This window comes from Gastrolobium bilobum, unplaced genomic scaffold (genome assembly GCF_033153095.1).
Source record: "Gastrolobium bilobum isolate Gb01-03AN ecotype WA unplaced genomic scaffold, APGP_CSIRO_Gbil_v1 utg691, whole genome shotgun sequence".
In the NCBI taxonomy this organism is placed as follows: Eukaryota; Viridiplantae; Streptophyta; class Magnoliopsida; order Fabales; family Fabaceae; genus Gastrolobium; species Gastrolobium bilobum.
In genome coordinates, this window is record NW_026900043.1 from 24,535 (window position 1) to 96,623 (window position 72,089).

General features: G+C 32.8%; 4 protein-coding genes across 4 annotated transcripts in view; 2 read left to right on the forward strand and 2 right to left on the reverse strand.

The window, feature by feature from the left end:
- Positions 1–3,591, reverse strand: part of LOC133294986 (autophagy-related protein 11-like) — a 7,571-nt gene extending 3,980 nt beyond the window's left edge. Inside the window, exons 1-2 of the mRNA XM_061493763.1 lie at positions 1,795–3,591; positions 1–632 (exon numbers count right to left, since the gene is read on the reverse strand). The exon at positions 1–632 is cut by the window's left edge and continues 1,043 nt beyond it. Coding sequence (XP_061349747.1) covers positions 1–632; positions 1,795–2,738 — 1,576 coding nt within the window. The 5' untranslated portion in view covers positions 2,739–3,591. The remainder of the gene's footprint in view (positions 633–1,794) is intronic.
- Positions 3,592–4,438: 847 nt separating this feature from the next.
- On the reverse strand, positions 4,439–7,046 carry LOC133294987 (uncharacterized). The gene is made up of 6 exons (XM_061493764.1): positions 6,948–7,046; positions 6,681–6,838; positions 6,472–6,595; positions 6,162–6,344; positions 5,987–6,080; positions 4,439–5,631 (listed from the first exon to the last, which is right to left on the reverse strand). Exons 1-6 carry the CDS (start codon positions 7,044–7,046, stop codon positions 4,439–4,441), a joined length of 1,851 nt encoding a protein of 616 aa, XP_061349748.1.
- An 18,639-nt stretch (positions 7,047–25,685) lies between these two features.
- Positions 25,686–33,561, forward strand: LOC133294988 (ABC transporter G family member 1-like). The gene is made up of 9 exons (XM_061493765.1): positions 25,686–25,932; positions 26,394–26,473; positions 30,759–31,229; positions 31,313–31,399; positions 31,517–31,642; positions 31,744–31,938; positions 32,016–32,105; positions 32,582–33,259; positions 33,508–33,561. Exons 1-9 carry the CDS (start codon positions 25,884–25,886, stop codon positions 33,559–33,561), a joined length of 1,830 nt encoding a protein of 609 aa, XP_061349749.1. The 5' UTR covers positions 25,686–25,883.
- Positions 33,562–44,068: 10,507 nt separating this feature from the next.
- LOC133294989 (ABC transporter G family member 1-like) lies at positions 44,069–53,487 on the forward strand. Its single transcript, XM_061493766.1, has 8 exons — positions 44,069–44,384; positions 45,444–45,523; positions 45,688–46,158; positions 46,254–46,340; positions 46,524–46,649; positions 52,249–52,440; positions 52,534–52,620; positions 52,813–53,487. The coding sequence occupies exons 1-8, from the start codon at positions 44,069–44,071 to the stop codon at positions 53,485–53,487; spliced, it is 2,034 nt and encodes a 677-aa protein (XP_061349750.1).
- Positions 53,488–72,089: the final 18,602 nt, after the last annotated feature.

Below are 72,089 nucleotides of genomic sequence, written 5' to 3' on the forward strand. Positions count from 1 at the left end.
CAGGAGCATAACGGTCCACGTCTGATATGTCAATATTAAGCAAATTAACATCAAATGAAGCTATATTGACATCACATTGGTTAGGAGTGTCAAACAATCCCATAGAAGCCAATACATCTCTAGGTATGCAAGAACTATGTGCTCTCAGAAACTCCTCCCGTCTCCTGACCTCAAACTCCCGCTTTGTAGCAAGTCTTTCAGCCAGTTGCCCAGCCATGCCCATGTACAACTTCATATAAGCCTTCCGTCTCACTATTTCAGCAAGGCAAGCTCTGTATGCAGGGCCAATACCATGGAACAACTTTAAATCCACAAATAAGTCATCCTGTCGAGTCATTGCCTCTTTAAAGACGGGAAACTGTAGCTTCTGATCTTTGATAAGATAAGTAACATAAGTTATGTTTTGCATGTAATTGTGGATATATAAGTTCATTTCATTCTTCTTGTCCTTGCAAAAGTCAAGTAGCTTAGAAATAGCACGGTCACAGGCCTGCATCTTAGGCAAATGATTTTTGTCATGCACATCATACATAGGACCCAAGGCTGAAACTGCATCATGAGGACGAAGTGAGGAGGACAATTGACAGGACAGACAATCATCCACCAGTTTCTTCACAGTGTGAACATCTTTGCTGCAGAAAAAGCCATAAAAGTGTAATTTATAAGCTCTGTTGATATAGTGATAAGTATCTCGGAAGTTGAAAGGAAAGCATGGAATGATAAATATAAATTGCATCGCAGCAAATAATATGAGTAAATCAAGGGGTATCTGGAACCAAGCACTATTCCATATTCCCTCACATCTAGTAAACTATCAAATTCAAAACACGATGCCACTGTAAAGACAGGATAACACACCATAGACGCTTCCTCTGAAACACATTACAACCTTTGAACTTTTTCAGTACGGCACCACAAATTACGGAATAGATCCCAGAGATTTCACATGACAGAAATAATTTCAAAGATGAAAGTAACTATCATGTAATGGTGTTTGACATATGTGGAACAAATTATTAGCTGGTCTAGAAGGTCTCACAACTGAACAGCATCCTCCCACCAGCAATCAGAGATTATCCACAAATTCATGATTCAGTACTCAAGTAGGTCTGATCTTTTCTATTAATGTTTTTCTCATTGTTAGATATAAAAAACATTCATGAGCCTTCACCTAAAAGCTTGAGCTTTTCGCATAGTTGATTCATAAGATGATATCAAAGTATTTATAACCAAGTGGTCAGAAGTTTGATCCTTGTTATCCCTATTCTTCAACACAAAAGTTGAATTTTAGCATAAGGTATGGACATGTGCATTATATATGCTTCAAGCCCAAAGGGTTCTTTCATGAGGGGGCGTGTTAGATATCAAATTATTCATGAACTTTCATCTAATAGCTAAACCTTTTGGGAGAATTGGTCCTTGTTAAAAATGTTAATATCAAAACATTCATGTGTCTTCACCCATCTTCATGATATGGTATCAAGGCCCTTAAGACCAAGTGGTATAGAGTATAATCCTTACTGCCCCTATTCTAATAAACACTTGAATTTCAACATAGGGTAGGTAGGCTCGTGCATAGTCTATGCTTCAAGCCCAAAAGGCTCTTGCATGATAGGGTGTGTTAGTGATGCTAATATAAAACTATTCATGTGTCTTCACCTCACAATTTAAGCTTTTGGGCTAGTTGGTTCATGATAGTTCTTGAAATTCATTATTAAAGATTCAAAGCAGTTTCATGCTTTCATTATGGATATTAGGAAGCTATTTGCACACGGAAAATATACCAACACTAACCTCAAAGACTGCAAGATACTCTTTTGTTCAGTTACATATCTCTGATGATCTTTAATTGTCTGTTCTAAATTCTTGATGGGAAAGAAAGCCCTGCTGGACAACAAGTCCTCGACCCTATGCTTCACTTCACCAAAAGCCTGCTTAAACTGTGAAACTTTATTCTCAAACTGCTTGTGGGAGCTGGTGCAACTCTCCACTGACTTCTGCAAGTTTTCTTCCTTCAGAAGATCCAGTAAGCATTTGCGTTTAGCAGTTTGTAAAGCAGGGTGAATTTTGATGGATCTTAACCTCTCAACATCCCTCCCAAAATTCATCAAAAGATCAGAATGCATCCAGTGTTGTTGCATATAGCGTTTCATGAAGTCCCCATAGTTTTGGTTAATTATTCTATAGTAATGATCCAAATTACCCCTTGCAACCTCCACTGCTCTCTCTTGAACCATCTGCTCCCTCAAAAGCCTCTCACAATGCTCATACTTTGCTACGGTACGACAACAAATTGTATTTCCTTGATGGTAATGGTGCCTGAATTGCCGCTCATAAGAAGGCAAAGCCTTCAAAGCAGGGTCCAAAGCATCATCAAGAGGGTGGGGATCATGGGAGGAAGACTGTGAAAGAGGCTCCAAACCATCAGGAACATCACATTGCTCGGGTTTAGGAGGTGGTGAGTTGGTTTGCAGCCGCGCTTTATTGAACACAAACACTTCCCGGTCATCGGAAGGAAGCATGTAAGCAGAAAGCTGCCGCTGCGGCTCAAGCTTCATATCCAAACAAAGAACAAGTTGATCACCAAAGCTAATCCCAGTTTTCGATTCAATAGACCTCATAACTGCCTCAACAAGTGCACTCTCATCATAATCCAACTCAAATGAGTGTCCATTCTCAGCAATACGAACCAAAAGCTTGCCCTTATGAACCAAGCTTCCACTAACATTGGAACTCATCTTATCCCCTTAACAGGAGGACTTCTCAACCACTAAAGTCCCAATCAACACGACAACAAGGTCACAAACACAAGTCACAACAAAATCCCAAACCAAAATTCAAGACCAAATAAAAGTTCTCAGCTATGCAATTCAGTTTAATCTTAGTGTAAACAAGTGGAACAATCACCAGGAAAAAAAAAGCACTAGTCATGAACCAAGTGGAACAACAGTTCAACTTTCCACATACCCAGCATAGATTTTCGAAGGAAAAAACCAACTTTTAACCTTGGATCCTCCCAAAACCCTAAGAAAAATTTTTTAACCCAGCTTGGGAAGGAAAAGAAACAGAACCACCAACAATGACAGAGATGGTGAAACGCCAAGCGACAATCAAAATACCCGAATGGGACCAAACACAACAAAGCAACCGAAACCCGTTTCGTCACAATCCGACAAGAGACAGCGCCGCCGCGAAGCACGACAACATTCGACAAATCAAAAGCACAGAATGATGAAAGAGGACAAGTAAAGCCCAAGGTTTCGATGCAGGAAGATAAATTAGAGTTGGTTATGTGAAGAAATTGTTTTTTTTTTTTTTCAGAATCTGGGTTTCATCATCACAAGGTTTGTGACGAAACCCTTTTGATGACGATATCGGATAATCACTACGATGAATATCTATCCTAATATTCTCTCTCTCTCTCTCTCTCTCTCTCTCTCTCTCTCTCTCTCTCTCTCTTATTTTCACAGTGTTTTCTTCTCTTCTCCACCCAAAAATTGATTTTGTCTTGTTTGCTGGAAAATCCACAGAGAACCTTCTGCGGAGGTTATTACCCACTGACAGCAGAAGAGTCCTCCCACTCCCTAGAATTAGAAGGTTGGAGCTGAATCAACGAATTGAAAAAATGGGAAGCAGTGTATCTATTCCATTACTCTTATCTATTCATACTAGATGACGGTTTTGTAAATTTAACCAGTGAATTACCGTGCCGATGCACTTTGAAAAAAAATTGGTTTGTTTGGTACGGTGGGTCGCCCTCCGGGCCAAACTCATTTTGTCGGTATTTCTAAGGTCTCAAACAGTCATTTTTTAAATAACAAAACAGTCATTCATTATTACATTAAAAATATGAAAGAAAATAGGATAATAAAGGTCATATCTTTTAAGATAGATAAGGAAAAGAGACGCGAATAAACAGTCATTTTTTTGTCTTTACCTGTACCATACAACGAAGTTATATCATATACTATAGCAGTCTTTAAAATACTTCCTTGTAAACTATATTAAGGGTACTATTCGTAACGCAGTCATTTTCATCAAGTATCAATATCTTCAATCCATGCTTACTCTTTACTCTAGACAGTGCCACATATAATTGCCCATGAGTGAAGACAGGCTTAGAGAGATAAATTGCAACATGTGAAAGTGATTGTCCTTGACTCTTGTTGATAGTCATGGCAAACGATACAATCAGGGGGAATTGTCTTCTTTGGAAATTTACAGGAAATGTATGACTTGATGGGCTCATAGTCATTCTAGGGATTAACACAGTTTCCCCTATATTGCTTCCTGTAAGTACAATTGCCTCAACAACATGATTCCCTAATTTTGTAATAAGCAATCTCGTGCCATTGCATAAACCTCTCGACTGATCAATATTTCTTAATAGCATTACTGGAACTTTAACTTTCAAGATTAATTTATTATCAGGAATCCCTCAGCATGATAATGTATTTAAGATCTCAGGGGTGATTTCATCATCCTCAACAGAGGAAGTCCCACCTTGCTTAAGAATTTTATCCGAACTCAAAAAAGTCCTTTCTTCACCAGGAATCATAGACATTAGGTGCTCGTTTAGCATAGCAACATCGGACAATTTAGGAGTTAGAATAGCACGTTCTTTAAAGAAGGTCTGATCCAAAATATTATCCAAGAGATTCGGATAAACAAAATTAACCATATCCGACAGCGGATCTTCCGATTCTCTAATCAACAATTCATCTGGAATTGTTATAATAGATTCTCCATCAACATCATCTCCAAGATTACCATCCCCAACTTTAAGTAGCCACTCAGAAAATTCTTTTATTTCCTCTAAATTGTGAGCGCTACTTCCAGAATTAAGACGCATGTTCTTGGTCAAAGTTAATAAATGACAATGGGACCATAGATGAGAAGAATTGATGGTTGCATGAACTATATCTTGTCTGCTGCCATGAGGAATGACAGGTAATATTTGCCGAAAGTCACCTCCTAGAACAACAACTTTTCCACCAAATGGCATATCAACACAGCTTGTATCAGAAATTCTAAGAACATCTCTCAATGTCCTATCCAGAGCCTCAAAGCAAAATCTATGTACCATTGGAGCTTCATCCCAAATGATTAACTTTGTTTTTGACAGCAACTCAGCTATAGTAGATTTCGGCCTTATATTACACATTGAATCTTCATTGATTTGAATAGGAATACGAAATCTAGAATGCGCTGTTCGTCCTCCAGGAAGCAGAAGGGAAGCAATTCCGCTAGAAGCAACATTAAGTACGATTCCAGCTTTTGATCTAATAGATGCTGAAAGAGTATTCCAAATAAATGTTTTTCCTGTACCACCGAACCCGTATAGGAAAAATAACCCTCCATTGCCTGCCGTAACTGCTGAAACAATTTTATCATAAACAGCTTTCTGCTCATCAGTGAGGGAATTAATTAGTCTTTTATGCTCCTCTTCCAAAGCAAATCTGTCATACATTAATTCATCCAACACTAATCGATTTTGCATATCAAGCAAAGTTTCACTATTGATGCGTGGCATTGACGGATAATCAGAGAGGCATTTCCCATTGCTCTGCAGTACCTTATCAATTTCTTTAAGAGTTATGCTTTTTATAGACTCTTCTGTAAGAATTGCATCTGACAAAGCATAAAATTCAAAGGAAAAAAAATTAGAAAATTAACAAAGATAAAGTAATCAAAGAAAGAAAAGAGAGCGAAATAAGTACTAAAGCATCATTTGCTGAATGCGGGAAAAAAAAAACAAAATAAGCACTAAAGCAACATTTGCTGAATACGGGCAAAAAAAGCTAATAAGTACTAAGGCAGCAATGCTTAATGAACGTGAGAAGTGAGCACAGGTGTCAACATCGTCAGAGAGACATCACTAACGTCAGCATTGTCAGGTCTGACTTTCAACATCCTGTGTTTTTTTTTGTTTTTTTTTTCATATAAAAAAGGTATGTCAAATATGTATTTATATATTTTTAATAACATGAATCTAAATCGAATTCATAGCTCACCGCAGCCTTTTCCAGTTCCGACGAAACAACTTCATTTTCGCGTGCATTATCGAAATTTGCTTCATCCTGTGATAGACAACAACCAACAACAGTAAATATAATGTATAAGAAAAATAGTTATCTAAAAGAAATATATAAGCAGCATACATTTGGATCTATAAGAGACTTAATGAACGCTGAGATTATGTCTTCGCTGATACAAATTTTGGAAACTTGATATTTGGGCTCACTATTTGTGTTCAAATCCTTTTGCTTAACATTTATCTTGAACAACATTGACTTTTCATTCAGAACATTTAACTCATTTGGAAATTGATCCAAATCGGCACCCTAAAAAAAATGAAAAGGGAAAAAAAATTATTCTAAAAAAAAAGAACAGAACATAGACAGCGCAAACAGAGAGCACAAAACGACAAAAAATACATTTTAACCATAACACAGCAATTAAAAAACAAACCCTCTTGAAATGCAGCTCGCGCAATTCAGCAGCACTCATTCCCAACAAAGACACACAGTCGCGATCAAACAGAATAAAGGATGCGGAATCTGTGTTATCCACAACTCTGACCTGAACACTAAATCTGGAGTTTTGCGAAATTGTATATCAGCAACGTACATGAATGATACGGATTAAAGACAGATTATAAACTAAGAAGAATATTTTACCTCGGATAATAATTTTCCCAATGTTTTTGGCAGTTCTTACAATACCACTTCTCAAAATCCTCATAAACGGAAAATGGACACTTTTTGCATGACTTGTACCACCAGTTGTATTTGCTCTCAATTGCCTTTATAGTCCCGTATGTGATGCAGGTAGTTACCTTAATTAAAGCAATCACAGTTTAACATAAAATATCATCAATACAAAATTGACAGAATTAAAGGAAAGTAAAAATTAAAGAAAAGTAAAAATAAAATTTGAACATTTACCTCAACACAAAGTTTCACATCACTGATAGACTTTTTTTCAGTCTCCTTAAGAAAATCATTTTCGAAAGAATAGGATGACTGAGTAGACAATTGAGTCATCCTTGTACTACTTTCCACACCATCAATCGAGAGACCATAACGCAAAAATTAATAATTAAAAAATCAAAAAAATATGAAAATCCATTAATCAATAACCGAATAAATGAGCTGAAGAAAGAAGGTACACACCGTTTTTTGAACTCAACAATCTCATTCAGTTTTGAATCCATTACAATCCTTGTTGTATATTTTGTATTTGTTATCCCGACCTTACCTATTGAGTTAAAAGGTTCAGATAAACATTGAATACAGAAGTAAAATTAATTAAAATAACGTGCATAAAAACTGATTATAAAAGCAAAAATTAAAACAACGTTGTTTGGAAAAAACATACCTCTAAAACACTTAATCCTTCCCAGTTGGACTATCAAGACGTTATGAGGATCGTCGTTGTCTGCCAAAAAAGATTGGACCTCATCCACATAATGCTCCCACAAAGTGCACTCCAACTTATGACCCCTACACGTGAGTTGCAGCAAGCACAACGTTAATACGCGTAAAATATAAGCTAACAGAGCTGGACAAAAATAATTCATTTAACTAAACATTTGTAAGTACCTCAGGTCGCAAGCTCCAACACCACCATTTTTGTCTTCCTACCAGAAACCGCATGATCACAAACTTTCCCAATTCCTGAGATTAAACCAATGACGTCTACAAAAAAAAACGCAGCAAAGAGTTTGTGAAAAAAATTATGCAATAATAAAAAACGAATACAGAAACATAAAAAACACAGTTAATGAAAAAAATAATGATACAGAATAAGATTACTCGTGACAAAACATTAAAAACACAAAACTATAACCGCAAAGAGTTTAAAAATAAGGAAATAGTCATGATACAGAATAAACCAATGACGTTTAAGAATTAAAAAAAGGCAGCAAAGAGTATGGGAAAAAAATAAAACCCGCAATAATTAAAAAAAGGATAACAGTGAGGAAGAATCTATTACCGACTAAATAAGGGAAGTCAGACGTTTCTTTCTCAATGATGTTATAATCAACAAAATCAAAATCACTCGCACAAATATCAGAAACAACAATCGATTTAACATCAGTCCTCAAGTTGAAAGACAAATGATACTGATGCTTGGTTGGCCTAAACACATCACTATTGAATCCAACTCCAAATTTTTTTATAAAATAGCACTCTCCTTCGTTGATTTTATTCCGCACCTGTAAGGTACCTTTGACAGTGGCGTGGATCCTACCACCCTACAAAAGAATGGAGCCAACTTATGTCAACAACGTTAACTAAAATGATCAAAACAAAGATGGAAGATTTTAAAACACAGAACACAACTTGTTCATCCAATAAAACCATTTCAAGATTGTCCTCCAAATTTTTACGCTGAAAGTTAGGAACTTTCCAAGTCCGAACCACCTTCACCTTAATCCTCCAGTCCTCCTTGGCAGGATTAACATCCTTCAGAAAATCATATTTTGAACTCATATTTTGTTTAAGAAGAAAAAACAGAGAAGCAATCACCGACGTTGAAGAATAATGCGTATCAGGAATTGTATAAATGAGAGTGATTTATAGTTTTTGAATTGTCTTCTTTAAAAAATGTGAATAAATCAATGAATATGACTTAACATCAATTATTTAAAAAACAAAGATGACGACAAAGAGTGATTTAGTAGTTATAAATCAATGAATAAGCAATCTTGACCATTGATTTAAAGTAACAAATTCTGTCAATTGAAAATATAATTCTTTTTTGTATTTATTATATTCACCGATTTACCATTAAAGGAAACTTTTTAAATGTTGTAGTGTGAACACAATGGTGAAATTGAACCACAGTGCGACACGTCAGCAAGGTTTCCACATAATGGAATTCCTTTATAATATAAGATGGAATTCCTTTATAATATAAGATTTGTTAAGTGTGAAATATAGTTTTTTTTTTTTTACCCTTTTACCTTTTATTAATTAATTAATAACTATTTTACTCTTTATCCGAAGCTGTTTGCCTCTCTTTAATCGATTAAACGGTCGAAACTGACAAAAATGGTTGACTTGAAAATTTAATCGATTAAATCTCCCTCTTAATTGATTTAATCGATTAAAACTTATATTGAATCGATTAAATATACCAAATGAGCATGAAAGCATTGATTGATTGCGTTTTGTATTTAATAGGAGCTTATTGCGTTTTGTATTTAATAGGAGTTGAATGTGTTTTGTATTTAATAGGAGCTGATTGCGTGTTATTAGGAGTTGTCATTTTACGAGTTGGTTATAGATTGTCACCAATTCAAATTTATTTGTAATCTGTAATTCTGAGCTTATTTATAGGCAACATTTCAATGAAATGAGTAAATATACCAAATGAGCGTAAAAGCATTGATTGATTGCGTTTTGTATTTAATAGGAGCTGATTGCGTTTTGAATTGGTGACAATATGTAACCAACTCATAAAATGGCAACTCCTAAAAAAACGCAATCAGCTCCTATTAAATATAAAACACAATCAACTCCTATTAAATACAAAATGCAATCAGCTCCTATTAAATACAAATAGCAATCAGCTCCTATTTAATACCAGTCACAATCAACTCTTATTAATTTGCTGATTTGCTTCATATGCATGGAATCTTGTTTATGGAGGAGATTTGACATTTATTGCATGTTGGGAGATTTAATCGATTAACTTAAAGATTTAATCGATTAAATCTTCAAGTCAACCATTTTTGACAGTTTTGATCATTTAATCGATTAAATCTTCAAGTTAATCGATTAAAGAGGGGCAGATTGGTAGATAGTTTCGAATAAGGGGCAAAATGGTTATTAATTAATTAATGAAGGGTAAATAGGTCAAAAAGCCTATACTTACAACTTATTTTTGTTTACAACTTCTTACAATCATATCTTAACCGTTGATTTCCGTCAATCAACGGTTAAGATATTCGAAAATCAAATTTATTAATTAATTATTAATTCACAATAAATGACAACCGTTGATTGGTGAAAATCAACGGTTAAGATATGGTTGTAAGAGTTTGTAAATTATTTGGGTTATAAATATAACCCCTCCCTGAAATATATCAATTTCTTTTTTAGGCAGGATATATTTATCGAGGCAGGTTACGTTTATAACTTTTTTTGTTTACAACTCTTACAACCTCAACTATATTCTCCTGGGAACACACTCTCCAGCAATGTACTCCCGAGAAAACATAGTTGAGGTTGTAAGAGTTGTAAACAAAAAAAAGTTGTAAATGTAACCCTCCACATACTTATCACCAAAAATATTTATCACCTTTACAATTAATCTAATTACCGTTGATTTCCGTCAATCTAACGGTTATAATTTATTGGAAATTACTAATTAATTAATAAATGCGACCCAATAATTTCCAATATATTATAACCGTTAGATTGACGGAAATCAATGGTGATTAGGTTGGTTGTAAAGATAATAAACTTTTTTGGTGATAAATATATCTTTTCCTTTAACTATAAGAGAAGTGTCTCTGTTATAATAGGAGATAAAATTATTTTTTATGATTTTAAAATAATATTATTTAAGATTATAAAAAATAATTTTATTTTTTATTACATAAGAGACGTTAATGCTTTTAAAATTAGGGATCTATTTATGTCAAGTTGTATGAGATAATTATCTCATGTAAAATGTAACAGAGACTGGGAGTGTTCGTGGGATAGATTGGATCGGTTTTGTAAGCAAATATCATCTGATCCAATCCCTTTGGTTTGATCATGTAATCATCCATTCGGTTTGGATTTTTTTTCAAATCCGATCCGATCCAATCCAATTTTTCTCGATTTGGATTGAATCGATTTTCGGTTTTTTGAAAATACTAAAATCTATTTCATGATTATTATGCAACTAACATCTTTTGTATATATTGGCTTTGTAATTTTATTTATTTTTTTGAAATACAAAAGCATCAGTAAACGATAATATAATTTTTTTTTGGGCAATGAGATATGAAGCTCTACAGAGATGTAATTGTATTGATGAGATGTGATTAGGTTTTTTATTGGGTTTAATTGATGGGTTAATAGATCTTGGGTTTAGAAATTTTTGGGCTATGATTGGGAAATACCCAAGTAGGTAGATGGGAATTAATATATTAGATTGGTTTGGATTGGATCGATTTTCATCAACTAATCCGAAAATCGATCCAATCCACTTAAAATTTGCAGTTTTTTTCCGGTTTTTCGATTTTCAGTTTATTCGGTTATTGATTTTTCGATTCGGTTACCGCGGTTTGAATCGGTTTGGATTGGTTGATGAACACTCCCAATAGAGACAATATAGTGGGGTCTATCATTTTTAAAATAAAACAACAACAAAAAATAATGTGGAACTCACTACTATATCTCTATTGCATAAGAAAATTATCTCATGTAACATGAGATAATTGTTTTCTTTTAAAACTAGTAAATTACCTGTGCGATGCCCGGAGAAAAAAGAACAAAATCGTTGCCGCCGTCATTGGTTAATCATCGCACCGGTAAATCTAACACTTTCATCTTGCTATCATGCTCTGAACGGTAGTATGGTAGAGGTATAAACATGAAGGAACAAAAAATAAAAAAGCAAACTTATTATTTGAAAATTATCTGTAGTAAAAAAGAATTGTCTTACTATTTTTGAACTTTAAAAGGCTACAACATTCACACAGAACTTTGTAAATATCAACCACAAACAAAAATTTGCAATTAAGAGGCATTGATTATTATGCAAATCAAATATGGTTATTTACTCAATAATTCAGTCTTCATATATAACTACCAATGAACCTTCTGCTTTGCATTATTATTCAATATGATCCCGTCTTATTAATTCAACCGTACACAAAATTTGCTACAAAATAAAATCAATTAATATACATGAAGAAAAAAAGTAAATGTTGTGCTCATTGTTCATTTTGTTTAGATGAACTTTTATTTATCACAATATGATTGTTCATTTTATTTAAATGTTTGTTTCCGAAATATTTACTGCAGTAAATCTAATTATCTTAACCATACAAAGACAGGTTTGTTAGATAGTAGATATAAGGGGGGATGTGTTCGCGGGCGGGGTAGGCCAGCCATCCGGGCCGAGCTCATTTTGTCACCTCTAGTTATCAACGTTTTATATCATCATATAAAAGAAGAAGGATGAAATTTTAATTTAATTATAAAAATGTGTTGGTGGGCCGGCCCTCGGAGCCGAGCTTAGTTTGCAACCTCTAACTATTAACATTTAATAGGTTTTGATATTTATCCACACAAAAAGGCTCTTATAGTTGCGTCTATGTTTTTATATTTTATCTCAGAGATGAACTTTCATTTATTACAATTAGATTTATAAAACAATAATAAATAATTATTTTTTGCAATGATTTGTGTCGTTAGTATTTGAAATTTTATAAATTTGTATTTACAAAAATTGAAATCTGAATTAGGAATTTAATTATAAAAGAAGAATAGTGGAATTTTAAATTAATTATAAAATCATGTTGGCGGACGGGACGGGAAGGCCCTCTGGGCCAAGCCCAGTTTGCAACCTTTAACTATCAGCATTTTATGTAAATAATTATTTTTTGCAAGGATTTGTGTCATTAGTATTTTGAATTTTACAAATTTGTATTTACAAAAAATAAAATCAGATTTAAGAATTTTATTATAAAAGAAGAAGGGTGAAATTTTAATTTAATTATAAAAAGGTGTTGGTGGCCCGACCCGGACTATCAGCATGCAATATATTTTTATATTTATCCACAAAAAAAGGTTCTTATAGTCACATTTGGGTTTTTATATTTATCTCAGATATGGGCTTTCATTTGTTACAATCAGATTTAAAAAATAATAATAAATAATTTTTTTATTTGCAAGGATTTGTGTCGTTTGTATTTGAAATCTTACAAATTTGTATTTACAAAAATCAAAATCAGATTTAGGAATTTAATTATAAAAGAGGAAGGATGAAATTTTAATTTAATTATAAAAATGTGTTGGTGGGCCGTCCCTCCGGTCCGAGTCTAGTTTGTCACCTCTAACTATTAGCATGTAATAGATTTTTATATTTATCCTCAAAAAAGGCTGTTATAGTTGCATCTAGATTTTTATATTTTATATCAGAGATGAACTTTCATTTATTACAATTAGATTTACAAAATAATAATAAATAATTATTTTTTTGCACCGATTTGTGTCATTAGTATTTTGTATTTTACAAAAATTGAAATTAGATTTAGGAATTTTTTTATAAAAGAAGAAAGATGAAATTTTTATTTAATTATAAAAATTAGTTGTGGGCTCGCCCTCCGAGCCAAGCTTAGTTGGTTACCTTTAACTGTCAGCATTTTATATCAGGATGTAATATGTTTTTATATTTACCCACACAAAATTGTTTTTATACTTACATCTAGATTACTATATATCTATATGTTTTACAGTTGTCTTTCAATCGACTCTTTGTGGTCTGTGTATTAGTGACATATATAAGAGATAAAGAGTTGGGAAATATTTGAGTTCGTACGTTTAATATTCTATCAAACACTTTATAGTTGAAGTTGAATAGGGTAATATCAAAAGATCATTCATTAGTTTAATTATATAATAATATATATTATTAATAGGCTTAAAAAAATATTATTAACAGGCTTAACAATTTTCGATGCAGAAAGTTATGGTATTATTAATAGGCTTAACAATTGCCTATGCAAAAAGTAGTGAGATATTAATATAGTTGTTTAACATCCAATTTTAATCTTTTTATTTAAATTTAAATTTTAAATTATTTTTTATCTACTATACATATATTTTATAATTTTAAATAAATTTTTTGTTTAATCTATAATTTTATATTAAAATTAAAATTTCTATATATATATATATATATATATATATATATATATATATATATATATCTTTTTCCCATTATATAAACATTAAATGCTGAATTCTTTTTTCACTTATCAAGTTCAAAATTCAAAATTAAAAACTATGAATTTTAAATATTAAATAATTTTCCACCCAATAGACATAATAATTAATAATATTAATAGGTTTAATAATTTTCCATACACAAAGTAGTGGAAAACATGCATAGAAGGATGTGCACATTCTCCAATTAATAATTTCTAGTTTTTATTGACGACATATGAAATTGTATTTTTTTTTACTCTTACATCAAAAGAATGAAAGTTTAATTTCTTTCTTATATATTAAATTAAAACTCGTATTTTTATAGTGATTAAATTTTATTATCATTTTTTATAGAATGATAAATGTCATTTTTTTATTTTTTATTAAATTCTTTTATTTTCATTGTGCATATTTTTTTTATATTTGTAACACATTTATAACGAACAAATATGAGTTGATATAAAAAGTATTCAACTAAATCAAATGTTTGGTGAATTGCATTTAGTATAATAGAATATTTTTGTATTAATTAGACATATTTTTGAAAATTTTAATTTTTTTCTCTTTTAATTTATAATTTTTATATTTTTTAAGGGAAAGGTTATACTTACAACCTATTTTCTCTTACAACCTCTTACAACCAATATCTTAACCGTATATTTCCGTCACTCAACGGTTAAGTTTTATTGTGAATTAATAATTATTTAATAAATTTTATTTGCATAAATCTTAACCGTTGATTGATGGAAATCAACGGTTAAGATATTGGTTGTAAGAGGTTGTAAAGAAAAATAGGTTGTAAGTATAACCTTCCCCATTTTTTAATATTGGTTATACATATATGTTTAAAATGTTTATGTTAAAAAAGTACTTGTGTGAAAATATTTTTCTCTTTTTGTATTACTTTTTAAAGTTAAAATTTTAATTTATTTAAGGTATAAATATGTCATTTCTAATTTTTTTCATTTAAATTTCAAATTTAAATTATTTTTTATGAACTATACATATTTTTTATAAATTTTAAATAATTTTTTGTTTAATCTATAATTTATGGGTTCATTTTTTCTGCAGTTATTGCAAATAAGTTATCTGCAGCAAGTCCAATACGACGTCATTTTGGGACGGAAATCGTGATATTTTTGTAATTTTAATTTATTTCAAGGTAATAATAGTCTTTATATTTATAAGTTTTTAAGATTTCAATACCAAAACGATGTGGTTTTGGGAATAAACGCAGATAACTTATGTGCAGGAACTGCAGAAATATTTTTTCCATAATTTATTTTATTAAATTTAATTTAATTTTATATATATTTTTTCACTACAGAAACATTAATACGGAATTCTTTTCCCACCTATCAAGTTAAAAATTCAAATTTAAAAAGTTTGAATTTTGAAATATTAAACATATTCCCGCCCAATAGACATAATATCAAATATTATTAATAGATTTAACAATTTCCCATACTAAAAGTAGTGGGAAACATGCATAGAAGGTTGTGTATATTCTCCATGAAATGATGGGCTTTCCATTTTCAAGTAACATTGGTAATGCACCTTCCAACTTCCAATAGAATAATTAAAAACCTTACAATTCCAATATAGAAATCATAGTGGGACATTAATTTGATGTCTGCCACTAACACTTTAATTTTGAAATTTAATTTACTTAAAACTTAATTTTTAGTTATTTACTTATTTTCAAAATTGGCAAGCAAGTGAGAACACACAGGAGGTAGAAGATTAAGCGTATGAATGATTTGAAGGTCATAAGAAAATATCAAATGATGAGTTTTCCATTTTCAAGTAACATTAGTAAAGAACCTTCAATCTTCCAATGCAAGAATTAAAAACCTTACAGGTTCCAATGTAAAAATGATAGTGGATCATTAATTAGATGTCTCCCACTAATTTCTTAATTTTGATTTTTGATTTAATTAAAAATTTATTATGTAATTTTTTTAAATTGACATTCAAGTGTGAACACAAAGCTGAAAATGCATGAGAGCTTGACACATCAGTCTTTTTGGTTCTCCTTTTAAGTGTATATAATAGATAATAGATGGATTTTTTTTTTTATGAAGATAATAGATGGAAGCTTAATACAGCTGTCTCCTACTAAAAGATGTTAAACCCTTTTTCTCACATATATCAACTTCAAATTTTAAAAAAGAAGTAGGATATTAATACACTTGTTTGCCACTAATTAATGCTAAAATCTTTTCACACTAACTATTTAGTTTAAATATTTTAAATTTGAAATTAAAATAAAATGTTTTTCATTCATCTGTGATTTTAAATTCTATATCTCGTATAATTATTTTTTGTTTTTCATCTTATCATTATGAACATTGGCAACTCCCATCTTTATGAGGATTTCATTCACATCTCATTCATATTAGTATTAACGATTTCTCATTTTTATTCATCGAATTGGCAACTCATTATTAGCATCAGCAATTACAACAATTACACAGTAAATGACTTATTCCTAATAGGTATATTAATTACTATTATTTTCGTTAACTGTTAAAAGACTCCTCATAATATAATTACTTTGTGTTCTGAAAATGTCTACGGTGACCTTCGAAATTTTCCTCGCAATCAGAATTATAATAGGATTTCCTTGAAATTTTCAAGACATTCAGGTTCGCACAATTTCAAAAGTTATTTTCTTTTATTATGAGATTTTTTTTGAATTTTAATATTTTATTTACATTAAAGCATATTAATTTTTGCAAAATTTTACCGAAATAAGTTTTGAATATGATTTAATTTTGCTTGAGAAAAAAAATAAAAAAGATAAACAAAGGATACATCATAAAAGTCATACAAAAATAAAGAAAATTCATTATTTTTTTGTATATACAAAAGATATTAGTAATGATGTTCGGTGAAGAGAAAAAAAAAATGAAAGGATATATAATAATATATCCTTTTGGTTATTATAAAGTCACAATTGCATGGTGCACATACAAATAAAAAAAATGGGAAGCTGCAAAATCGAAAAACCAAAAGAGGGTAACCCATATCTTCATCCTCCACCTAATATACGCACAAATCGTTCTTCTTCTTCTTAACCCTAATTTCATTGATGATATTGGTTTCATGGTAGATTGCTTGCTTTCACCATTATAAAGCCTTTATCTTTTTCTTTTCCACCATTATGCATTTTTTTGCATTTTCGTCACTGATACCCCTGAAACATAAGCATTAATAGAGAAAGAACTATAAAAAAAAAATCCTTGAAATCATTTTTCCATATTTTGAGGAGACTGATTATATGCTAAGAAAGTTTGTACTTGATCTGCACATAGCTCCCACAAAGCTCACTCAGGCTTGTGACCCATAGATTCTAAATTTCGTGTGCAAGGTTAGACCTTTAGACTGTTTCTTATAAATTTTTCCAAGATGCTAATCGCTAGCCACCTACAACCAATCTATTACGGGAACCATTAAAGGTAGCTCTTTTAGGACTAACAAAACAACAGGTCAACGAAAATGGATGAAAAAAAGAAGCAAGGAAAGCAAGTGTAACACCCCGTTCTAGAACCGGTTTGTTAACATCGCATTATGATATTAAGCGCAGTTACAATCACATTGGCTCAATTAAAAATCCAGATAAGTTTTTTTTTTTAAAACGACGCCGAATTTAAAATATCCAATTGCGTGATCATAACCATATTACCTTGCGGAATCAGATAAATCAAGCTTAACATCATGTTCTTATTCCATTTTTAAACCATTAAATTACTTCTTTTTATTTCCCAACTTCTACTATATTGTAGATCTCTTCGTTAGCTACGCGTGGTTTCAAACCGCTCCTTATTTGGAGCTCTGTAGATCAAGTTATGACAATTTTACTAACTCAGTTGTATGCTGAAAAACTACGCGGGCAGGGCGCTTAAGCGCCCACAGACAGAGGGAATTCACATTTTTTGGCCACCAAGGGCGCTTAAGCGCGCTCCAGGGCGCTTAAGCCCCCATTTTGGGCGCTAAAGCCCCAGGCGGCAGAGAGCTTTTGGTCTTCACAGGTGCATCAGGGCGCTTAAGCCCCCTCATGGGCGCTTAAGCCCCCTGAGCAGGCTTAAGCCTTCATTTGCAGGCTTAAGCCCCCTCTTCTGGGCAATTTCCTATACTCATATTTTTCATGTATCTTTCTTGGGGAATCAATCCTACACATTTTACAACCTATTTAACAAGCTTGCGATATCCCTATATCATTGCTTAACTCTCATCCTCTCATCATTGATTTAACGGAAATTGAGCAGCATAACCTTTGTTTTCTCAACGTTTCCCAATCTAACAGCTTAGCTCCTAATAGACAATTCAGCTCAACATTTCCAATATTCATCATGCATTCATAACCTTGAAGTAAATAACATTACACAAGTTTAATTACATAACGGAGAACTTAGCTACAAATGGCTATGACCATCCCTTGGCTCTCATCAACAAAAGAGATATCCAATGGCATGATCATAGGCTAAGTCCATCAAATATAACGAGATATACATACGTCAATGCTATCAATGATCAATCCTATACATGTAAATCTACAAAATAACATGTATGATCTCAAAACATCATTTTCTTCATGCATGATCTACTGCAAATAAGGCCACTTGCCATCAGAGGCTCCTGCAGCTTCCTTACCTGAAAGGGGGTCCCCATAACACGGGGTGAGATATACGAATATATCACAGTAAACCAGAGGTCCTTGGAGATCACTCCACCCTAAGGTTCACTTTCGATGTACACATAATCATAATAGCTTAACACATTCTTATCAGCAAGCATCACATGGACTTCCAAGAGAGATCCACTAAGGGTTGTTTCTCTTAGGCTCTTACCACATGGAAATCCACATAGGGCTGTTTCCAAGGGAAGTCCTTTCCTCAATCTAGGAACCTCCAAGAGGGATCCACATAGGGTTGTTCCTCTTAGGCTCTAACCACATGGAGATCCACATAGGGCTGTTTCCAAGGGAAGTTCCTACCAATTATCCTCATCATAATACTATCACCCATAACCTCAATCACAATCCTCAACCCTTACCTCATTCATTATTGCTATTTCTATAACCATTCCTCAATTACTCTTAAACAATCAAACATCAACCAATAATCATCAATCAATCATAACATGTATCAATGCATGAATCACTGCATGAGCATACAATTACTATCATAATTACATATCACATCTCATAAATCATTTCTCCTCAATGGAGTATGGTGGAACACTCAATGGGATCAACCCCAAGGTCCAAAGGTTTACCTTGCTCTTGAGCTTTCCTCAATTGCACACAACCCCAAGGGTTGGTCACTCCACTTGATCCTCTTGCCTCAATCCTATCAACACAAGGAATACAATCAAACAATGCTAACAATGCAAGGAAATCCATAGTTCCAAGCCTAGATTTATCCAAACATCAAAGCATACTAAAATAACACTATAAACTCATTTCTACCGATTAAATGTCATTCCTAGCATTTTTCACAACATACTCTAAGCCTCATTCTTCCTTGAACATAGCCAATTTAACAACATTTCATCAAAAAACTTAAAACACTATTCATAAACCCTAAGTCATGCAATTTCAAGGAATCATGATGTTCAAGGGGTAGAATCTTACCACCAACGGTTGCACAACCAAGCAAGGAGCGTTCCTCAAGCTCCCATGGAGGTAGAAATTCCCAAAACCCCAAAATCTCACAAAGGGCCGAATTTTTGAGAGGCAATATCTCTCTCCACAATGCTCCCCACTCAAAACTAAGCTTAGATTATGAAAGAGGGGAAGATTTAGAGTGGTTTAGGCTTTTGAATCACTCCAATCGGTTGGGATTTGCTCCATCCTCTCTCTCCCTTTCTTCTCCTTCTCCTTCTTCTTCTTTTCTTCTCTGATTGCTCGACGGAAAAATGGGGAGGGAATTGGGTTCTTTTTGTGTTTTTAAGTCACTTACTAGTTGAGTGACTTATGTGGGTATTAGTTCATCTATCTATTCGACTCCATTAATTAATTACCAAACTTTACCCAAATGTCTGGAATATTTTTCTAGGAATGTTTCTAATTTTATTTTTATATTTTGGGTACTTTTGCCTATACCCATTTATACCCCTTAATTTTCACTGAGTACACTTTTTAACTCCAAGTGACTCAGATTCATTTAATTAAGCCTTATACTTAATTTTACTCACTAAAACATGCTTAATTATTTAATTAAAATTAATCAATTAAATGCTTAAGTTTGGGGTATTATAGCAAGCCATGTAAAGGGAAATTAAAAATGAGATAGATGCAGTAATAAATGAAGAAGAGGGACCTTTGTTCTCAAAGAGTGTTGCTGGAGTTGTTTCAAGTAATTTTTCAGTCTGATCCCTTCTCCGCTAAAGATCCCATCTTGCTTCCTCTTTGACTGGAAAGAGGTAACCGGGTCCGTGACTAATGTTCAAAAAAATGAGAAATAGAATGAGAGTGGATGAGGGTAAAGGAAAGGATAGGTTTGGGTGAAGAATCAGAGCTGAGAAAGGCGCTGTGAGGGGAAAATAAAGATGCCATTTTGGAATTTGATATTTATAAGAATAATTGAGAGAGGGGAGGAACTGAAAAGTTTTGTTTAGGTAGTATAATTTACAATATCATTAATAGACTTTTCATTTTCCAATAATTTTCAATTAAAAACCTTACAATTCCAATGTAAAAATGATAATGGGGCATTAATTAGATGTCTCCCACTAATTCCTTAATTTTGAATTTTGATTTATTTTATTATTATTTATTTAATATTAATTTTTGATTAAAAAAATTACCAAAAGAAGAAACTTTTCAAACATTTCTCAAGTGTGAACACATTGGTGAAATTGAAGGAGGGAGTGACACATCATCAAACTTTCCAATGTTGTTTATTCCCTTAGTATATATAATGATAATGATAGGAATATGGAATATTGAGTTCAGCTAAATATTGTGCTGGGAAGCACGAATATGCTGTAGCAGGTTCGGTTGGTTAGGTAAGGTGCCATGACATGTTTAATTGGCTTATGTAATAAAATTGTTGAAAGAGGGAAATCACGTCTGGTATACTTATACAATTAATCATCTCTTACGTTGTGTCATAAATTTCTAGTCTTACCAGTATTTAGTGCAAGTTTATAATACCAGTTACATACCATTTTTCATTGCCGCTATTAGGAAAAATTAAGAACAATTAAATCAACCATTCAAGAAATAAAAAATACAGCTTTTGTAATTTAAAAATTTAGAGATTACACACTTTCAAATTATCCCCGAGGGAAAGATATCCCCTACTCAATCTCCTTACTACTCGTGACCGTGTATACTTGCAGCTTGTTCTTGACTTGGAAATAAATATAGTCACTTGAGAACCGAACACAAGATTACTGCAAATACAGAGGAAAGCATTATTTGGCCAAGGGCTGGCCAAACAATATCTTATCATTACCATACCACATCCATCGGTCGAAAAACACTTTAACATCTTGGCACTCTCACTTCGCATACTACAAAGCTAAAGGGCTCCGCATACATGGATTGCATGCATAGAAGTTATGTCATTCACACTTTGTTTCCTTGGCTGTTTTCCATTAATTTAACTTAAAACCAACAATAAACCAACATCAAACATCAAACAACTTCAAACATCATCATATAACATACATGAATTTTCATGAAAATACAAGGAAAGCCTAGTTTCATAAATCATTTTCCAACTGATTAAAATGACATATAATACTTTAGAAAGCTTCCTTTAGATGATCTAAGGCTTCTCCAACATATAAATCAAGCAAAAACACATCCAAGACCTCTAGGACAGCAGCTATATCAAGGACTTTAGAAGATGATAACTCACTCAAAACAAAGCCTTAAGAGGTATGGTTTTAGGGGTTTTATCACAAGCTCACTAGCTATTTTTTTTATGTTGAAAGTTTCTTAAAATAATGGCTAGAAAGCAAAGTTCTCTCAAGCTCTTCTCACTATGGAAGCTCACGGCCAAGAAGGAGAAGAGGAGAAGAAGATGGCATGAAAATAAAGAGGAGAAGAGAAGTGAACAACTTTAACTCTTCATTGGTCATCATATTTTTGTGTTAACTTTAATTTGTTGCACATGTAAGGCACACAAGAAGGAAATTTCGTGGAAGAAGCTCACCAAGTGAACTGTGGAATCAATACATTCAAAATAAAGATTTCTATAATACAAGAGTTTTGATGATAACAAACAACAACCTTGAAAGAAACCTCAAGAGTGATACAACTCACAACAATAAAAAAGAAGTCTATACGACCAACGAACCAACGTGAATTCCATCAAGACAATGACAAATCTTAAAGAAGATAAAGACTCAAGCTTCAAGAGGAGAGTCTAAGTCTAAAGAACACACAAGTAATGTAGTTTAGGACATAGAATCAAATGTGAGGGAAATGAACATCTGACATGAATAAGCTCAAAGATAATTTTTGAAACACATGCATAAACTCATCATTTGATATCTCTAAGCATATAACTTTCATGAAAAATCTATCTTCAGTATTTATCAAATGATTGAAAGCAATTGAAATTAATTGAAAGCAAAGAAAACCATTTTCAGGACAAATTCCAACCTTTGATAGGTTGGTAATCGATTACCTTGAACATGGTGATCGATTCCCCTTTGAGGCAATCAATTACCCAATCTATGGTAATCGATTACCCACTAATGCATAAGATAAAAATAATGGCTATAAAACGACTAGGTTACGGAAATAGTTATTTACACTCATATGGGGGCCTCTATATATAAGAATCATTGTTCCATTGATTTGAAAAAAATTCTTGATCATTATTCTTGATTTAAATCATATTATTTGGTTATTTTCATTCATCTTGATCATAAACACTCTTTGAGCTTTATTCTTGTGAGAGTGTCAACACCCATAGTTCTTCAACTTGTATAACTTGGACTGTAAGAGTACTTAGCTATTGTTAAACATCTCTATTTGATTTCTTCAATAGTTAGGTGAGTGAACCCTTTATACTTGAGAGATCACCAAATTCCTAAAAAAATTTGAAGTGAAAAATTGTAAGGCGTCAAGAGTCTGAAGTCTTGAAAGATTGTAGTGTTTTGTCAAGAACCCTCAAGCTTGATAGCTAGTGAAAAAGATTGATCGAGCGGCTTTAGTCTGGACGTAGATCACGGTGGTGGTGATCGAATCAGGATACATCTAATTTGCAATTTCTCTAACCTTGAACTCCTTACTTTAGTCTTGAAATTTCATTTTTAGATTGTGTTTATTTATTCGCTCTCTTATTTTATTGATCACACACTTGCTCCTACACTTAAATTTTTCCTTGTTAAATCATTTTTTATTTGAAGAAATACTTTCAAAATATCAAAGGAGGCACTTTGCGAAAAGATTTTATAAAACTCAATCCCCCTCTTGAGTAGTGAAGCCACTTGTCCAACATATGAAAATATTAACAAAAGCCACCATTTTTTACTTTTTCAAAGCATAAAGGAATTTAATTTTCATTGGTTATCGCTTTAATCTTTCAACACACTTTCTTGGGGATGATTACGTACATAAAATGGCGTGGAATGTAAAGAATAAACAAGAGAAAAGTAAGTTGCACTCATAAAGGCAACATAGCACACAAAAATTGACTTTTTAAAAGTTTATGTTACTTAAGTTCTATTGTTGTTACTTTATTTTTTATAACTTGAAACTTTGACCAATCAATCGTAGAATAAAGTAATTATACATATGATATAGCAAACAAAGCAATAGAATCATCTTTGACCAAGAATTAAGCTTAGTTGTAAAGTTTAAGCTTACTTTAACCTAGTTTGACTTTTAATTTACTTAATTTTTGACTTAATTCTTTTAAATTATTCCACACATCATCTAATTAAATTAGACATACCTTATAAGTACTTAGAATTCACCAAAAAATTTTACTAGACGGTCAGAACTCAGTTCAGACCTAGTTTGTAAAATTACCAAAATACCCTCGTTATCATAAATTTGGTATTTATGTCTCTAAACATAACTTATGTTCTTATTATTAGGTCCTAATTGACTTGTTAGACATGAATTGTATCCTCACATTCATTATCATATCATTTGCATGATTTAACTGTTAGAATCCTTTTAGCAGTCACAAAATTCACACACCATCTCACTTAAACCTATATTTAACACATCTTGAGATTTAGGGTTCTTATAGACTCTCCAATGGTGTTCCTTCGGTTTGTGAGAGAGATGGGTGTTTTACAATTGAGGAAAAGTCACTTAAGTGGGATTTTAACATTTTTCGCATCTACTCGTTGGCCTTTTAGCTTCAGCGAAGTACACTAGTGAGCCATTCCAACGCTAAATGAGTGCTTTTTAATAGTTTTCCCATTTCCTCTCATACCTATACTTAAACATTTTAAATGAGTGTTTCCATCTTAAGCATCACTCAACATTTATTTAATTGAGCATTCCACCTAATTGATCTCCAATATGTATAATTCAACACTTAATCCAATGTAATTTCACATTTTACAAAATAGGATTATTATAGTAATCGGGCAACAAACTATGTGAAACATCAAACTCTGTATATTCCTTTTACAGTTAACAGTTTAAAATTTTATTTTCATTTCATCCAAGATAAATAAGAACTTTATTAATAAAATTATCCATATCAGAATAAAACATCAATTTCCATCGCCCAGCCGCCATCACTAACATGTGCCTTAAAGCATAACCAACCGCAAAAGTCGTACATTAAATTTATTAACATCTAATCATTCATATATTGAATAAATCAAACCATTAAATATAAATAAGATCAATAATCAATATTGAAAGTATAATTTGCCGAGGCATAACAATAATTAAACGTTTGATAACTAAACAAGGGAATTGATACCCAGCAAAAAGCATAATACTGTGTAGCAAGTCCCTTTCAAAGAACTAGCTAGTTGAACAGGTTGTCATTTGAAACATTTACATTTTGCATCGGTCCATTTTTATAGCTAACGGCCTTTTCTTTTTGTAAAGAACAAATCTGTACGGCTAACAGTATCCTTTTTCTCTCAGTCGTCAAACTTGTTTGAGTTGGAATCTATGTTGCACTTTGTTAGAGTGTCTGGGACGTGTCTGGTATATCTTTTCCTGTTGTGCATCCTATGAATGTATTTTGTACCATTCATAGCTCAAGCTGTTTGCTCTTGCTGTGCCTATGAACTAAAGGAAAGGGACAAATCCAAAATGATGAGAGCAACTCTTCACTTAAAGAAGGAATCGTTGTTTAAATCGCCGCTAGTTCTTGTCGTACAGTATCATAGAATAAAACAAAATAAAAAGCTGTTATATATTACCCAAAGAAAAAACTAGGAGATTATCATGAGCAGAACAGGTTTTTATATACGTTACTTCGACAGTTTCACCAAAACAAACTCCATTATCTCCAAGCAAGTGATAATGGTATCCGCACACTTTTATTCTCTTAAAGACATTTATTCTTTACACACACCTTTCTTCTCTGATTTATCTGTTACCCGAGGCATAACCGTTAGCTATAAAAATGGACGGCTGTAAGTGTTACAAACGACAACTTTAACTCTTGTCATCAACTCTTCTCTCTTTTTCAGTTCCGTGATCATACGTACATATACTGCACACATATATTATTCACACACAACTCAAAATTAAGCATGACTACGCTTCTCTATCCATGTGTTAAACCTAAGGCTTTGCAAGATAATCCAAAAGTTTATACCACATTTAAAGGTGATGCCATCGAGTTGACAGAAAATAGTGGAAGTATTCAGGGAGAGAAGGAGGGCATAACTGTAACATGGGATGATTTGTGGGTCACTGTTTCAAATGGAAAGAAAAGGAAACCAATTCTGCAGGGTCTTACAGGTTATGCCCAGCCAGGAAGGCTTCTGGCTATAATGGGTCCTTCAGGCTGTGGAAAATCCACTTTTCTTGATGCTTTAGCAGGTGATTAGTAACAGATTCTACTCCAATTTATATATTTGGATTGTGGTAATGCAATTTGCATGTGCTTATTTTGACCTCATAGTATGTGACCAACTTATTGTTATGCTGCGTGACAAAACCATTAAATGCTTTTAAAAGGGAAGTTGAAGTATTTTAGACAAGCGTGTGAGGTTTTCGGTACCTTATAATTTTTATTTTTTTTTCAAGTTACTAGTTAAATAAGAAATTTTACTGATGTTTGGTGATATGAAATTACACTAGCAATTAGTGGTTTATAAGTTGGACGTAAAGAAAAGTTTTAGAAGCAATTTTTTTTTTTTTTTTTAGTCAGTAATGTATTACTCTTCTTGATGCTAAAATAGTATAGTACAACTACGAGAGGTAAATTTCTTTTTTATGATATGATTTGTATCTAGTTATATAAATATAATTACTATCATTCGATTTGAACAATGTCTCAGGAAGATTGAGCTCAAACATAAGGCATACAGGGAATATTCTAATCAATGGCCACAAACAAGCACTGGCTTATGGAACATCAGTAAGTGAAAATTCCCAAAAGCTAGATGTAACACCCCGTAGTACTCTGGTTATTAATATACATGATATTATAACATACACAGCGGAAGACTTGATTTTATTAAATATGAAATCGTATTATCAAAATGAGTTAACTTTTTCCAAAACATTTTTTAAAAACCTTTCCAAAAGATATTGCATAAGCGTAAATCTAAAACATACATCTACTAACTAATTTCATTAGCCATTAATAGTGGTCATTGACTAACCGGATATAACAACAACTGTCATTCCTGTTAGAGTCTCACAGACAGCATAACGATTGTTTAACGGATATTTGGGAGATAAGAATCTCACTCAATAACATAATCCTGATAGACACAGTTTATATAATCAGTCATCTCACAAGTCCCGCACGGACTGTGATTCCCTCAGAGGTCAATATATACATAAAGGCTCTATGCCCAACTCAAAATATCAATTACATTATATTCATATCATCAACACATGCATCTAAGTAAATACATATCAAATACGTAATTCTCCCATCAGCTCATCAAATACAAGTCATGAGCATTATTACATAATTACCATGATCTCAAAATCACATAACTACAGCATGTTAAAAATACTAAACATGCTATGAAATAAATATCTAACTGGCACACAACTAGCCACGAGCCTGGTCCTTGGCCATGGAGGGCTCACAACTATGATAGGTACCTGAAATGATGTCCCCAAGAAGGGGTGAGATAACAACAATCTCAGTAAGCGCAAGGTTTATAGAGAATTCTCTATTCCCTTGAACCCACTTCCGGCATTACAAGTCATATATAAAGCATATATATAATCATATAGCATAAACATAGCATCATATCTGATCCTAGTTAGTAATTCCAGGACTCGAACCTCGAATAGCCAACATCCTGACATGTCTAACATGCCTAGTGTGCAATAACTCCCAGAGTCCAGTCATAGGCAGTCTACACACAAATATATGTAGAGTATGAAATAACTCAAGGGAATGACCCAAGAGCCTACATACCCACTCACTGGCTAGGAACCTCATAACATACATCATCAGTGCATCATAACATAATGAATCATATAATCTCTCTATGAATGTGAATGAATGTAAATATACAACATATCTCATACTCTCATACAATGCCCACCATCATGGTGGAGTCACAAGAGAAGAGGAACATCCTAAACAAAGAGCTTACCTCAGAGAGCTATACTCAAGCCTACTTGCCAAGGCAAGTACGTATGCTCCAACTCAATGTCCTCACAAGCAAGTATCTCTAGGCACACTTAGAGAAGGAATCATACATATACATTAATGACATATTAATCAGTCAAGTAAATATACAAGACTTAGCCATTTATTGATTCCATTTCCTTTTTACATACTCATATGCCAATAATATGCCCAACACAAGTCTAGACCATTAATTACATAATTATATGTTTTGACTCATATAGAAGTGTTATCTTTCAACACAATCAACTAGGTGATTTAAGCACTCCAATCATCTTATGGCCACTAAGATAACTTGGATTATTTTTAACTCATCCTAGCCATATACATCCTTCATGGCCATGGCATACACAAAGGAAACAAGGTCTTCAGTTGTTACCTAAGTCCACAATAACTCATTAGACACTTAGTCCATCAAGAAACTCTCTTGGTTAAGGCACTTTTCACTTAACTTACAACTAATCAAGACATTTATCATCACTATATGCCATTTATAACCTTGAACATTAATTCACTTTAGGCTCCTAAGACTTAAGTCCACAACTTAAGCCAATTCAAAGAATCACAATCCAATTTTCAAAGATCATTCACTTTTAAGCCTTTTTTAACTTAATTAATTAAACTCTAAGCCATTAACTCAAGGATCAACCAAATCAAGGTCACATTAGCTTACTTGGCCATGGCATATACAAGGCTAATCATCATGGAAATTCAACTCACACTTCAATTCACAATTTGGATTAATTCTTAATTATACAATCAAACCCTAATTCATCATTCTTCACCATTTTGCAACCCAAAACCCTAATTTAATTAACATTGCCGAAATGTACATAGGGTATTCCTTATGATTTTCTTTCATTTAATTATATAACTAAGTGGATTTAAACTCACCTTAGGCTTAAGTTAGCAATTGACCCCTTAATTAGGTTTAATTAGAAAACCCTATTTAGGTTTAGTTTGAATCCCTAAGCGAACATAAATCTAGGATTTTTCACTTTATTGTATCCCTTATGTAATTCTAAATCATCAACTATGCACTAGTTCATTAACTTCACTAATTACACGATTATTGGTTCTAAATCCTAATTAGGTCAAATTTTAGGGTTTAATAGTTTATTAATCAATTATGCTTAAACCACCTCACTTAGTTCCTTCATTAGTGTCCTAATTAAGTCTTAGAACTATTTTAAAACATCAAACCCTAAGGAGTACATACATGGAAGAAATGCATAGGTGGCGAAATTAGGGTTTTTACTTGTCTTTTGACACACTTTCTTAGTTTAATTAAGTTCCTCTAGCCATTAGTCCACAAAGGTATCACCTTTATAATTTTTAACCACCAAACACTAATATTAATGAAGAGGGCAGAATTATAACATGTGGTTTTTAGGGTTCAGTTCATCCACATCAAGAACAACTCACACATCCACCAAAGGTGACACTTTTTTTCACAAGTCTTCATCTTTCTTGATCTCAAGACATCCACCAATACATTTAAACACCAAGACTCCATTTTTAATAATTTACAACATCATTATCAACAAGAACACATCATGGCCGAAATTAAAGTGGAGGAAAGAAGGGTTTTGGAGTCATCTTTTCTATTGATCCAAGTCTTACTTCTTCAAGATGGCTCCTTTAGTTCAAGCTCAGACTTTTACCCACCAAGAATGCTTATTTTTCACCAAGAACACACCTTCATAAGATATTCAATGATTTAAAATCAAGAACTTAACTTTAAAAGAGTAAAGGTAGGGTTTTTCAAAAAGAAAATGTAAGGAACTTACACTAGAAACTCAAAGAATGACCAAAGAAGGAGCGTTCTTCAACCACTATTTTTTGCCATAAAAGGAATGAATATACAGCTTTTGTATGGTAAGGTTACAGCCACGAAATTTAAGGTTCAACGGTCAAGAACACAAGCTTTCACAAGTTCAAGAGCTAAGGAACAAGATTTGTGAAGAGTGTTTTGGATTTTGATAAAGTTTAAGTGGTGGAATTCTAGAGAGAAGGAGGAGTAATTTTGAACAACTCTAAACCTAGAGAGAAGGAGGAGGGCGGCTGATGGGATGCAAGGAAGAGGGATTCATGTGTTTTTAGGGTTTTGCCATGTCACTTAAGTGACTTTCTATCATTTAGTGACACTCGGTGTAATTTTTTTTGAACTGTTATCAAATTTTTACCCGGAAACCCCCTAGATCCTAACCTTAAGTAATTAATATTAAGTTTGTTTAATTAACTTGTTTATAACTCAAATATCTAATTAGTATCTCTTAGATACGCTTACTGCTGCTTAACTACACTGTAGTCCTTACGAGTATCCTTAACTGTACCCAGAATTCATAATTTTCTTAACTTTACATCATTGGTCTAATTATGACTTGTTTGACATATATTGGACTTATATTACCTTTTCTCATCTTCTTCTCATTTCAGAACTGTACCGGCTGCTGTCACAGCAGTACAAAATACCCGGTAACAGTGACTTTATCAAAATACCCCAATATGTGTATCAGGATTCACAGAATCAAATCCTCTTATCGTTTATGATAATTATATCCTTAGAATATTTCTATCTCAGATTCACTGATTAGGATTAATCAGGTACCTGTTACTGCCTCAGCAGGACAAAATAGCAGGTCAAGACTCACTTTTTCAGAATACCCACAATGTGGGTGTCAATCTTTACTGAATTGAATTCTAAACTCATCTATAATACTAGTATCATTAGAATAACTCTCTAACTCAGATTCATCTGATTAGGGCTATTCTACTGTCTGCTACTGTATCAGCAGTAAAAAATAACAGGCAGAAATCCACCTGTTTAGAATACCATCAATATAGATATCCAAATTCATATAATTTCTTCCTCATCTTATTAATGACCCTTAGGTCCTCATAATAACTCTCTAATTTTGAATTTTCCACATTAGGATTATTATACTATAATTCCTGAAAAAATGTAACAATTCTTTGGTAGGCAAAAATAATTGCTTTAGATAGGAAATTTATAAACCTCTCGCCCATCACCATGTGAAATCAGGGCTATGTAGCACAAGATGATGCTATGCTGTCAAATTTAACGGCTGGGGAAACTTTGTACTACTCAGCTCAGCTCCAATTTCCAGATTCCATGTCCATGGCAGAGAAGAAGGAACGTGCAGAAATGACAATCAGAGAAATGGGTCTGCAAGATGCCATTAACACAAGGGTTGGAGGGTGGGGTTCTAAAGGACTCAGTGGAGGACAGAAGAGGAGACTTAGCATTTGCATTGAGATCCTAACACGCCCGAGACTTCTCTTCCTTGATGAACCAAATAGTGGGCTTGATAGTGCAGCTTCATATTATGTTATGAAAAGAATTGCAAGTCTAAATCTAAGGGATGGCATTCTAAGGACTATTGTTACATCCATCCATCAGCCTAGTAGTGAAGTTTTTGAACTTTTCCATGACCTCTGTCTTTTGTCTTGTGGTGAAACTGTATATTTTGGCCCGGCTTCTGATGCAAATCAGGTTAGAAACTAAAATCCTTATAATGAAGCAAGTATTGATTTGAAGATGACAAAATACATATTGACACTTTGACTCAAGTGCAGTTTTTTGCTTCAAATGGTTTTCCTTGCCCAACTCTCTACAATCCTTCTGATCATTACTTGAGGATCATAAACAAAGATTTTGAACAGGTATGCAAACTCTCTCAGGTTGGCTAGTGTTTATTTGCGAGCCTTTTTTTTTTTTTTTTAATTAACAGAATGCAGCCAAAAACTTTAAACTTATTTGATTCATCTTATTGTTTCCAGGATGCTGAAGAAGGCCTTGGTAAGGGAGCAACCACAGAAGAAGCAATTGGTATCCTTGTAAAGTCATATAGATCGTCTAAAATTAGAAACAAAGTTAAAATGGAAGCGGCAAAAATAAGCGAAAGTGTAAGTTTCGTGTTACATTCCTTTTAAACATCACAAAGATGAATTTCCCAAATTCAAAGACTTGTGATGTGTGTGAAAGACTAACTTTTGAATGTTTATAGGATTCTGGTGCAATTGGGAAGAAGAGGATCCACGCTGCATTCCTCACTCAATGCCTTGTTCTTATAAGAAGATCTTCCCTTCAATTGTTTCGCGACATTAGCAATTACTGGTTACGTTTAGTTGGCTTTACTGTAATAGCGATAAGTATTGGCTCTATCTTCTATGACATTGGCTCAAGTGATGAACCTATGCAGGTAAGACTGATAATCATAAAGATTAGCTATAATAAACAAAGTTGATGAGTAATACAATATCCTCATGCATGCTTCAGGGGAGAGGTTCGCTGCTCACTTTTTTTATTTCACTTCTCAGTTTCTTGATCCTTGTTGGTGGATTATGTCCACTTTTGGAGGAAATGAAGGTAAAAATTCTGTCTTTTTGTGCTATATTTTAAGATAAATTCAAGCTTCCTAGCTGCATTGCACGAGGGAGAGGTAATCTGGTCAGTAATAAATTGATATATATAAGAGGATTTAATGTTTCTGTTTTTACCGCAGAAAATATTTCTCTACCATACTTACAAAAGTAAGTGAGACCCATTTTAAGTGAGTGTGAAGAATAAATTTTTTCTACACCAAAAGTGGAAATTTTTTTTCCTTTATATAAATTATATAAAAAAAAAATCATTTATTTTCATTTAAAAGCTTTTAAGTTAGTGGGAGAGTTGTCATGAGCATGACCAAACACTAAAGTTTAAAGAAGTCTTGTTTAAGGAGCGTGTTATATATCCATACTATTTAATTTAATGTGTGTCTTCACCTAAAACTTTAACATTTGGGAGAGTTATAACATATGATCTCCATTTCTGATGAAAAATGTTTCCTTTCATTGCGTTAGGTATTTGAACGAGAGAGATTGAATGGGCACTATGGTATTACAGCTTTTCTTATAGGCAACATACTCTCTGCTGTTCCTTACATGCTAATGATCTCTCTGATTCCTGGAGGAATAGCTTACTACCTTTGTGGGCTGCACAAAGGACTAGAAAACGTTTTGTACTTCATTTGTTTGCTATTTGCCATTGTGATGTGGGTTGAGAGCCTTATGTTAGTTGTTGGGAGTATCTCCCCCAATTATATAATAGGCGTGTTCATTGGTGGTGGAATTGTAGGACTCATGATTTTATTAGGTGGATTCTATCGACTGCCAAATGATCTTCCAAAACCATTATGGAAATACCCTTTATATTATATGTCTTTCATCAAGTATGCCTTGCAAGGGTCATTCAAGAATGAATTCGAAGGTTTAACATTTTCTAAAGAACAACATGGAGGAGGCACCAAAATCACCACTGGTAAAGAAATATTGACCGAGACATTGCACGTGGAAATGGGTCACTCTAAGTGGGTTGATCTTGCCATCATGTTTGCAATGATTGTTCTGTATCGAGTTCTATTCTTGGCTATCACTAAGTGTAAGGAGAAGTTGAAACCCGTTGTTGCTGCCTTTACTCGTCCCCGAGCAAATTTTTTCAAGACCAACATCATTAGAGCCCACAAAACTAGTCCAACCTGGGTTTGTCCGTTTACTCCTCCAAACATAGCAGGTTGGATTGGGCGAGAGGGGGCGGGCTAACCCGTGAGTTACGTTTTATTTGTCACACCTAAATCTCAAATTCCTTAATCTATTTTTCTCCATTCAACCAGCTCAATTATTCCTGCTTAAACAAATTGTTTCGTTGTGGTAAGTGTATAGTTTATATTCAAGTACTTTTATTTCTTTGTGTTAATTAGCTTTATTTTCTTTGTACTATACTGGTTTAGATTGAATTATTTGATGCAGAAATTTGTGATTCTTCAAAAGGAATTCTTGATTGAAATTTAGTTTTTTTTTTTATTATTTAAATGAATTAACCCATCAACCCATCATGTTATAAAATGAGTTGATAATTTCAACCCATTTATAAATGCAAATCAATCAATCCTACATGCCTAGACCCAAATATGAAAAAATTACCACTAGGGTTAGCCTAACGGTGTGGGGTGTGTGTGTTAGGAGTGTGTGTAGTGTAGGGTGTTGTATTCAATTCCTTGTAACCTCCAAAAAAAAAAAATATATGAAAAAATTTGTGTCATAATTAGATTGTATCAACGGATTAAATCACATATTGCCAACCGTAATAAATATGTGAATAGTGCACATCATTCAGCTGAAATGTAAAAATATGAAAGGAAGGATCACAATCCTACATGCCTCTCTAGGGAATATGTGATAATTTCTCATGATATAGAACAAAGGCTCTTACTCATCTACATTGTTGGAGAAATTTGTCCTCCTAAAACTCAACTCAATAATTAAGTCACACCTTGTGGTTGATATGTTGTTCATTAACATACCTCAAGTAATCAAATTAAGTACTAATGGCAGTGTATAGTATTGGATAAGATCTGATAGTATAAGGGTCTGTTTGGTGTGACGTATAAGGCATGATAGTATAAGCTCGTATTATACGTTATAACATTTTCAGTTGTTTGGTGTGACCATCGTATAGTATAAGCTTATACAGCATAATCTCTTAATACATCAAAACGATGTATAGCTTAATCCGGCCTAAGGGTGAGGGATAAGACCTGATAAGAGATTGATGTATTAATATCCTTGACCAATGTAATCTCAAAAATTAATATATTATTTTAATATTAATCTATTAAAATAAAAATTAATTTTTCAATATATTAATTTTTAAAATATTGAATATTTTTATTTTTATAAAAATTAATTTATATTTTGGACACACCGATCAATAAATTTTTATAAAAATTAATATCACATGACATTTTTTGAAGAATTATATAAATTCTTTATTAAAATATATTTATTAAAAATATTTATTTTTATCATATATAGTATTATACAGTACATTACCAAATACTAGATGATATTATCTTATACAATATATTATTTTATACAATACCGTGTCAAACGCTGGATATTACTAAATTCAATCAGGTCTTATACAATCAGGCCTTATACTATCAGGTCTTATACTATCAGATCTTATTTTATACTATGCATCAAACATGCCCTAAGACCAGATAGTATAAAACCTAATTGTATAAGACCTGATTAAATTTTAATACTATCCATCGTTTGGTATGGTAGTGTATAAGATAATATCCTCAAATATTTTAAAAATTAATATATTAAAAAAAATTATTTTAATAAATTAATATTGAAATGATACATTAGTTCTTGAGAATTGTACTTGTAAGCAATATTAATACATCAACCCCTTATCAAGCCTAATCCCTCCCCTTAGGCCTGATTAAGTTATACATCATTTTAATGTTTTAAAGGATTCTGCTGTATAAGCTTATACTATATGATTGTCACACCAAGGGCCTGTTTGGTGTGATGTGTAAGGCTTGATAGTATAAACTTATATTATACGTTATGATGACATTTTCAGTTGTTTGGTGTGACCATCGTATAGTATAAGGAACCCCTTAATACATCAAAATGATGTATAAGTTAATTAAGCCTAAGGAGGTGAGATTAGACCTGATAAGGGGTTAATGTATTAATATTGCTTACAAGTACAATTCTCAATAACTAATATATCATTTCAATATTAATATATTAAAATAATTTTTTTAATATATTAATTTTTAAAATATTGGAGGATATTATCTTATGCAATACCATACCAAACGCTGGATAGTATTAAAATTTAATCAGGTCTTATGCAATCAGGTCTTATATTATCAATATAATCGATCTAACGGTGAAATTGATCGGTAGTAACACTAATTGGTTGTTACAATATCCTGCCCCTGTACATAAATATATAATTATAATATGTAATAACATAAATTGTAGAAAAGTAAATTACCAAAATATAAATTCCTAAATTATAAATCAATAAATATATAAATATATGTATTTACATATATAATTATAAAGTGCAAAAATGTAAATTGCAGAAATATAAATTACTAAAGTATAAATTGCAACAATATAAATTGTTGAAATATAAATTACTCAAATAAATTGGAAGGCAATATCCCATCAGGATCGGTTAGGGGAAGAAGATGAAAAGTAAAATAAGAAAAAAAAAATAACATTTCTATGTGGGTTAATTGACCCTTTTGCCCTTATTTTTCAAAACAATTACCACTTTTTCTTTTTTCCAAAACTATACACTAATCTGCCACTATTTGACTAAGTTGACCACAAGTTACTCGAGTAACTTGATCAGTTACTTAAGTACATGGCTTACTCGAGTAACTGGTCCAGTAACTTAGGTAGGCGGGTGTAACGCCTCATCTTGATCAAGATTTGTTAATCATGCAAAATGGTATATAAAGCGCTTCTTGCTTGACTAAAGTAGCGGGATACTTAATGAAAGTTTCACTATTACACAAGGTAATTTCGTGAAGTAACTTTTTCCTTTTTATTTTTCCTTACTTATTGCCATGCATATAGTGTTTGTCTTACTTCCATGAACTGTATAGTCTAATACATGTACAGAATCCTTACTTGAATTCCTGTGGCCATAGTCAACAGTCAATGACTATCCGAATATTGATAACTTGTACCATTTCGGATAGAGTCTATGGGACAGAATAACAACTATAAATTGGATTAATCCAGAGATAAAATACCACCCTTATTTATAACACCTAAAAAACAGAAAAGTCCAATCCTATATACATATTTGAAATGTTGCTCCGTGCCATTACTGATATCGTACATGCATATACATACTCATGTTGTTAGCACACAAATGTATCAAGGCACCACATGCCTCTCAAAATGGATATAAATTGTAAATATGCATGATCATATACATATCATGTTATAAAAACGTCAATACAGTCATCCCAAAATGCTAAACTAAATATCTGCTCAAGGGAATCTTCTAACCACCTTATACGAGCCTCTTGCTCTATGAGGGCTCCCTTGCTGCTGCTGGAGTACCTAAAACATGTCCCAAATGCAGTGAGATATAAATCTCAATAAACTCAGGGTTTATGGAGTGATTATCCACCCATAAGTTCACTTCCTGCATGAAAGGTCACATAACATAATATAGAGGAAATCACAAACTTCACTATATATATATATATATATATATATATATATATATATATATTAATACGAAAGTCATACATGATAATTCAAAGGCTTGGTCCCTAAGGATTGTACTTCCAGGGGCTGTATCCCTCAAGGAAAGTACACACATGTATGCTTTCACTAGACATGAACCATAATTCCACACATCACATCATAACATCAACATGTCCTGCATAAATGCAACTATATTAAGTATCTAACATTCATCAATCATACATACATGAAACCATAGTCCCAATGAACCTGTGGTGAGAGAACAAAGTAGGAGAATATTCCTAAACCAAGAGCTTACCTCGTGTAGCGTCCAAATCAATGCTTACTTGTAGACCAAGAAGGTTGTCCACACCACTTCTTACTTAATTTGTACTCCAAAAATCACTTATTTCATGTAGGATGTTGGAAATATTAATTAAATCATGCATTATATGTTGACCCAATGGTCAAAGTACTAAACAAATCATGGTTCCATGAACTTACTTTATTCCTGAATGAACAAGAACTAAGGCTTCCAATACTTGATTAACTTGGAACTTGATCTTCCAAGATTAAATTCATTGATTCAACACTAATGTCAAGAACAAAAGCACCATCAATCACCAAGCACATATTACATGAAATTCAAGAAATCAACTCATTTGCATGCTAATTTATTGTAACTCTATGTGCCTTTTTGCCACATCCCTTGGAGACTTTATCCATGATTTGTTATCTGAAGTGGATCCACGTACTTTTTCCTTTTTGCCACATCCCTTGCAGATGCGGCGCAGATTGTGAGTTGGAGATCGGTGATTTTCCAACACAGGGGGATTTATTAGCTTCGAACTATTTGGTTGTGGCGACTATTGTGCGTTCACCACTATGGGGTGGGAATCGAAGTTTATCGATTTTCCATAGACGACGCCAATGTTCTTTTATGGAGATAAAGATGTCCAGCTAGTGGCTGGTAAACACCCCACCCTTTGGCTATAAGGTATCTCTCCCATAAGGTATAAGGTATCTCTCCCATAAACACAATTATCAACATACTAGCTATCGACTGAACATCTTTGTCTCCACGACAGAACATCTGTCTTTTTATTCTACAATTTTATATTTTTCATTTTTCAACTCAATTTTATATAGTAAATTGACATTATCGGTATTATTATTGCAATACTATGTTAGAGGCATGGAAGGTGGATAATGTTTTCTCTAACAATTCCGCTTCAATTAGCTTGAAACCACATAACTAAACTTGAGAGACAATGTCATATAAGGCAGAATTCAACTTAATATGTTGCCAATCATACTATACCTTAGGAAGGACAACTACCTTTCTATGATGATATCGATCTTTCAAACTCATTCAAAGGACTTGAGGGTCCCACGTAGAGAAATACTGAGTCTACAAGCTCTCATGTAAATGGCGGTGGATAAAGATTAACACATTTGCCTTATATTTTTCATTCCATGTCTCGGTTTTGGTAATCGCAACTATGTCGCCTTGCTCTTAAACGTGCATCTCCATGTGCAGACACCAGGATAGATAATTGTTACTACTCACTTCCAAGATGTGGAACTTGGGCTTTCAATGTTTTCCATAATGCTACTATGTCAAGAGTAAGAACCTACTGTCACTTCAGGGACAGAGGGGTATTTTCAATTTAAAATTAAAATAAAAAAATTGGTAGAGAAAGAATGAATTTGAAATTTATGAAGGAAAAAAAGAAAAGAAAGAATGTACTACCTTGTAAACAAAAGGTTGTTTCCTTTTTTTGTTTGAAGGGGTTTTCCAAAATTGTTGCAATTTTTTTTTAGTAGAAGGTTATGGTTTTGAACACTATGCTGTTGTAGATTTTTGTAAAGAGCTATTCGTGCTGATAACGTGATATGAATTAAAAGGTATTGGATGAAGGAAATTTGTATTAGAAGTGATATGAATTAAGAGGTATTTGATGAAGAAAATTTGTGCGAGAGAAATGAAGTAGAAAATATAGAGCAAATTAGGGAGAAAATCAAGGAATGTGTGTTAGGAAAAAAAAATCTCATTTCATTAACATGATAGAATCCATATATAGGAATACAACATTGAATGATAATTAATCTGGTATTGGACAATCATAAATTGGGAAATAAATGTCAAATTCAAATTACCATTTCGAAATTCAAATTAAAGTCATCCATTAATATTTTATAACACTCAAAACAGTATTACATATAGAATATATACCGACAGATATGGATTGTTTGTAAAATAATCATTAAATCAAATTAAATAGCTGAAAAAATTAGGATTTAGTTTGACTTTATTTCTTAACAAATTAAGATTACATTTTGCTAGATGAACCAGTAAAAATAAAATAAAAAAAATTGCGAGAACCTTTCCAATGACCTGAATATGAAAGCGTTTTGGTGACCTGCCGACCACGTTTCTTTCTTGAGTGATTTAGGACCCAAAAGATGTCAGGGTGGTTTTTGGGTCTGCCCAGGCATTAATTGTGGACTCAACAAACTTCAGCTACTGTTCACACCCAATATTGAAGAGCCCTTTGTTTTTGGGCCCTTTGGTGAGTTAGCACATTTACTGTTGTGGCAGCTTTTTTCGATAAGAGATGTGCATTTTGTCAAAATTTTGATTTTGGGACCAGCAAAGAGAGTTTGTAATCGGGTAGCAATTCTGGCTGAAAATTCTTTGAAACTAACAGAAGTTGTAAATGATGCGTATGGTACCTACTGTAGTCTGATTTTTCAAGAGCTTGTTCAAGTCAGTACGTACACTTCCATAACCTTACTTGAAATACATTCTGCATATGAATTCAACGTTATGTTAACATAGGAAATTAGCTATTGTAAAAAATTAAAGCCGTTAAATGTATTTAAAGAAGGATTTAATGTTTTTAAAGTGAATGTAGATAAGTTATCTACATTCGCTCCTAAAACGACGTCGTTTTGGGTTGAAAAATTAAAAATTATAATGAAAAAGACTATTATAACCCTTAAATAAATTATAATTACAATAATACCTTGATTTTCGTCTCAAAACGACGTCGTTTTGAGCTCACTGTAAATAGGTTATCTACATTGACCGTAGAAAAAGTGAACCTTAAAAGAATTCTATTTATTTTTATGAAATTTTTCATGCAAAAACTTTGAATTTGAATTTTTGGACAAAACTCTAATACACTGTATAACAATTTGGTCAGAGATATTTTAATATTATCATATTAAAAATCAATTAGCATCACCTACTTGTTAAAATAAATGTCTTTTATTTTTATTTTTATTAATAATTACAAATATTACTTTATTTTTTACAAATAGAGAGATATGAAATTCCAACAAATAAGAATAATCTTTCATCAATTATTAATTTAATCAAGTCGGATAGAATTTTGTAGGTGACAACGCTTTCTATACTAAGTTTTTAATATAGTTGCGTATCTAGGAATTGTAACGTCCGGCCGCTTCAAGAATTAATGACTATTCTCACATACTAACACGAGACTTTTCAGTGTGCTTTTTCCTCATTCGCACACTTCTCGGGAAAACTTCCCAGGAGGTCACCCATCCCAGAATTGCTCCAAGTCAAGCACGCTTAACTGTGGAGTTCTTCCGATCCGGGCTACCGAAAAGCAGATGTGTAACATCCCGAGCGGGGGCGGGGAGTGATCGTCGGTGCAAAGAGGCACGGACAAGGAGCAGCTCCTGACAGGCTTCCAGCGGGGGTTACATGCATGAATGAATCAAATCGACACCCGAAAGAGAGGGATCCAAAGATTGTGCATGTATGAGACTGCACAGTTTGAGATAGCTTATAAGAATTAATTGGTACTACCTATACTAACAAGATGCATCTGCTTTTCGGTAGTCCGGATCGGAAGAACTCCACAGTTAAGCGTGCTTGACTTGGATAAATTCTGGGATGGGTGACCTCCTGGAAAGTTTTTCCGGGAGTGTGTGAGTGAGAAAAAAGCACACTGAAAAGTCTCGTGTTAGTATGTGGGGATAGTCATTGATTCTTGAAGCGGCCGGACGTTACAAGTGGTATCAGAGCAGGGCCTCTCATCCAGTACGGTGTGGTTCGAGGACGAACCAGGCGGAAGCTGGTGGGCATGTAACATCCCTAGCGTTGACGAGGGCGGGGAGTGATCGCCGGTGCAAAGAGGCACGAACAAGGAGCGGCTCTTGACAAGCTTCCAGCGGGGGATTACATGCATGAATGAATCGAATCGACACCCGAAAGAGAGGGATCCAAAGACTGTGCAGGTATGAAACTGCACAGTTTGAGATAGCTTATAAGAATTAATTGGTACTACCTATACTAACAAGATGCATCTTGTAACATCTCGAGCGCTGACGAGGGCGGGGAGTAATCGCCGGTGCAAAGAGGCACGGACAAGGAGCGGCTCCTGACAGGCTTCCAACGGGGGTTATATGCATGAATGAATCGAATCGACACCCGAAAGAGAGGGATCCAAAGACTGTGCAGGTATGAGACTGCACAGTTTGGGATAGCTTATAAGAATTAATTGGTATTACCTATACTAACAAGATGCATCTGCTTTTCGGTAGTCGGATCGGAAGAACTTCATAGTTAGCGTGCTTGACTTGGAGCAATTCTGGGATGAGTGACCTCTTGGGAAATTTTCTCGGGAAATGTGCGAGTGAGGAAAAAGCACACTGAAAAGTCTCGTGTTAGTATGTGGGCATAGTCGTTGATTCTTGAAGCGGCCGGGCGTTACAGAAATCAAATTTGAAATTACTGAGAATAATTTCGAACCAATTAATCCATGTTCTTAATGATAATGTGATTTTTTTAATTATAAATAAAACAAGCTTGAACCAATCATACCGCTAACGAATAAGGTAAATCCTCTTTTGTCTAACATTCGAACTTCAAACATGCGAAGCTTCCAAGGCTCTGTGAAATGTAAGTGTTACTTTTAATTTTTTAGTTTATATACCCTCCACATATAAAGTATAAGTTAATAACGGGTTAATTTTTTTAGATTTTTTTTTCCCCCGGAACTAGCGCGAGATTATCCGTATCCCGTTTCGAAATAACGGGAAAATTGTCTTGCCCCATCAATTACTATTTTCGTCTTTATTACTTCTACCAAACACAACAAACAATGGGTGATTTCTTTCGACATAATAATGTGTGGTGGATCTGGATCCTCTCATGTGAAAATTCACATGATCGTGTCATGTAGGGAATCATAATCATACAAAGGTGGATAAATGGTAATAAAAAAAAAAAGAAAAAAAAAATTAAAATAGATTGTTACGAAATTATAACCGTTGATTTACCTTTGTATGATTGTGATCTTTTCACATAACCATATCATATTTTCTTTTTCACATGAGAGGATTCATTTCTTACGTGGGATCCTTGATGTTCCGATATATTCGAATGAGATGTTTAAAAGTTCAAAATTTATCATATCTAATATATAAATTAATTAAGTTAATCTCATTTGTTTAAATTAAATATCTATAATTATAATTTTTTATTTAATAAATAAATTTTAAATACATAAACTAATAATTTTAAGAAAAGTGTATAATTAAAATATTTAATCAATTCTAACATATTTATAATCTTATAAAGTACAGTAAGACTCATTTAAAATTCATTTTTCTAATAAGACTCATTTACAATAAGACTCAATTTTATTTTTTTCTAATAATAATTGGATACACCTTTTGACTTTATATATTTGTTAATAAACTTTTTTCCCTGAAAACTAACTACTTTTCAAAGGTTAATTCATTTATTACCAACTACATGCATTAATTGTCACGGAGTTATTTCAACTTGATGAGTAGTTTCGAGTTCCAGTTATTAGTACATAACTGTGTTGAAAACTTGGTAGGATAAGTTTTACTGTCCTTGTGATTATGCCTAGCTCGAATCGGATTAGATGGATAATGAATGAATCAGTGGAAAAATTCAAACATTATTGAAATTAGTATCATCTAATTAGATGGCAAAACATTTTTGAGAGTCAGGCACAATTAATTTATTATAGGCTCGTTTAGGATAAAGATGAATATGATAAAAAGGTTTGATAAGAGCAGGAAAAAATAAGGGATTCAAAAGCTCATATTATATCCATTGTTTTATGTTCACTAGATAAGTAGTCTAATGTGATTTATCATATCTTATGTTTGAAGGGAACTAAATGGAGATAGGATATAATATCACTAGATAAAAACATTGTTTATAGTATGACTTCATATATTTTTTAAAATTTATTTCAGGGTTATTATAGTCTTTATAATTATAATTTTCTAATCTTTCTATTCCAAAACGACGTCGTTTTGTAAGTAAATGCAGATAACTTATCTGTATTAACTACAGAAATATTTTTCTGATTTAGTAAACAATTAATTTCGTATCCTATCATATTGAATCATAATATTTTTTTCTATTTATGTTAACATTTGAACTGAACTAAAATGTTTTTTAATTTATTAAAAAAAAGTGATGTACTTGATTGCTGTTCTTTTTTAAAAATATTAGAAAAATAAAAATAAGAAAATAAAATAAAAATTTAAAAATATGAAAACTATACAGAAATTTATTTATTTTTAATAAATCTTTCTAGTCGTTACAAATAATATATCATAATTGATGGGTACGTAGCAAAAAACTTCTCGTTGGTAAGCAGGCGCACGTTGACGTAAAAAAATAAATTAAAAAGATTTAGGATGGAGGGCAACGAGTTAAGTGCATCAAGCATCATTGTACATGCTTAAAGTTAGAAATAATCACAAATCCAAAGTTTCATGTAAAAAGGCATGCTAATACAATCTTGCCTTCATGTAATTGATACATTAAATGAAGGCGGCGTGATGCGAAGCATCAGTGCATCACTTGCGCATGTGAAAAATGCTGGAAATAATCAAAAATTAAATTTCATAATAATCCATTAGTCAATAGTGTTTATAAACTGAAATTGAACACATAACCTAATACAAACAAGTCAAACGCCTTGTCACTAAACCAACTGCTGTGACTTCCTTTATAAACTTCTATTGATCTCCATTTACATTATTCCCTTAAAAAGTGTGCTCAAGTGGCACATATTCTCTCTATGTTTTAGCATTGCATTCGTTAACATTTACTATAGTACAAACAAGACATTTTATATAGTAAGTATAAGCTATATTCTTCTACCATCCTAGTGCATACTCTCTCTCTCTCTCACTTTCAGCTGCATAGGCCAAACACACTTATACACAGGTACACTCGCAAAACTCACTATGAACCCTCTTGTGCAACCTCATGCTAGTGATAGTGAAGCAAATAATAGCTCTAAAATTCTGCCAACCATTGAATTTGAGACCACATTTGGGGTGGAAGACATCAAATCAATAGAAACTGGTAAAGTTGGTCAGGCAGATCAAGAGGAGGGTGCTTTCTTAACATGGGAGGACTTGTGGGTGACTGTTTCAAATGGAAAGAATGGAAGGAAACCAATACTTCAGGGTCTAAATGGCTATGCAAAACCTGGAAAACTCTTGGCTATAATGGGTCCTTCTGGTTGTGGCAAGTCCACACTTCTTGATGCTTTAGCAGGTAATCATGTTTAGATCACGCTGAAATATATAGTCCCACGTTGGTTGTATGGGCAATTAATATGATCTTTATAAGGCTTTGGGCACTCTCACCCTTTGAGCTAGCTTTTTGAGTGGTGTATCCAAGATTCTTTACATAGTATCAGAGCCTCAGTGTACGGGTTTGATCCTCACCGCCCCCACACTCGTGTGAGGGAGCGTGTTGAGATATATAAAATCATTAATTTAGCCTCACCCATGTAAAGAATTAATTCAACCCAAAAGCTTAAGCTATTGGGTGAGATTAAATTAATGGTTTTATATATCTCAACACGCCTCCTCACACGAGAGCCAAGTGGACTTGAAGAATGGACAATGCACAGGCCCACCTACCTCTGCGAACAAAGAAATTCCACTTGAAAGAAAGTGGGGCGGCGGGGAGGATCGAACCCGGGACACGAAGCTCTGATACTATGTAAAGAACCAATTCAATCCAAAAGCTTAAACTATTGGATAAGGCTAAATTAATGATTAATGATTTTATATATCTAAATGATATCGCTTTTGAACCTGTAACTTTCATAGTTTAAGACCAAAATATATGACACTTTGACATCATCACATGCATTTGACTTCACGGGTCTAATAATAAAATGAGAATATCCCATTAATGGGCCTCAAATGGTTGAAATTCTTGGATCAATTTATTATAATTGTCAACTACTAATGTCACTTAAAAGCATGTTTTACACGAGCATACTAATTTTCTTGCCTATATGATGGCCTTCAAAATCCCACATTCTTTTTCATTTGTGTAAGTTCTTTTAAATAATGCAATTAGTTATAGGGGTCTCCTCCTATTTCCAAAGATTTTTTTGGGGGCCAAATTAAATTTAGAATGTTGCACAGAAGGGAGTCCATGCTTAACAATAATTGCACTAGTACATCTTTTGAACAACTCTAGTCTAAGAAAAATTCAAAGGGGAAGAAGAAATTTTTTGATACTTTTCCAGGGCTACTAGCAGGATAGTAATCAACTTCAGAAACAACTTAATATCATATACTTCATATGAAATTGCAGGAAGATTAGGTTCAAAGAGAAATCAAACAGGGAAGATCCTAATCAATGGCCGCAAACAAGCACTAGCATATGGAACATCTGTAAGAATATTTGATAAAGCTTTTGAACAACCCTTCCCCCTTTTCTCCCAATACACACACAAAATAAGAAACATCTTTTTTTTTTATTGGCCAATGAGGATTCATTTTCTTATACAAACATGGAGTCTGTTAATCTCTATTCTTCTTCTCACCTATGAAACCAGGCATATGTAACAGAAGATGATACTATTTTGACAACTCTAACAGTTGGAGAAGCTATAAACTACTCAGCTCACCTCCAATTGCCAGATTCCATGTCAAAGTCAGAGAAAAAGGAGAGAGCAGATTTCACAATCAGAGAAATGGGTCTGCAAGATGCCATTAACACCAGAATTGGAGGGCGGGGATCTAAAGGCCTTAGTGGTGGGCAAAAGAGGAGAGTTAGCATTTGCATTGAGATCTTAACACATCCTAGGCTTCTCTTCCTTGATGAACCCACTAGTGGACTTGATAGTGCAGCTTCTTATTATGTTATGAGGAGAATATCCAGCTTAAACAAAAAGGATGGAATGCCAATGACTATTATTGCATCAATCCATCAGCCAAGTAATGAAATTTTTCAAATTTTCCACAACCTTTGTCTTCTGTCTTCTGGGAAAACAGTTTACTTTGGACCTGTCTCCTCTGCAAATAAGGTTTGAAACTACAACCAGTGTTTGTGTGTGTCCACACCACACATCAATTTGTTTTTCAGAACCAATGAGCGATTTTCTTTTGCTTTTGGTTGCAGTTTTTCTCATCAAATGGTTTTCCCTGCCCAAGTCTCCAGAGTCCTTCTGATCACTTCTTAAAAACCATCAACAAGGATTTTGAACTGGTTAGTAGAATTTGTATTGTTCTTGTTTTCTTCCTTAGCTCATTTCTACCGGATACTGGACTTAATTACTTGTTACTCACACTTGCATTTTCCAACACTTTCTCTTATCTCTAGTGAAATTTACTTCAATTTTCAGTAGGCTAGATACTAATAAATGTAACTGATTCACCTCATTATTTGCAGGACCCTGAGAAAGAATTGGCCGGAGGTCTAAGCACAGAAGAAGCAATTCATATTCTTGTTAAATCATATGATTCATCTGAATTCAGTCACCAAGTTCTGAAAGAAGTTGCTCAAATAAGAAAAAGGGTGAGTCTAGTTATTCCTTTAAAAGGGGGAATGAGAGCAAAATGGAGGGAAAAGCTTACTAAAACCTTAAAGCTTTACTTTCATTTCTCCGTTTCCATTCTTTCTCCCTTCTCCTAAATAAGCCCTTACTACTAAAGATCATAACATGGACATCAAAAATATGAAGGAAGGAAGCAATTTACAGTGCAAGAGAAGTCTGTGTTGTTGGAGGAGGATATTTGAGAAAAGTAAAGGTTATAGAAAGACATGGAAGAAGAGAACACTTTTATTACTACACAATTCTTTTTCTTTTTTGGCTTGTTACAAGACGATGGAGATGACCCCTATTTATACTAGTGGCACCTCTTTAAAATAATAACTCCAAATAATTCTAGAGTTTTCTATACTAGCCTAGTACAAATATTAATTATGGTAGGTGCTACTACCCTTATTAATAATGGTACGTACAACTACCCTCATTAATAATGGTAGGTGCAACTACCTTCTAGATCTTTCATGAAATTGACTAGAATAGATATTTTTAGATCTTGGGCTTGGGCTAAACTAACTTTTAAAGTATAATTCTAGATGTTGGGCTAAATGTATACTAAGACCAATGGACCAAAAACTAAATCAAGTTTATTTATTCAACACCCCCCTTAAACTTGATTTTGTAACTCCAAGCAATTTTCTCATCTTGACAAAGTCTTCATTCTTGAGTGGCTTAGTGAAGATATCTGTTGCTTGTTCTTGAGACTTCACATATTTTATATGCACCTCATTTCTTGCAATGCATTCCCTTATAAAATGATAGCGTGTGTCAATGTGCTTACTTCTATCATGGAAGACTGGATTCTTTGCTAATGCAATGGCAGATTTGTTGTCAACATAAATATTGGTTGGCTCCTCTTGTTGCATATTCAACTCCTTTAGCAAGTTCCTTAGCCAAATGGCGTGGCAAACACACGATGTAGCTGCGACATATTCGGCTTCACAAGTATATAGGGTGACAATAGGTTGTTTCTTTGACATCCATATGAAAGTAGTATCTCCCATGAAGAACACAAATCTAGTGGTGCTTTTTCTATCATCCATGTCTCCAGCCCAATCGCTATCACTATATCCAACAAGTTTATATTCATTAGCGGATGAGTAAAACAAGCCAAGGTCGATAGTACTTTTAATGTAGCGGAGGATTCTCTTTGCAGCCTTCAAGTGCGTGGTAGTTAGAGTCTCCATGTAGCGACTAACGAATCCAACAGCAAAGAGGATGTCAGGTCGGGTGCATGTCAAGTAGCGTAAACTTCCAACTAAGCTTTTGAAGAAAGTAGGATCAACATCTTCTCCTTCACCATACTTGGATAACTTAACTCCACATTCCATTGGGGTGTTGATAGACTTGCAATCGCCCATCTTGAATTTCTTCAGTATCTCCCTTGAGTAAACTTCTTGAGTGATGAAAAAACCTTCTTCTTTGTGCTTGATTTCAATGCCGAGATAGTATGCCATTTGTCCAATGTCAGTCATCTCAAACTCTTCAAACATCCTTGGATTGTTTCCGGAGAAGACTAGATCATCCACGTACAAGCACACGATCAAAATATCTCCATCTTTGAGCTTGACATAAAGTGCATGCTCGTAAGGGCATTTGATGAAACCATTCTCTTGGAAGTACTTGTCGATTCGACTATTCCAAGCTCTTGGTGTTTGTTTTAGCCCATAAAGTGCCTTCTATCTTCATGTCTTTTGATTTCGTACCCTGCTGGTTGCTCGATGTACACTTCTTCTTCAAGTACTCCATTCAAAAATGCTGACTTTACATCCATTTGGTGTATGCTCCACTTGTTTTGAGCTGCCAAAGAAATAATTAGTCTAATAGTTTCTAAGCGAGCAACAGGAGCAAATACCTCATCATAATCGATTCCTGCTCGTTGAGTATAGCCTTTTGCCACCAATCGCGCCTTGTATCGTTCAACTTCTCCCTTGGCATTCCTTTTAGCTTTGTAGTCCCATTTCACACCAATTGCCTTGTGCCTTTTTGGAAGTGAGGCTAGGTCACATGTTTTGTTCTTCTCAATCGCATTGATTTCTTCATCCATAGCATTTCTCCATTTCTTGCTTTGAACAGAGTGAGAATATCTTGATTCTCCGTTACCTCGTAAATTTCTTGCAGGCTTTTGAAGCGTGGTACTCATTCACTTGAACTTTTAGATGACGATGGTTGTTCTTGAGGACTTGCTGCTGGTGAAGTTGGTGGAGTAGTTTCCTCTGATTCCATCCTTGGTTGCACATTCTCTTCTTCCTCCATAAAGTAGGAAAGGAAGTTGTAGTCTTCATCACATAGACCCCAATTCCATTCTTCTTCTTCGTTCAACTCCACATCTCGACTAATGGTAGTCTTTCCATTGTTCGGATTGTAAATTTTATAGCCTTTAGAGTTAGAATCATACCCGATGAAGATAAGCTTCTCACTTTTGTCATCAAGCTTGGACCTCTTCTCATCATGAATATGTGCATAGACTATGCTTCCAAACACTTTCAGGTGGGAGATCCCAGGCTTTCTTCCACTCCAAGCTTCTTGTGGCGTCTTACCCCACACACTTCTTGTTGGTGAACGGTTTAAAAGATAGACGGAAGTTGCCACGGCTTCAGCCCAAAACTCTTTTGGCATCTTCTTGCTCTTAAGCATACTCCTTGCCATGTTGAGAATGGTTCTATTCTTTCTTTCAGCTATTCCATTCTGCTGTGGGCTTCTAGGAACGGTTAAAGGTTGTCGGATTCCATTATGATCACAAAATTCTTGGAATTCTTTGGAAGTGAACTCTCCACCTCTATCTGATCTCATGGTTTTGATTTCGCATCCACTTTCTTTCTCCACACTAGCCTTGAACTTCTTGAAGACTCTAAACACCTCTGATTTTTTGCTTTAGGAAATACACCCATGTCTTTCTTGAGAAATCATCTATGAAGAGAAGAAAGTAATTACTCTTACCGAGTGAGCTTGGCTTCAATGGTCCACAAACATCTGTATGTATGAGCTCGAGCGGCTTGTTGGCTCTTGACAAAGACTCCTTTAGAAAGCTCTTTCGACATTGCTTCCCAAGTAAACATCCTTCACATAGCTAGTCAGGTTGAGTGATGGAAGGCAATCCTCTCACCATCTCCTTCTTGTATAGCAACTCAAGACCACCAAAGTTGAGGTGTTCGAATCGTAGATGCCACAACCAAGATGCATCCTTGTAGCAGGATTTGAGACACTTTGCAATGTCGTGTTAAATGTTCAACAGAAACATTCTATTTCTTGACATAGGCACCTTAGCAATCAGGTTATTTTGATTATTTCTTAAAGAAAGAGTATTGTTTTTTAAGTGAACATCATACCTTTTTCTCTAAGAGTTGCCCCAGACTCAAAATATTATTCTTCATGTTGGGTACATAGTACATATTAGAAATGAATTCATGCCTCCCGTCTTTTAATCGGATAAAAATCTTACTTTTTCCTTTCACCGGTGTCTTTGATTCATCTCCAAAGGAGACATTTCCATTCACCGATTCGTTAAGTTCCACGAACATGTTACTTTTTCCACACATGTGATTGCTTGCCCCTGAGACTAGATACCATGTATTCTCTTGTTCTCCTACATTGTCATTGCGTACCATCAACAGAGTGCCATCTTCTTGACTCCTTTCCTCCACATATTTTGCCTTCTCCTCAATTTTTCTTGTAGGAGTTCTACATTCATCAGCATAATGGCCGAACCTTTGACAGCTGTAGCATTTGATTTGGGACTTGTCACGTCTTGGTTGCGAGCCACCTCTTCTACGACCTCTTGTTGAGCTCTCTCTTCGATCTTCATTGGCATAGTTGTTGTTGAAGCCTACTCTTCCACGTCCACGACCTCTTCCTCGACCACGATATCCTCCTTGTCCTCTTCTGTTGCCAAAGTCTTCTTCCTTTTCTTTGAAGTTGAGTTGTGTCTTAAGTAATTGTTCACCAACCCCTTGCTTCTTCTTTTGCTTCTCCTCATATGCTTGTAAGGAGCCTAAGAGTTGCTCTATTGTTATGGCTTCCAAATCTCTTGTTTCTTTTATGACAGTGACAATATGATCGAATTTTGCGAATCTCCATAATTTTTACATCATCTATCTTTTCACAATTTCTTTTTAATTGATTAGTCACCGTCAAGACTCTAGAAAAATAATCGGAGATACTTTCGGCATCTTTCATGTGTAAAGTTTCAAACTCACTTCTTAGAGTTTGAGGACGTACCTTCTTGACTGGCTCAACGCCCTTGTAAGAGGTTTGTAGCTTCTCCCATGCTTCCTTTGTGGTGGGTACCTCCGAAATCTTCTCAAAAGCATCTTCATCCAATGATGAGATATGGAGCTTTCTTCTCTCTTTCTTGAATCCTTCAAGCTATCCCTTTGAGCTTGGGATAGAGTAACTCCTTCTTGTGGCTTATTGTAGCCTTTCTCTACCACTTTTCACACATCTTGTGATTTAAGGAGGCCCTTCATCTTGATACTCCAATTATCATAGTTGCTCTTGGTGAGCATAGGGACTTGGAAAGGAACCATGTTGCTACTTGCCATTTCTCTACAAAGGATGCTCTGATACCACTTTGTTGGGAGGAGGATATTTGAGAAAAGTAAAGGTTATAGAAAGATATGGAGGAAGAGAACACTTTTATTACTACACAACTCCTTTTCTTTTTTGGCTTGTTACAAAACGATGGAGATAACCCCTATTTATTTATACTAGTGGCACCTCCTCAAAACAACGACTCCAAATAATTCTAGAGTTTTATATACTAGCCTAGTACAAATATTAATTGTGGTAGGTGTAACTACCCTCATTAATAATGATAGGTGCAACTACCCTCTAGATCTTTCATGGAATTGACTAGAATAGAAATTTCTAGATCTTGGGCTAAACTAACTCCTAGGGGGCGTTTGGTACAAGAGAAAAAAAAATTTACTGAGAAAATAATTTTGCCGGAATGTGGTGAGAAATATTTTTTTCTGGATAAGTTTCAAAAATATGTTTGGTTAACCAAAATTTGTCCCGAGAATATTTGATTAAGTTTATGAGTTGATGTTTGGTTGATTGTGAAATAGGAGTAGAAATGTGGGGTTATTTTACAAAAATAACCCCACCTTTATTTTTTCATTCAAAATTAGTACACAAAAATGTAGGGTTAATTTGGTCCATATTATTTTATACTTTTTACTTTCCCAGGCAACAAACTACACCAACTAATCTATGGACTTTCTAACAAGCCAACCGTACAAGAATTTGCACATAACAACAAAATCCAGGCAAACTTTTTAGCAGGGGAAAGATTTGCAATTATTGGTACCAAACATGACATTTTAATTCTCCCAACCAAGCTTTTCAAGGAATTCAAAAATATTTTGGGTACCAAACACTCCTCTAAAGTATAATTCTAGATGTTGAGCTAAATGTATACTAAGTTCAATGGACCAAAAATTAAATCAAGTTTATTTATTCAACTGTGTTGTTTTAAAAGAAACTTAAATTAATGTGAATATGCAATCCAAAAATAAAAATTATGTGATCTTGGATCACTAAATTTTTTTGATGAACAAATGGATGCAGGACTCGTACACAATGGAGAAGAAACATCATGCTGACTTTGTTACACAGTGCCTCATTCTTACAAGAAGATCTTTTGTGAATATGTATCGTGAAGTAGGCTATTACTGGTTACGCCTACTTATCTATGGTGCCTTGGCTTTAAGTCTCGGTACCATGTTCTTTGACATTGGTTCAAGCAGTGAATCAATTCAGGTAAGACATGGAGTGCGAGGCAGTGGATGAGTTATAATACACGAACAATAAGCTACTTTAGCTGATTTTAAAGCCTAATTTTGATTATTGCAGGCTAGAGGTTCACTGCTTGTGTTTGTTGTTACATTCCTGACCTTCATAAATGTTGCTGGGTTCCCTTCTTTTGTGGAGGATATGAAGGTAAAGTAGTTTCTCTGCAAGGATTTTGTCACATGGCATTCTCCTTTTATCCCCGTATGAGTAGAAACTGAGTTCAATATAATCTTAGCTTTTTAGACACATAAAAGCCCTCTCTTGTGATTCAGATGCTTGGTCAATAATATGTCACATTCCTGAGTCTTTTAGTGATGTTTCTCTTTGATCTTTAACCAGGTGTTTGAACGAGAAAGACTAAATGGACATTATGGTGTCACTGCATTTACCATTGGCAATACGTTATCTGCTATTCCATTCTTGCTGTTGATGTCATTGATCCCAGGAGCATTGGTTTACTACCTAGTCGGACTTCAAAAAGGACATGAACATTTTTTGTACTTTATATCAGTGCTTTTTATTTCTCTCTTGTTGGTTGAGGGTCTCATGATGATTATTGCAAGTATGATTCCCAATTTCCTGATGGGCATTATCTTTGGTTCTGGAATCTTGGGAGTAATGATGTTAGATGGTGGGTTCTATAGGCTGCCAAGTGATATTCCAAAGCCCTTTTGGAAATACCCTTTGCGCTACATTTCCTTCCACAAGTATGCCTACCAAGGATTGTTCAAGAATGAGTTTCAAGGTCTAACATTCACTGGCAATCAAATTGGAGGACCTATGACAATTAGTGGTGAAGATATACTAAGACATGTATGGCAAGTGGAAATGAATTACTCAAAGTGGGTGGATGTTGCTATGTTGGTAGGAATGGCATTAATATATCGAATTCTGTTTTTGGTTATCATCAAGAGCATTGAGAAGGTGAAGCCATTGTTGCAGCAATTAATTGTCCCCAAGCAAACTGTAGGTTCACTACAGCGACAAGGAGCAATTAGATTGATTAGCTTGTAATCCAAGCCAGAGTGATCATGGCTGAGATATACCATAAGCGCTGCAGAAACATGGTGTGGCAATAACATGTTATGTACTAGGCATATAAGCATTACCAAGGAATCTGAATTTTACAAGATAATGGAATTCTATGAACTAAACTGATAATATACATGAGAATTGTTTATAATTGTTTGTGAAGCAAGTACTGGCAAAGAAAGTTTATTCATGTATGATGGAACCCAGGAAAATACAACATTGAATTCATTAATAATGGAGGCATAGCCTCTTTTTACATACACTAATACCAAGATAAAATGCAGAAAATAAATCCCAAGAGACCTTAACTCCCAAAGACCCCCAAATTTTCTCACTAACCAATTATGAATACTTGCATACCCAGACTACACACACTGCCTCCTCTTTTATCCTATACTTTAGGAATATTCTAGAATAGTTTCCATAACAAACAAATTAATTCACTAATTTTTAGGCCCATGGCTAGGGGTGTAAACCTGGCCCGGCCTACATTGAGCCCAGCCCAGACCCGGCCTTTCAGAAAAGTAGAGTAGGCTTAGGCTTATAAAAAAGCTTTTTTAATAAATAGGCCATAGGCCAATTTTGTCAAGCCCAGCCTACAGCCTCGTAGGCTAGCCTATTTAATTTATTAAAATAAAATAATAAAATAATATTTATTTTATGTAGCAAAGACACAAAGTACCAAATACTAATATCTCTTGCTTTTTGTGCTATTTTATTTTATGAAAGGAAAACTTGTCTAATGTCTCCAAATTTTACATGCTGTTGCAGCTTAATACCATGGAGCAATGGGTACCTTGCTGGATTATGATGTTACTGATGAAGATCTTTCAATAATACTCTTCTTTCTCTTGTCTTGATGGTGGTTTAAAGATTTTTAGATGAATGACATTTGTAGACTTTATTTCAGCATCCAGTAATTGTATTTTTCTTATTTTTTCCATTTCTTCGACTCTATTTCTCTATGATATAGATTCTAGAGCTGAGGTATTATGTTGACTCTTTCTTGTTTGTCATTTTTTTCTTATGAGAAGTACTAGTGCATGCATGAATGGAACTTTCTTTGCTCTATACAATTATTTTTTTTGCTTAGTATATATAGTGGGAGGCTTATAAGGCCTGTAGGCCATGTTAGGCTTTCTTATTTTTGAAAATGGGCCGAGCTTGGCCTACAAATAAAGCCTTTAATAGGCCAGATAGGCTGAATTTTTTTTGACGTAGGCTTGGGCCAGGATGGCCAAAGCCCAGCCCAGCCCATTTACACCCCTACCCATGGCCCATCAATACGCTCCCTTTAAAATTCACCTTGTCCTCAAGGTGGAGAAGAGGACAGGTCGTGTGAGAGCTTCCACCTGGGTCCCATTGTTTGAAGCACAGCCCATGACATGATCTGTCTTGCAATTCCACTTGAGATAATTGTCGAATTCTTGCGCGATTGTCATTGCTAGTTGCACTCTCAACTGGTCAAACTTTTGTATAGCTAGAACTTGCTGCGGTAGGGTTTGATTTGGCTCCAATCTGATTTCTCAATGAATCTTGTCTAAAAGTTTAGGGAATATTACTAATTTGGCCATTACTTCCAGCTAGCCCAATTGAAAACCCATTATTTTCATTTTCTCCTAACCCCTTTGTTTTGCTCTGGCCTATTTTGCATGGCCTGTTGCATTCTGAATTATAATCCAGGATAGGCTGTGTCTTAAAATGAATTATGGCCCTGTTTGACAAAGCCATCAGGGGTGATATCCAATTCCAACCCCAGATCTGTAAGTGTTACCTTGACCCATTGAAATATTGGGCCGATGTGTTAAATTCGCAGTGGGCCTGAGTCTACTTAGCAAATACATAGTGGTTTCAGTGAATTGGGTCTTGTTGGGTAAGGTAACCCGCGTACATTGACCCGAACCCATTCCACACTTTTCCAGCCCCAAGTTGTGTTCCTCCATCCCTTGCGTCCATCTCGTCACCTTCCCCAACTTTGCCACCACATGGAAGTGCACTTCTACCTCAACATCATCTTTTTCCTCGTGATTTTGTTCAACGTGTTTCGCTCCGCTTCCTTCTTTTTCTTCTTTTATTTTTTCTTCGATTTGTTCTTCTTTTCCTTCTATGCTTCCTTTGTTTCCTTCTTTTCATGTTGCATTTTCCACTTCGATATTTTCCTCTTCTTCTTCAATTTCTTTTTCTTTTTTCTCTGCTTCTTCGATTCTCTATTCGAGTTTTTCTTCTTCTGCATCATCTTCTTCTTGTTGTTCTTCGTCAGCCTCTACCTATTTTTTGTACGTCACTGTTTCCTTATCTTCTCTGTTGATTTATTTTTTTGCTTCACGATCTAATTCTTCATCTTCGCGTCGTTCTTCTTCGTCTACCACATAAATCTCCCGTAAATATTTAATTATAAATGCTTTGGTAAAATTCCATAATTTTGCATTAGAATTGTTAAGATTCTAAAGCCTAGACCAGTAGAACGAACATCTTTTAAGCCCCCTCAAGGTTTCTGCCAATTGTTCATCTTCTTCATTTATTTGTTTTTCTTGAAAATATTGTTCCATAGCAATTTGCCATCCCCAAGCGCCGTCTCCTTCTCTATAAAATGTTGGAACAACTATATCAATAGAGTTTTTTTTTTTTAGGATCTGGATCAGATCTTGGAATTTTTTTTATCAGATCTAGATCAGAAACACCCCCAAGATCGGACGTGCTCTGATACCAAATTGATGGAACCCAACAAAATACAACATAGAATTCATTAATAATGGAGGTATAGCCTCTTTTTACATGCACTAATACCAAGATAAAATGCAGAAAAATAAACCTGTAACATCCTCGTCTCGAGCCGGTTCAGTTAATACACATATAATACTAAACAGAAACAGGAGAAGACTTAACTTACAAAAATGCGAGCTAACTTTTTCTTTTTCTTTTATCCTTTTCACATGATACATATATTGCTTACATCATCTAGTTTTCTTTTCATTTGACGGAGACGAAAATTGGACAATGTAACGTCTGTAAATCGGACAAATGGCTATTTAAGAATCTCACTCTCAAAGTATCCTGATAAACAGTTTATACCATTTATGATTCCAGAAATACCAAATATCCATCAAGGATCATATACCCATTCATGGGCGCATGTATAATTGGCTCTGTGCCACTAAGTCTAGTAGTATGCATAACCAGCACGTAAACATATAACTGAATACTACATCATAATATAGACATGCTTGAATACACAAAATGTACATGCATCAAAGCGAAAAACATGTACAAAACATATACAGGCTATATACAAAGTAACAGATCAGACATCATGATCTTCAAAACAAATGCAATACTAATGCGAAATAATAATCCTCCAAAATAATAGTAGCATACTGTTACCCAAAATCCGGTCCGCGATGCACTCTATCCACGGGTCGTATCCCTGCCCCGTGTAGGCTCACTGACAATCTGTACACCTGAAATGATGTCCCCAAACGGGATGAGATAACAAATCTCAATAAGCTCCAGGTTTATATAGAATTATCCATACCCTGGGCCCATTCCTGCATGAAATTTAGAAGTATCATATAAACAAATATCATAACTGAGCAAATCATATATACATATCTTATCAGAGGCGTACATGATAAGTGTCAAAGACACTATGTTTTTAATATCAAATATAGTTCAGATAATAACTAATATGATTAAAAATATAGTGTTAGTTAATAAAATCTAAAAGATATTAAAATACCAACAACTGGATAAGATTCTAATCCTTTTTCATATTGTTTCAGGTTTAAAGTAACAAATCACCAATTCTAAGGGATAAAAGAAGTTGCAAAGGATAAAGATCAAGAAAAATAAAGAATTAATCAATATTAATTCTTGTTCAGCGAGCTGATCCAAATATTAAAAAGCCCACTTTAACTCTTTATATAGAACGCAATTAAAAGCTGTAAAGGAAATTCGAAAGACGGAGGACAGTAGACCTCATGATGGCTGCGACTTAGGAAAGGGAAAAGCTCCGTTCTAGACCTGAGGAGCGGAGAAACGGTCAACGCTTCACCGTGGAGACCGGGTTTTATATTTCTTTTATGAATTTTAGTTCTTTTCATCTCTTTCTTTAGTAATCTTGAATATGTTAGGCTAGTTCTTTACCAATTGGTTCTTAATTGATGTTTACCTTTCTTATGATGCACATTCTTGTTTTTAAATTATGCAATCAATTTGATATTTATGATTAGTTTTATTTATGACTTGATCACTCGTAGATAAACATATGAGTTGTGCATGACAATAGGGATGTTGGTGTATGATTCTGATTGGTTGATTGCTGAAATTTGTATGATCTAGGGATAGACTTATAAATTCTGTAACCATAGGTTCTTGCGTAATGCTTATTTAATGAAAAAGTACTAAGGGATTAGGCTTTGGATTAGAATAAAGGATTAGATTACCAAGAGATTGGGATTTAATCAATCATAGAAAGAACTGTTAATAATTTGATCATGAATGTAATCGTAAGAATATGCAAACTCGTTAAGAAACCATTGGGGAAGTTGAATCCTAGATACTCCTTTTTATTAAAAACTTAAATACAATTTTTAGATTTATTAATTCTGAATTTATTTTCTAAAAATATTAAAAACTAAAAATAAGTTTACAAATTCTGTTTTTAATTTAATTAAAATATTCTCAAGAAACTCCTTTTACGATCGGTCCAACTTTAGTTGAATAGATAAATTAGTGCTTGGTCATTAGTCCACGTGGGATCGACAACTTATCTTATCGCTTTATAACTTGTACGACCGGTGCACTTGCCGAGTTCGCAACAAGTTTTTGGCGTCGTTGCCGGAGACTGATTTAATCAACATTAATCATATCTATAAAATTATAGATTGGATCATTTTTTTATTTTTTATTATTATTTTTTAATTTATTTATTTTATTTTATTTTTTATTTTTTTATTTTCATTTTAATTTTATTTTTGTTTCTCTTATTTTTTTTTGCTTATTTTATTTTAGTTTAGTTTTTTTTTTAATTTTCTATTAGTTTAGTGGTTTCTGTTAGTCGGACTCACTTAGCCTTCGTTTTTCTGGTGTATGCATCTGCAAGACACTGTTGACACCAGTGCCTTACAGTACAAACCAGAGTTAGGAAGAGAAAAAATTAAATAAATAAAAATTAAAAAAGATATAAAATCAAAAAGATTTGACTCTTTAAGAGATACTGTCAACATCATGGTTAATCAATTTGAAATTCCACTAGATTTGGAGGAAGAATTGCTCAACATTGAATATGAAAAAAAATTTGGGGGTAAACATGCAGAGGATCCTCATTATCTAATAGATCAGTTTCTAAAATTTTGCAATGGCATAAGGATAGAAGGAGCCACTGAAGACTCCATTAAGGTCCATTTGTTCCCCTTCTTTCTGAAAGGTAGAGCTAAGACATGGTTGAAGTCTCAACCTCGAGGAAGCATCTCCACATGGGAGGACCTGAAATTCAAATCTTTGAACAATTACTTCCCATCATATAAAGCCTAAAAGGCTAAAGAGGAGATTGATTCCTTCGCACAAAAGGAGGGAGAATATTTACATCAAGCTTGGGCTACACTTAAAGGATTATGTAGAAAATGCCCATATCACCTTCCTGAAGATTGGCAAGTGGCTCGCACTTTCTACAATCGTCTATGCCCACTTTCAAGAATAAATTTAGATCTAGCAGTTGGATGGCCACTTTATCTGAAGAAACCTGAAGAAGCTCTAGAGCTGATCGAGAAAGCGGTTTACGACGAATATCAGGCACTCAAGGCCCAACCAATAGTTGAGCAAGGAGTCAAGGAGGATTCATTCGTTCTAGCTCAAGAGGAGTGTATAGAACAACAGAATACTCTCTCCCATTGGGAAAAGTCACTCTTACGTGTGATTGAAGTGGAGACATTGTTTAAACAAGAAATGAGAACCTTGTTCAAAAACCAAGAAGCATCTGTCAGAGATCCTGAGCAACTCACTGAATATGCTGAAGAATCCGAAACCGAGGAGGAATCTGCTGCAGAAGAAGAATCCAAAGTTGAGGAATATTCTGAAGCGAGGGAAGAGCGAGAGGATGAAATTTATACTGAAGAAACTACCCCTCCAATGAAGATTACCCTCCTGCAATATCATGATAAAGCACTAGAAAGAGAGGAAAATGGAACTGAAGAGGATGCAGACTATGAGGTGCTAGAGATGAAATCTTCAAATGAGCAAGATTGCGAGGAAACTAATCTTTTGATTTCAACTGAGGCATCCAATGAAAGAAGCACTGACTTTCCCACCCCTATGGCAGACATATATATTGAGCCAACTTTATATGATGTTGAGACCACTGTGAATCAAAGGCCAATTACCTTATTGGAGAAAATGAGAATAAAGCATATAAGGTCCGCGAAGATGACTCTGCAATTTCCTGATTGCACTATTCAAGTGACTGTTTGTATTGCTGAAAATATGCTAGTCAAAGCGGGAAACTTTGTGTACACAGAGAGCTTTGCAGTCATTGATATGGATGAGGATACCACTATTTCTCACTTTCTGGAAGGACCATTCATGGTCATTACAAATACAGTAGTAGTTGAGCTGAAAGATGAAGTGATTCGCGAGGTGGATAGTGACCAGATAAATATTACTGCTTTTATAATTAATTCTCCATCACTTACATCCTTCTCCTGAGATTTACATGCACAATTTGTTGAAGACAAAGGAGGAGGAAAAACAAGACTCGAAAATCCTCATCTATTAAGAACTAAAAGCAAACCCAAGGCTAAGATAAAGAAAACAAAAAAGATGACTATGACCAAGGGAACAAAGCCAGCTTTGGTTCTTTGCTACAAGCCACCTTGATCATCTGTCAACGTCAAGCTAATGACGTTAAATAAGCGCTTGTTGGGCGGCAACCCAACAGATTTTCGTGTTTTCAATTTTTTTTTATTTTTTTATTTTTTTAGTTTCCTCTTTGTTCTTTTTATTTTATTTTATTTCTTTAGTTTTAATTTCTGAGCTCCATGGAGATGTATTTTGACAATTTTGTGATGCTACTGATTATTTTTGTTGTTATTACGTGACCCTGTTTCTTATGTGTAGTTCATTGCTGAGGACAACAAAATTCTAAATCTGGAAATGGGGAGCACCACCATATACAGTAGCAGTTAGACTTCCCTGTGAAGATGCGAAGAGCTGCAAAAATTTTCAGAAAAAAAACAGGGAAAATTCTTTTCCTTATTCCCCTTATTTTATTGTGTTTCTTCTCTGTGTCTGAATTATTAAATCATGTTAAGTAACAATTAGTCAGTAAAATTAATTTATTGTGTGATGACTTAGGATATATTTTATTTTTATGAATAAGCATTGATTATTCTAAGAGTCAGCAAGAATATTCAAATTACAGTATGAGTGATTGAGAAAGAGCATAATTTATTGAATTGCACACTTATAGCCGTGAGGTTTGAGCCTAAACAGAAATTTCTTTTCAGTGTGCATTTCATTGTTGAAAATATTACCATAACTTGCTTTGTTTCTCCTTAAAATGGTTGTTTACATGCATGTTTGAAATGATTGAGGCATTTTATTGTCTTAGCTATTTAGCCAAAAAGTCAACCATTATGATGTTCTTTGTTTAGCCCTTTGAGCCTAAGCCTTTTCTATTCTTAGTACCTGTTGTCTTCATTAGCCATTCCACATACACATCTACCTTAAATAAGATTGGATTGTAGAAATTTCATGGTAGGGTGTATCATGTAATTCAAAGTGGTGAAAAAGGAGATTAGGTGAATGGAGCAAAAGCAAAAGTTGAAAATGGTAAAAATATATATTTATTGTTTCTATGCAAATAAAAGTGTTGAAAGAAAATAAAAAGGAAAAAGAAAAGTATTAGGGGTTGAAAAAGAAAAATACAAAAGTGCTGAAAAAGAAAAAAAAAGGAGGAAAGAAAGGAGAAAAAAAATTATTGTTTGAGTGTTTACACTTTACTATGATCTTTCTGTATTCCAATGTTTTAGCTAGTTTCTCTTATTTATCTTACCTTTAGCCAAGCCCCATTACAACATGAATAAAGACCTTTTGATCTTTTGTGCATGTAAACTAACTGTGGAAAGTGAGAATATTATCAAGCCTATGAAACTATTGATACAATGAAAAGTTTGAGTGAAACTTACCCCTAGATAGATGAGTAATGAGTGACTTGATATATCCAATGAGGGATGTGTTGAAATTCAGTTTTTATGCTTGATTGATAGAACTCATGCTTTGATTTCATAACTTGCTTACTTTCAAGGCTGCTTAGTTAAATGTTGGTTCTTAAAAATCCTATTATTTTCTACCTAAATCTGATCATTTTTAAATTGATATATTGTCTAAGCATACTTACATTATTCCATGTTTTTAATTCAATTCATTGCTGAAGACAACAATAAGTAAATATGGGAATGATTTGATAAATGTCAAAGACACTATGTTTTTAATATCAAATATAGATCAGATAATAATTAATATGATTAAAAATATAGTGTTAGTTAATAAAATCTAAAAGATATTAAAATACCAATAGCTGGATAAGATTCTAATCCTTTTTCATATTGTTTCAGGTTTAAAGTAACAAATCACCAATTCAAAGGGATAAAGGAGATATCACCCTCCAAAGTCAGAGGTACATATCCAAAATTTTCAGAATTTGGCAACTCATTTTTCATTTAAACCAACATACATTTTTACACCTACACCCATCAAAATTATAATGATACACATGATTTTTCTCTCAAGCATTTTCTCAAACAGTTTACGTACAAAATTTTGCCTAGGGTTTACATGTGCATTTTGCATTTACAACTCCATCCATTTTAGGTTTTTTTTCCAACCAAATCATCAACAACAACAACAAACATCAACAATACCATCATCAATCATCAATAAATCCTTCAAGACATTAACTCACATCAACCTCCATAAATGCCATAACATTTAATGAAAACTAACTCAAAACTCTAGTAAATACTCATAGGAATTTAGGTATCCTACCTCAAATAGCTCCTAGACCAAGTCAAGATTAACTCTGAGCTTAGATTCTCTCAAAATCATCAATTTTTCCTTTCATGTGCGGTAGCAATACCAAACCAAATACGACGAGTAGTGGGGGAATTCTAATAACTGCTTCACATACAGTATCAGGAAGTACCGCTTGTGGAACCTAGAAACTCTATTTTTTCCGAACCAGTTCCTCCACCATCGCGAACCCCAGATTTACCCGGTGTGAGATATCACATTGTTCGAGGAACCCAAGCTATATGATAGCACCCAATTTTTCCAATTCGGCAGTTTGATCTATACTATGATTTCTCGATGCTATATTTCCAAGATTGAATTTCATATTCGCCCATTAAAGCGGTACGTGAGCTGGGTTCAGAACGTCGTGAGACAGTTCGGTCATAGTCCATAATATAGTATTTTCCAGTGCAATAAAGTTACATAGCGTCTATTTTTTGTTGATATAAGAGTATCCGCCCCCCTTCCTGCTAGGATTGGAAATCCTCCGCGAATCGGTGTAATTTATATTATTTCATTTTTTCCCACCAATATTTGTTTTTATTTCACGGTTTAGGCTACTCCCATTTCGCTCGCCGCTACTACGGGAATCGCTTTTGCTTTCTTTTCCCGCTAAGCATCCATGGCTGAATGGTTAAAGCGCCCAAAGCCCGAAGATTGGCATTCCATTGCTGTCATTTTGTATGTATATGGTTACAAGTGCATCCAGCCCTTATAGAGGAGATAACTCACTCAATATTGTCTCCCAAGATGAAGTGAGTTATGGGTTTTGTTCATGAGAACCTAGGGAACATTTTTCATGTTGTGATATTTTGGATTTGATGAGTAGAAGTAGATGAAAATGGAAGGAGAAGAGAAAGAATTTAACCCGTAAACTCCATGAACATCCATGGTCTGCCACGAAAAAAGGAGAAGAAAATGCAATTTGAGTGTTTCTTTCTCTCTCCAACTTTATCACTTAAGTAGGAATAAGATAGTTAATTTTGATCCACTTAATTTACACTACATACACTTATACTTATCAAAATAACATTTTTTTGTCCTAAAATGACTTGTTTGGCGTAAATTTGATTTTTTTCTCATTTTTGAGTTCTACCGGTTGCTAAAACAGCAGTACAAAATACCCGGCAGAAAATTATTATTCACGAGATTTTCGCGAAAAGTGTCAGACTATACAATTTTTTGTTCTGAACTCATATCTGGCATCAGAATTGCCAGATTAGGTCTCTACCGGTTGTTACGCATAATGCAGAATACCCGACAGAAGGCACTGTTCATGACCTAGTCATTATTATGGTCAAAACACTCGAAATTATGTTATGAATCTAATTATGACATTTAAAACCTTAAATTAAATCTCTAATTAAGATTTACCCGATGGAGGTCATTATAAAACCCCAAGAGACCTCAACTCCCAGAGATCCCCAAATTTCCCCACTAACCAATTATGAATACATGCATACCCACACTACACACACTATCTCCTCTTTTATCCTATACTTTAAGAATATTCTAGAATAGTTTCCATAACAAACTAACTAATTCACTAACTTTTAGGCCATGGCCCATCAATGTATAAGTATAGTATGGAATTTTTATTGTGAGGTAAATATTGAGCAATAATTAGCAATGTATGAATCACAAAACACCATATATTAAAATGATCATTAGATTCATTACAACAAGCAGAAGCATTATTGCATCCCCCATGGATGCAAAACTGCAATGATGGCGACAAATTGCTATGGAGAAGCAAGCAAGGAATTTTTTCATCTATTTCACATGGCAGAAATAGCAAGAAGCTTGATTTTATCAAGCAAAATTGGGACTGAAGCCAACCGAAGGATAAAACTGAGCAACAGATTCATTAATGGCACATTTTCTGATAGGAAAAGTCCATAGTTTAGGAGCTAATGTAAAAGCAAAGTTATTTTTATGTTGATATTTATATAGGCAAGCAGAGGACAAAGATTACCCGCTTTTCAAAGCTACTAATGAACTCTTATATAAGAACTGTTTTAAACAAATTTATACTAGAAAGCCATCAAACAAATCTTTATTAAGATATACATCTCTTCAAGATATTGCTAGAGAGATTAATGAGTGGCTTCCCACTCAAGCTGCTATTCTATGCAGCAAATGGATTTCTATTGAAAGGATATAGCATTCCTATGCGGCTTAGTCGAGTTATCGCTGAACCGATAAATAATATAAAAAAAAAATATCCAGCATTCAAGGTTGTATTGGATATAATATTCTACATACAATAAATAACTTCAAATTAATTAGTCTGTAGATGCAACCCGATTTTTATGATACAGCTGCTCATAATATTTCAATTCCATAGTGAACAGTTACAGACTTAAGTATATCTGCTGTTATCCAAGAGTTTCTGTAACTCTTGTTTCTTCAACTTGTTAGGTGATAAGCAGTTCGTGGATACAATGATAGGCATAATTTGTACATCATGACGATATTTGTTATCATTGGAGGATTTCATTGTAAAAGTAATAGCTAGTGGGGTCGTTATGCTGCATTATCAGTTTTTAGTCAAAGGTGATGTAATGAATATGTTCTTTTGTTGGGTCCTGAATCCTGATTATGATGAGTTTTGTAAACAGATAGACTTGGATAGTTGGATTCGTCATTGCCTTAGAAATACTAATAGAAAGAAATAAAACACTTACCTTTATAGAAATACTGCCCTTATGCAGTTATGCTTTTTAACCATGTCTAAGAGAGCCCTAATCCAATATCTTCTATAGCTAAGCAGCCCAAGTAGATCTGTAAATGAGGCAGACCAAACCAAACTTTAGCCTAAATAGACTAGGTTTGTATAAATCATTTCAAGCCTAACTTTACTTGTTAGCCTTATACAAGCCAAATAATAAATTTGGCCTACGAAACTTTCAAAAATAGCATAGCACTCCGTAAAATATAGGCTATGATTATTTTGTTTCTTTTATATGTTTAACTTAATGGAATATATTCCTTTTCTATGCACTTAACAACCCAAAAAATAACAATTTAACTATGTTGTTAGAAATCAAAATAAAAAAATGGCATGGAAGTATAATGCCTAATTACATTAATATATATCATTATATATACTAATGGAATAAACAACATTGGAAAGTTTGATGATGTGTCACTCCCTCCTTCAATTTCACCAATGTGTTCACACTTGAGAAATGTTTGAAAAGTTTCTTCTTTTGGTAATTTTTTTAATCGAAAATTAATATTAAATCAAAAATTAATATTAATTAGTGAAAAAAAAGGGATCCTTATATTTGTGGGGTTAAGCTGAATTAAAGTTCCACTACTTTATGATGGGTAATTGTTACGTGCATTTAATGTTTAAATGTAAATTTAAATGATAGTACGTTGCATGATAAAAGAAGTTCAGAAACTTTTCAAGTCCATTTTGGAAGGTGTGTATATATATCATATGTGTTGCTTGGTTCTTTCCTTTGGCCATCACCTTTTGTGATTCTTCCCCTCCTCATCGTGTTCTTATGTGTTATCTGTTGCATCTTCATCTTCTCAACCTTTTTTGGTGTCAGATATGTACTCCAGGTATGATTTCATTAAGGATCTTAATCCGTCGAAGTAGGAGTGGAGGATTAAGGTGAGGGTGGTTAGGACTTGGAAGGTTCCTAATATTCAGCATAAATATTTTGACGATAATCTGTACATGGTTCTATTAGATGAGAAGGTAATACTTTGCGTTTTGTTAGTTTTTTTTTCCTTTTTTTGTTTTTTTTTTCGCTTTGTTCTTTTTTTTTTACGGCCCTGATGTGAAGGTATCTAATGTATTCGTTTTGTAAGGTGGAAGGATACATGCTACTATCAAAGGATCTCTGAATGTCCGTAAAAAAATTTGTGAAGGGGATGTCTATTTTATAAAAAAATTTGGAGTTGGGTTGAATAATGATAATTTCAGGCCAACTAGACATGATTATCGTCTGTCTTTTAACTTGAGGACCAATGTTAAATCGACTGTGGATGCTACTATTCTTACTAATGGATTTAGTTTTGTTGATTTTGACGTTATAGAGAGAGAATCAGCTGACTCTTCTTATTTAGTGGGTAATGTTTTTGTCTCTGAGTTTACTAGCATATTTTATGTGTTGATGTCGTTGATAAATGTTCAACTTCTTTTTCTATAGACATCATCGGGTTGCTGTCAGGTACTGGGGATGTTCGTGAGCATGTTGTATCCGGTAGAAAAACAAAGATTGTTTTTTTAGAACTTACGTAAGGTATTTTTGTATGATTGATGTGAAATATATTTTCATATGAAATATATTTTTATTTCTTCCAAATTTTTTGAAAATAGCTAGGGATCACAAGCTCGAATGTACTTTGTGGGAGCAACATGTGGATAAAGTGCAGTATTTCTTGACAAAGAACGAGTCTCCTCGAAACGTTGTAATCGTCCAGCTTGCAAGGATTAAGGGTTTCAGGGGTCACAAGCTTGAGTCACTTTATGGGATTAGTATGTGGATGAAGTGCAAACATTTTTGGCAAACAATCAGTCTTCTCATAACATCATAATAGTCCAACTTGCAAGGATAAAGGGTTTAAAAGTTTTTTTTTAATATTTGTTAATTATTTTTAACTCTTTTATACTCTAATTGTCTCTCTGTATCTCCCACTTTTACGTGTTCTTGAAAATCGAAAAAACAAATACAAAATATATGACAAGGATTATCTTGGATTCAAATGTACCAGAGGTTGTAGTCTTCAAAAAAAGGTATCAAGCGAAATCAAGATCAAAAAAAGGTAAGAACATCTCTTTTTTGTTATTTTATTCCCTATCAATTCTTCAACTATTCCCTATCAATGTCTATTGGGCTTAAATTTAAGAAACATAAATAATTTAGATTGTTGAAAAAAGCCACAAATCTTTGCAACAAATAATTATTTATTATTATTAATAAGTCAACTAAAATGAATGACCATTCAGTAACTAATGACTATCCAACTTTTTAAATTTGAATTTTTAACTTGATAGGTGGGAAAAGAGTTAAACATTTAATGTTTTCCACTACTGCATGGGAAATAGTTAAGCATATTAATAATATTTAATTTTATGTCTATTGGTCTTAATCATTATACCTATTAGGATTAATTATAAAGCTAGAAAAAAGATATATAAAATAAATTTAAATTTATATAAAATTATATATTAAACGAAAAAAATTAATTAAAATTGTAAAAATATATGTATAGTTGATAAAAATAATTTAAATTTGAAATTTAATTGAAAAAATAAGAAGTGACATTTTTATACTTTAAAATAAATTAAATTAAAGTCTTAGCTTAAAATAATGATACAAAAAGAGAAAAAAAATCGTAAAAGAAATTTAAAAAAAAAATATATTTAACATAAATATTTTAAATGTATATGTATAACCAATTTAAAAAACATATATAAATTATAAATTAAAAGAGAAAAAAAATTATATTTTAAAAAAAATGTACAAATAATACAAAATAATTTAAATTTTATATTTTAAAATTAAATATAAAAAATTACAAATTACAAATATCAATATGTAAAAAAATTGAAAAAAGTAATCACTATAAAAATGAAAATTTTAATTTAAAATATCATAATGAGATTAAACTTTCATTTTTTTGATATAAGATTGTAATTAAAACAATTTTTTATGTCGTAAATGAATATACACAGACTTCTATGCATATTTCCCACTATTTTCTGCATAGAAAATTATTATACATATTAATAATATTTATTATTATGTCTATTGGGTGGGAAAATATTTAATATTTAAAATTTAAAATTTAAATTTTGAACTTAACAGGTGGGAAAGATTCAGCATTTAATATTTTCAACTACTTCTGCATGGGAATTTTTTAAGTATATTAAAAATATTTATTATTATGCCTATTGGGCTTAATTATTATTCATATTAAAATTAATTATAAAACTTGAGAAAAGATATATAATAAATTTAAATTTAATATAAAATTATTGTTCAATAAAAAAATATTTAAAATTAAAAAATAAATATATATATAGTTGATAAAATATAATTTAAAATTTAAATTTAAATAAAAATATAAGAAATTACATATTTATACTTTAAAGAAAATAATTTAAAAGATTAACTAAAAAAAATAATAAAAAAAGATAAAAAATTTCCGTACTAGTAATTTTAAGAAAATATTTAATATCAAAGTCTTAAATATATATGTATAATCAATTTAAAATAAACATATTAAATTTTTTAATTAAAAGAGAAAATACTTATTTTTTAAAAATATGTATAATAATACAAAAGCGTTTAAATTTTAAATTTAAATAAAAAAATTAGTAATGATATCTATCATTCTGGAAATAATAAATTATAAAAATTTGATCACTATACAAATGTAAATTTTCATGTAATATACAAGAATTAAATTAAATTTTCATTCGTTTTAGGTAAGAGTGTAATTAACACAATTTTTTATATCGTAAATGAATACTAGAAGCTATTACTTAGAGAATGTGCACACACTTTTATGCATGTTTCCCACTACTTTTCGCATAAAAAATTATTAAGCCTATTAATAATATTTCTTATTATGTCTATTGGGAGGGAAACTATTTAGTATTTAAAATTTAAAGTTTTTTAAATTGGAAATTTGAACTTGATGGAAAAATATTCATCATTTAATATCGCCCACTACTTTCAGCATGAAAAATTGTTAAGCATATTAATAAGAATTTTATTATGTCTATATGGCTTGATTATTATACTTATTAGGATTAACTATAAAACTAGAAAAAGATATATGTAATAAATTTTATTTTAATATAAAACTATTGATTAAACGAAAAAAAAAAGTTTAAAATTATAAAAATATATGTATAGTTGATAAAAAAAATTTAAATTTGAAATTTAATTGAACTAATAAGAAATGACATATAATACTTTAAAATAAAATAAATTAAAAACTTAACTTAATAAAATAATACAAAAAGATTTAAAATTTCCGTACAAGTATTTTTAAAAAATATTTAACATAAACACTTTAAATATATACGTAGAATCAATTTATAAATTATATATATGTATATATGTATATATAAATTATAAATTAAAAGAGAGAATTTTTTTTAAATATATGTATAATTAATACAAAGGAATTTAAATTTTAAATTTTAAATTTTAAAATTAAATAAAAAAATGAAAAATATCATTATGTAAAAAAAATGAAAAAATTAATCACAATAAAAATGTGAATTTTAATTTAATTTATTAGATAGAGATTAAACTTTCATTCTTTTGATGTAAGAGTGTAATTAACATAATTTTCTGCGTCGTAAATGAATAACTAGAAGCTATTACATGGAGAATGTGCAGATACTTTTAGGCAAGGAAGCACTGACACTTGTAAAAATAGGAAGAGTCGGGTCCGACACGCTCCGACACGGCGACACGGTGTCGGACACGCGGTTGACTTTTTCCGACACGTTGACCATTCCGACACGCGAATTTGACCGTGTCCGACACGGTCAAATGGCATTTTCGTAATTTTTTTTTAAAATTTTTTTTTAAATTTTTTAAAAAAAATTATTTTTTTTAATTTTTTTAAAAAAAATTATTTTTTTTAAAAGTTAAAATATATTAATAAAGCTTCCACCTGATCATATTAATTTTATCTTTTTGTCTTTTTTTCCCTTAAGTAGATAAGAGATCATCTCAGCATCATTGTTATCAATTCCTATCACGCTCTTGTTGTATCTTCTTCTCTCTGATCTTTCTCTCTAATATGATTAGATCTCTCTATCTGATATTATATATCTCTCTCATCCCAGTTCTTATTTTTTTGATTAAAGCTTCCATCTTTATAACGTATTGATGGGTATTATTAATTCAGTTTCATTTTTTTGTTAAATTATTAAATATTAAATGAAATATACACTATATAAATTAAAAATATTATTTAATATTAAAACGTATCCCAACGTGTCGAAATTCATAATTTTTTAGGATTGACGTGTCGGAGTGTCGTGTCGTGTCGTGTCACGTGTCGCGTGTCGTATCGGTGCTACATAGCTTTTAGGCATGTTTCCCACTACTTTCTGCATAAAAAAATTGTTAAGACTATTAATAATATTTATTATTATGTCTATTGGGAGGGAAAATATTTAGTATTTAAACTTTAAACTTTTCAAATTTGAATTTTGAACTTGATAGTGGGAAAAGATTTATCATTTAATATCTCCCACAACTTTCTGCACGGAAAATTATTAAGCATATTAATAAGAAATATTATTATGTCTATTGAGCTTAATTATTATACCTATTAGGATTAATTATAAAACTAGAAAAATATATATATATAATAAATTTAATTTTATTATAAAACGAAAAAGTATTTAAAATTATAAAATTATATGTATAGTTGATAAATAATTTAAGTTTGAAATTTAATTGAAAAAATAAGAATTGACATATTTATTCTTTCAAATAAAATAAATTAAATACTTAACTTAAAAAAATAATACAAAAAGAAAAAAAATTTCCGTATGAGTATTTTTAAGAAAATATTTAATATAAACGCTTTAAATATATGTAGAACCAATTTAAAAAATATATATATAAAATAAAAATTAAAAAAGAAAATAAATAGTTTTTAAAAAATTTGTATAATTAATACAGAATAATTTAAAATTCAAACTTTAAATTTAAATTAAAAAGTTTAAAATTAATTCACCAAATAAATTTAATTTTAATATAAAATGAAAAAATATTTAAAATTATAAAATTATATGTATAGTTGATAAATAATTTAAATTTGAAATTTAATTGAAAAAATAAGAATTGACATATTTATTCTTTCAAATAAAATAAATTAAAAACATAACTTAAAAAAATAATACAAAAAGATAAAAAATTTCCGTACGAGTATTTTTAAGAAAATATTTAATATAAACGTTTTAAATATATATGTAGAACCAATTTAAAAAATATATATATAAATTAAAAATTAAAAAAGAAAATAAATATTTTTTTAAAAATTTGTATAATTAATACGAAATACTTTAAAATTTAAACTTTAAATTTAAATTAAAAAGTTTTAAATGACATCTATCATTTTGTAAAAAAAAAATTATAAAAATTTAATCTTTATAAAAATGTAAATTTGAATTTAATATTTAAGAAATTAATTAAACTTTCAATCTTTTGATGTAATAACACAATTTCCTCTGTCATAAATTTTTTTTGTTAAAAAGTACAACCCAATAATTTTAAATAAATTATAATCGTTAGATAGACGAAAATCAACGGTGATTAGATTGGTTGTAAATGTGGTATACTTTTTTAGTGGTAAGTATACCGTTCCCCTATAATAATTTGATAATTTTTTCAAAAAACTAAAACCTAAAAAAGGTAGCTTTAATATTTTCTAGAAAGTTGAAAAAATAATTTCTAATCTTTTAACTTCTAATCATTTGAAAAAACGAGTAATATTAAATGCTACTACATGCTTATACAAAA

Coding starts and splice junctions, on each gene's coding strand:
- LOC133294988 (XM_061493765.1), top strand. CDS start 25,884: ATGGGTCCTTCAGGCTGTGGAAAATCCACTTTTCTTGATGCTTTAGCA. Junction 26,474..30,758: donor CACTGGCTTATGGAACATCA/GTAAGTGAAAAT, acceptor ATGTGAAATCAG/GGCTATGTAGCACAAGATGA. Junction 31,939..32,015: donor CAAGTGATGAACCTATGCAG/GTAAGACTGATA, acceptor TGCATGCTTCAG/GGGAGAGGTTCGCTGCTCAC.
- LOC133294987 (XM_061493764.1), bottom strand. CDS start 7,046: ATGACTCAATTGTCTACTCAGTCATCCTATTCTTTCGAAAATGATTTT. Junction 6,839..6,947: donor ATGTGAAACTTTGTGTTGAG/GTAAATGTTCAA, acceptor GCTTTAATTAAG/GTAACTACCTGCATCACATA. Junction 6,345..6,471: donor GCGAGCTGCATTTCAAGAGG/GTTTGTTTTTTA, acceptor CATTTTTTTTAG/GGTGCCGATTTGGATCAATT.
- LOC133294989 (XM_061493766.1), top strand. CDS start 44,069: ATGAACCCTCTTGTGCAACCTCATGCTAGTGATAGTGAAGCAAATAAT. Junction 46,159..46,253: donor CTGTCTCCTCTGCAAATAAG/GTTTGAAACTAC, acceptor TTTTGGTTGCAG/TTTTTCTCATCAAATGGTTT. Junction 52,621..52,812: donor CTTTTGTGGAGGATATGAAG/GTAAAGTAGTTT, acceptor ATCTTTAACCAG/GTGTTTGAACGAGAAAGACT.